The 72,089-nt window shown below is 37.8% G+C and overlaps 1 pseudogene; it reads left to right on the top strand.

Moving 5' to 3' along the window:
• Positions 1–38,038: 38,038 nt before the first annotated feature.
• LOC123951312 lies at positions 38,039–38,187 on the top strand (annotated as a pseudogene).
• The last annotated feature ends 33,902 nt before the right edge of the window (positions 38,188–72,089 follow it).

Here is a 72,089-nt window from a genome sequence, read left to right as displayed (position 1 = left end):
AGTCAGTCAGAAGTGCTGAAAACAACTGGAATTTATGATTGGCCTCTGAGAGGAGGAACATCTAATGGAACTGAGACTTTAACCTGTGGGTTCTATGTTAACTCCAGGTAGTTAGCGTCAGAACTGAGTTAAATTTGTAGGACACCCAGTCAATGTCTTCTGAGAATTGGAGAATTACTTGGCATGCTCCATACCAGAAGAGGTAGAAGTAGAAAAGGGGGATTTCTTGCAGATAGAACCCTCTGTATCATCTTCAAGCAAGTGGAAAGAAGTAGACTTTATGAAAGGAGGAGCAGTCCACTTTTACAGGCCCACAGTATTAATAGGAAACCTGAGATTTTTTAAACGTGTCAACATAAATGTATTCATTCTGCATCACAAGGTCTTACTCCTTCAACTCAAAGCCCTAATGCTGACTACTGACATAAGTTAGTCACAGCTTAGAACCCAACCTTCTCTGGCTCTCTGCTACTCTTAACAATAGATCCTGAGCTTAATCTTTAGGTTTTAATGCACTTGGTTACAGGAGATGAGAATTCTTTTATGTCCTGCCAGGAAAGTGGTTATGGGTTGAATTGTGTCCCTTCAAAATTCATATACTGAAGTCCTAAACCCCAGTTTCTCAGAATATGGATGTGTTTGGACATAGGACTTTTAAAGAAGTAATTTAGTTAAAATAAGATCATTAGAGTGAGCCCTAATCCAATATGACTGATGCTCTTACAAGAAGAGAAAATTTAGACACAGACATGTATAGAGGGAGAATGCCACATGAGTAGCCATCTACATGTCAGGGAGAGAAGCCATAGACAATTCTTTCCTCATTGAGGGGATCAATCCTGTCAACACCTTGATTTTGGTTGGTTTGGGTTTTTTTTTAATTTTTAATTTTTTAATTAACATATAATGTATTATTTGCTTCAGAGGTACAGGTCTGTGAATCATCAGGCTTACACATTTCACAGCACTCACCATAGCACATACCCTCCCCAGTGTCCATAACCCAGTCATCCTATCCGTCCCCCCCCACCCCCCGCCAACCTTCAGTCTGTTTCCTGAGATTAAGAGTCTCTTATGGTTTGTCTCCCTCCTGATCCCATCTTGTTTCATTTTTTCCTTTCCTACCCCCCACAACCCCGTACCCTGCCTCTCAAATTCCTCATATCAGAGAGATCATATGATAATTCTTAATAAGAGGCGATGTTGCTGCTAAGGCTACCTTTGGCAATGTCTGGAGACATTTTGGTTTCCTCAACTTGGTGGTATTACTGGAGTCCTAGTAGGTAGAAGCCACGGAAGCTACTAAACATTCTACAATACATAGAATAATCCTCCACAAAGAAGAATTATTTGGCCCAAAATGTTAATAGTGCTGAGGTTGAGAAACATCATCATCCTGAATCCTCTATTTAATGAAATTTCCATAGTTCCATTAAATAACTTAATGATATGTACAATTTTAATTCTTCAAGACTGTCTCAATATTTGCATTTTTTTTAAATCTTGGAAATATGAGCAAATTTAATTACCTGTTACACCATCTAGATGGAAATAGATGGTAAATGGATGGAAACAAGTTTCATAAACTTAGGAGACAGGCAGGCATTTTTAGGCCACTAGAGGTATAGACATTAAATATTTGCACTTTTAATATAGGCAATTATAACAGGGAATATAATTGACTAGAATTTCAAAATATTTGTTTTTTCTAAAAAGTAAATTTATAGGCTATATGTTTGATGTTATTGTGTTGTGCAAATATAATCCATAAAACAGACCATCTAAAGAGTTCCATGTAAAGTCTAATTGAACACAATCTTCTATTTTTACATGCTCTCAAAAGCCAACTAAAATGACAAGATCATTTTGGAGATATAACCCTACAAGGATGGGAACGATGTCAGGAAAGGTTGTGACAATACTTTGGAAGCTGGAGAACAAATGGAACAGTGGTAAATGATAGACAAAAAAAAAAAAAAAACTTAAAATAGCAGGGAGAAAAGCTGAGAACCAACCAGATTTCACCAAATAATTCTTTTCTTTTTTAAAGATTTTATTTGTTTATTTATTTATTTATTTGACAGCCAGAGATCACAAATAGTCAGAGAGACAGACAGAGAGAGAGAGGAGGAAGCAGGCTCCCCACAGAGCAGAGAGCCAGATGCCAGGCTTAATCCCAGGACCCTGGGATCATGACCTGAGCCGAAGGCAGAGGCTTTAATCAACTGAGCCATCCAGGAGATCCTCACCAAATAATTCTTTAAAACCTTGGGAATTAGCAAAACAAGTTCCTCCAGAAAAGGGGCTGAAGCTAATGCTGAACATACAGACACTTGGTTGAAGGTTTGTTAAAGGAATAATCACAAGCTGAGATCCTCTCCTTCATTTTGTACAAATGAGTCACTGTATCTCTCCCATCCTGCAGAGGTAAAAGCAGAGGTTCTTTGCAGTGGGATACACCAGACTATCACCAGCAAGACCCCAATGACCCCCACACCTTCCATCTTCATAGGAATGTTAGCCTTATTTTTTAGACACAAACAACCAGAAGAGCTCCAACAGACCTAGACCAGTTTGACTGCCAACTCACACCTGCGCAGATAGACCATGAATGACCACTTCTACCTCGTTATAATATTAAAATTTCCACCCAAGGAGGAGTATAAACCTCATCAACATAACATACAATGTATGTATAGGCAGGTTTCCTTAGGACACATACATGACCTCATGCTCACCTCTACATACTATGGACAAAACTCCCCTTTCTAAAAATTCATCCTAACTTTAAATAAAAGAAACCCACTCACCTTTGCTTGGAGAGTCACAGCCTTGGAAGTTATTCCCTGTGATCTCCTAATTGGTTGTAAATAAAGTTTCCTTTTTGTGACAGGTCCACCTGGTATAGTCTCTGCCTATAATTCCCCAAAGACCAAACTCACATTAGTTCAGTTATAAGACCATGATCAGGAGGGAAATTTTGAACTGAGAACAAGGGTGTGAAGGGAACAGATGTGTACAGGATGATGACATCTCATCCATAACTCCAAGCCTCAATCCCACTCAACCCTCAGAATGCTGGCAAAGATAATAAAATATATATATATATATATATAATATATATATATATATATTACAAACAATAAATAAGAACAGACATTTTTTTTAATTCAGGAAAAAGGAAGCTTTGAGAAATTTAAAATTTGAGAATAGAAATGAAAAATTCACTAGAAGATTTGAAAGATAAAGTTGAAGAAATCTACAGCATATAGAACAAAGGGGGAAAAACACATAAGTAATAAGCAAATCAGAAAATAAGTATAGAATATTCAATATCTGAAGAGTAAGGTTTCCAGAGAGAACAAAACAGGAATAGGGAAAAAAAATCAGCAATAAAATAACCCAAAAGTATTGAAATCTCAGCACAATAGATGATAGGCCCACCAAAGCACAGAGTCATATATTTCAGATTGGAATAAAGAGATGATCCAGAAAGCCTCCAGAAAGTGTGCTCATAAAAATTAAGTTGCATGAGAGTCAGAAATGGTTTTTAAATTTCTCTTCAGCTGGAAACTAGTAGAATCATGCCTTCAAGATGCTAGAGGAAAACTGTTTCCAACCTTGAATTCTATACAAAGGCAAATTCTTATCAATCATTGTTAAAATATTTTTAGAAATTATAAATTTACAGAAAACTTCCTCCCAAAAAAACCCTCTTTTAGGAAGCAGCCTTTCTCCAATAAAATAAAATAGAAACCCAAGAAAATCAAAGGCATGGTATCTTAACCTGGTTTGTCCAAAAAAGCAGAACCTGAGGCAAATTCCGTGTTATTAGGAAGTATACTCCCAGAAGCAGGAATAAGTGGTGTGGGGAGAAAATTAGGGAAAGAACCACAGGTATTTTTCAGAATATCCACCCAGGGGAATAAATGGTGAAGGATTTGTCCCTTAGCTTCTGCCCAACATGGGTCGAAATTTCTGCTGAGGGTGCCAACTCTTCTGCCCTTCTACGGGGCACATGCATGAGGACCAAGTGGGTACTGAGGTGTCAGAGAAGTTCAAGACCAAGATCCATTGGTCTCATAATTAATTAAAGGCTCTCAAAGAAAAATTAGAGAGATGGTAATCTACACTCAGTATAGTGAACGATCATCCAAAGGGTACGGTGGGTAGGTGCAGGACAAAGTAAATGGAATTTTCTGTCACTACCTCAAAAGCTTGTTCTAACACATCCCCAAGGCCTTTATAGTACCTGTAAGGCGCCAGGAAACATGCAAGACATGGAGGGTCAGAGATACATATGCCTAGTCGTTGGCCTTATTGCTCCCTCTCCCTCTGCAGCTCTTACCACAATTGTAATTTCACAGTTATTGATATAGCTCTTTGTTTATTGCCAGGAATGGCATCTGTTTTCACTCACTACTATATTTCCTGTATCCAGCAAGGTATGTGAAATACAATAGTGGTCAATTCACATTTAGTTAATGAATGAACAGATGAATGAAACAAACAAGAGGATAAATGGTCAGCAATGAACTTGGGTCAGATGGACAATGCATAGGTTGGGAGAGCACCAATCAAACTACTTCCTATATTTCCTACCTCCAGCTCTTTCCCGCAATGGTTTTCTACTTAATCCAAAAGTCATTCTGTGTTCCTTGTGGCTAAATGATTAACTCTGGGAAGTAGTGGCAATGTGTCAACTTCCTGAATCCCTCAGAATACCTATCATAAGACCTGGAAGAGACTGACATAGAACTCACCACCTAGTCTGTGACGAGCACAGCCAGTCCGGCAGTTACATTCCCATCACTAGGCGTGAAAGTTAAACTAGAATACATGACTGAGTATAAGGGAAGATAAGGGTGTTCATGACATCCCTCTGACCCTCTAAGCCCTCTGGCCTCACAAGAAAACCTCGAAAAGTGGAAAGATCTAGATTTCTAGATTTCTGCCATACTTATTCAGAAAGAATGCAGGATGTGAAGAACTCCCTTGAATTCATTAATTCATTCATCTGTCTATGTTGACTCAATAAATACCTATTGAGTATCTATGACTATAATATGTCAAGACTATATATGAAGTAGGCAAGACTGGAGTCACATGTATTTTCACAATACTATAACAAAACAGATGCATAATGTTGTACTTAGAAGGACATCTATTAACAATAGAGGAATTCATCAAGAAGGAATCTTCTCCCATACTTACTTCCCCCAGTACAAAATTTATTTATTTATTTTTTTATTTACTCACATAGCAGCAAGTCACCAACTCACATAAATGTTCTAGAGAAAGATCCTCAATTGCAATTCTTTTTTTTTTTTGCCTTTTAAAATTGCCCAACAAGCAACTGCTGTATCTTTCATGTAACTTGGCATCCATATACAGCCTAACATCTGTTGAACAACTGGCAGAATTTTTTTTTAATTTATCCTCTTTTCTCCAATTATGTAAAAAGCAGTAAGTAATCATTGAAAGGATTTTGTTTCTGCTGTGATTGGCACTCATGAAGGCTTCATAAGCCAATAGCACAACCAGATGTTTCCCTTGCAGTAGGTAGGAATTGCCAGAGATATTTTTACTATCTGTAATTTTCCAACAAGCATTTGCTGAGCAACTACTATGAGTCAAACATCATACTAGAAGCTGGAGAAACATAAAATGAAAAAAAAAATTCTGCCCTTTTTTGAAGACCTTCCTCTCCAAGACAAAGGATTGACAGGTAAGCAATTCCTGTAGAAGGTTACCAGAGATAAAATAGATATAGGGGTAAGTTCTGTATTGAAACATCTACTCTAGTCCGAAGTGGTCACTGAAATGGGCCTTGAAAGATAAGTAGAACTTCCCACAAGAAGAAAAGTCCTGGATGGAAAGAGATTTCAAGGACCAAAACTAGCATTTGCAAAAGCCTGAAGTGTAACTGAAAACTTTGGGTATTACCCAATATGTATGAGCAGAGTGGAAACGGAGTCAATAATACTGGAAAGAAAGTTACAGCCAAATCTGGAAGAGCTTCTTTTGCCATAAAAAGAAGTTTGGGACTTATGTAAAGGGGCTGCATGTTGAACCTATAGCAATCTTCCTTTTGTTATAAAAAAATCCCTTAAAGTCCAACTCTTAAACAACTACTATATTGTAATGTTACCATTTCTTTATAATTGTTCTAAGAGAAAAGATACTAGAGTGAATTGCTTTGTTCCTCTCTAATAATTACTTTAAGAGCCAAAGTGATTCAAATTTTGAGAACACAGATGACATTATCTTTGGTCTTACCTCATATGATCATACTGTAGTTGAATTACTAGGAAAAAAATTCACTTGAGAGGGCATAATATTAAGTGTCATTTATATATTTGTCATTGGGGACTTATATAGTTGTCATACTGAGTTTCAACTTTAAATTTTAACAAAACCTTCTGTTCTCCCATGTACTTAAAAATAAAATGTATGTTTCTGAAGCAGACCAACAAGAACAAATATGGGTAGCAACACATTGCCTTTCTATCCCAGACCCCTCAAAGTCAGGAGCTTCCACTATTGAAAGGTTATCCCAATTCAATCGTGATACTAAAAAAAAAATCACTTTTAATTAAAATTTTTAGATTTCTGTTCTGCAAAATACATTTTAAGATAATTAAAAGACAAGCCACACATCGTGACAAAATATTTTCAAAAGATATATCTGATAAAAGACTATTACTCAAAATATACAAACAACCTTTAAAACTTAACAGTAAGAAAATGAACAACTTGATTTAAACATAGGCAAAAACATAGGCAAAAAAAAAAAAAAAAAAACCCTCAACAAAGAAGATACACAGATGACAAACACGTGAAAGGAAGTTCAATGTTACGTGTCATTAGGGAACTGTAGATTCAAATAATAATATATCACAGCAATCTCATTAGAATGGCCCAAATCCAAAATACAGGCCACACCAAATTCTAAAGAGGATGTAGAGCAACAAGAACTCTGATATTTCTTCTAGGAATGGAAAATGGTACAACCACTTTGGAAGAAAGTTTGGCAGTTTCTTAACAAAGCTAAAATAGTCTTACCACAAAATCCAGCAAACAAATTCCTAGATATCTACCCAGTTGTGGTGAAAACTTGTCTACATAAAAACATGCACATGAATGATTATAGCAGCTTTATTCATAACTACCTAAATCTGGAGACAAAATTACTTCAGCAAGTGAATGGATAAACAAGATGTACTACATTCTTACAATGGAATATTATTCAGCAAGACCAAATGCATATTGCCAAACAAATAAAGCCAGTCTGAAAAGGCAACATACTGTATTATTCTAATTATATAACAACCTAAAAAACACAAAACTATAGAGACTAGTAAAAAGGTGAGTGGTTGGGGTGCCTGGGTGGCTCAGTTGGTTAAGCAATTGCCTTCGGCTCAGGTCATGATCCTGAAGTCCTGGGATGGAGTCCCACATCTGGCTCCCTGCTCAGCAGGGAGTCTGCTTCTCCCTCTGACCTCTCAGGTGGAACATGGGATTTTTTAAGGGTTTTGAAACTACTCTGTGTGATACTATAATGGTGGATACATGACATTGTATTTTACTTAATAAATAGCTAATAATAATATATCAATGTTGACTCATCAATTGTAGCATATGTACAACATTAATGGGAGATGTTAATAATAGTGGAAACTGTTGGGATGGGAGTTGTTATGGGAGTTCTCTGTGCTATGTGCCTAATTCTTCTATAAAGCTGAAACTGTTATAAAAAAATAAAGTCTATTAACTTTTTAAAGGCGATAAGAACTGAAAGAATGATATGATTAAGGAAAAATTATTTTTATCTCCAACATAACTCCAAGCTAATTCTTTAATATGAAGTGGAAGATGACCTAAAAATAGTTTGAACCAGGTCATGCCAGCTGACTTTAAAGACCCCCATTCCCCACAGCATGACTGAGGATATAACAAAGAAGATTGTAGGCTGCAGGACCCATTGCTGAATGTGAGTCCCACTTATGCTCTGGTGACTGCACTATACTAGTTTTCTTGACTGTATAACAAATTACCACAAACTTAGTGACCAAAAACTACTCACATTTACTATATTACAGTTTCTATGGATTGGAATTCAGACATGATGTATGTGGGTTCTCTGCTCAGGTTCTTATAAGTTACAATCAAGATGCCAGTTGGGCTGCATTTTATCTGAAGTCTTGACAGGGGAAGAATCTTCTTCCAAGCTCAGTCATTTGTTGTGTGACTGAAGGCCTGGCTTGTGGCGAGTCACTGGCTGGAGGCCGCCTCAGATCCTAGAGAGAGTCTCTCAGTTTTTGGTTGCATAAACATGGCTGTTTACTCCACCAGGCCAGCCAGGAGAACATCCTTCCCTGTAGTCTGCTTTAAAAAGACTCATATATCACAATGTAATAACAGGAGTGATGTTCCATCATCTTTGTTATACTCTATTGGTTAGAAAGAAGTCACAGTTCCCACACACACTCAGTAAAGGGGATTGATTATACAAAAGTACAGGCACCTGGAAGAGTGCTCACAGGAAATCCCTAGGGCTTATCTGCCACACGTACTAACTAGAGAACTGCAGGAAGAGCAACCAAAACCAAAACACACTAGAACTCATAGTCTTGAGGAGAGACTTGAGATCTATGAAAAATAACATTTAGCCCATTGACTGAAGTTTTTTCCTGAATGGATGTGATCTATCAACACGTACCCTCTGATTTTACTGATGCACTATGACTATACAAAGTACGCAGGTGTTTGCACTTCCAAGCCAAACCACAGGCTTGTTATTTTTGTTCTTTTCACTGAACGTTAATAATAGAATCAAACATGTAGGTATCACTTATTATGTGTCAGGCACAGTTCTATGGATCAATTAATCATTTCTTAAATAATATTTTTATTATCCTTATTTTCCAAAAATGAATGGAAGCACAGGGTGGTTTTAGGGCTAGTGAGTGATGGAGCCATGATTCAAACCAGGGAGGCCACCGTGCCCTTTCATTACTTATGGATGATAGGAAATAGTGAAGTGAAGGATGGAATAAACTCTCTGAAAGGTCACAATATTTGAAAAGAAAAAAAAAGTTATCAGAAAATTATAGTTCTACTCCGTCTAAAGCCCACTCTCCCCAGTACAACTCTTTACCATCTGGCTCATTCACAGATTTTAATGAATGTTACCAAATGAAATTTTAGAGTGCTATAGTCCATCTGCTATAACTGGGGTTGTGGAAATATAACTTCTGCATCCTGCTAGTCAGTAACCAAGACTTATTGTCCAATTCCTCCCTCTAATCTACAAGTCATAATCATTGATGTCTCCAAGACAACACAACTCATTTTATAAAGAGAGATATCACGGATGCATACACAGAACTGTATATTGTAGGTTTCTGACATGTGATTTTATTAAATATGTGGTACTGGAAGGCCTTGTACTAGATGAAAATGTGATAGGGGGAATAAAAATGACTATGGATTCTTTCTGCTCCCAAAGAGTTTATAATCCATTTGGAGAGGCAGACGTATAACAAATATAATGAAAGACAGAATGAAGTAAGTGCTACTAATAGAGGAATAAGCAATATGGTATGGGAGCCCAGAGGAAGCAGGAATGAGTATTTCAGAATAACTCAGATGTCAAACTTGCGCCCAATCCATACCTAACTGCAACATTCTCTGTGATCTAAAAATGTCAATTTTTAAGAGTTCTGTTGTCAACTTAGAGAACAAAATGAAAAGCACTAGAGAGGCCATAAAAACCATTGGCAATCAGTTGCTGGAGCCACAGGAAGAAGGACCTGACAGAGAACCCTCCTTTCACTAGATTTGTTACTTACCTGAACAAAGATTCCTGTTACCAAGAGATTTCCTTCTTCATGTTGAAAAGCAGGGAGAAAGGAGAGAAGAGTAACATTTCAAGGGGGAAAAAAATTAGCCAGAATTCACATAGATTTCAATTTGATATAATAACCATGATAGGTTTAAATCTCTGGGATAAATTTTATGCTGTGTTCCAACAATAAGATTACCACATTTATCTAAATTAAAGGAAATAATTAATTTCCAAATACTCTTTTTTCTCTCAAAAATGCAGCAAGCATTTAGAGCAATGCTCAATGTATGTAAAAAACACATGGGAGCACCTAGGTGGCTCAGTTGGTTAAACGACTGCCTCTCAGCACATGTCTTGATCCTAGAGTCCCTGGATTGAGTCCCACATCAGGCTCCCTGGTCAACAGGGAGTTTGTGTCTTCCTCTGACCCTCTCCCCCTCATGCCCTCTCACTCTCTTTCATTCTCACTCTCAAATAAATAAATGAAATCTTTAAAAAATAAAGAAAAAAAAAGAAACAACTGGAAATCTTGTTACAATGCAGATTCTGATTCAGTAGATCTGGGGTTTCAAGGTTCTGAATTTCTAATAGGCTCACAAGCAGTGCTAATGCTGCTAATTTCCATTGACCACAGTCCAGGTAGCAAGGATTTAAAGAAAACAATAAGTGCATATGCATGTGCACAACTTGTTCACTAGAAAGATTATGGGGTGCCTGGGTAGCTCAGTCATTTAAACATCTACCTTCTGCTCAGGTCATGATCCTGGGGTCCTGGGATCAAGACCCATGTGGGGCTCCCGGCTCAGCTGGGAGCCTGCTTGTCTCTCTCCCTCTGACCTCCTCCCTGTTAATGCTCTCTCATGCTCTCTCACTCTCTCTCTTTCTCATATAAATAAAATATATTTTTTAAAGTACAGTTGTGACCCACCTTGCAGACCAAATGACTACAGAATGGAGTAGGAAGAAGAGAAGGATTTTAAAAGTAGGTCTTTTTTGAAGATTTATACATTTTTTTGAGAGAAAGAGAGAGCATGAGCAGGGGAAGAGGCAGAAGAATTAGGGAGAATCCTCAAGTAGATTCAGCACTGAGCACAGAGCGTGTTGTGGGCCTCAATCCTAGGACCCTGAGATCATGACCCGAGCCAAAATCAAGAATCAGACGCTTAACAGACTGAGTCACCCAGGTGTCCCTAAAAGTCAGTCTTAACTGGTGACTTGTCCTAAAGAAGACTATACTCTGCTCCACTGCATGACATAAAATATTTCATATGATTTAAAATATTCTTCAAAAAATATGTATACAAAAAAAGAAATATGTATACATTTCTGTTCAATTTGTCATCATATAATAAAGAATTATTTAGCTTTAATTCTATCTTTGTGAATAGGAACCTTCACCCTCTGTGCTTTAATATTAAAAAAAAAAATCCTAGCTCTTAGTTTAATTAGAGTGGATCCAGATTCTGAAGAATGTGAATCTTATTTAAAAAAAATGTGGAGAACTCATCAAGAAAAATAATATCCACGCTGTCTTGGTGATCACAGCTTTGTATTAAAGCTTGAAATCGGGTAAAGTGATGCTGCCAGTTTTGTTTTTGTTTTTCAACATTTCCTTAGCAATTCGGGGTCTCTTCTGATTCCATACAAATTTTAGGATTATTTGCTCTAGCTCTTTGAAAAATACCGGTGGAATTTTTATCGGAATGGCATTAAAAGTATAGATTGCTCTAGGCAGTATAGACATTTTAACAATGTTTATTCTTCCAATCCAAGAGCATGGAACGGTCTTCCATCTTTTTGAGTCTTCTTCAATTTCTTTCATGAGTGTTCTGTAGTTCCTCGAGTACAGGTCCTTTACCTCTTTGGTTAGGTTTATTCCCAGGTATCTTATGGTTCTTGGTGCTATAGTAAATGGAATCGATTCTCAATTTCCCTTTCTGTATTTTCATTGTTACTGTATAAGAAAGCCACTGATTTCCATACATTGACTTTGTATCCTGCCACGTTACTGAATTGCTGTATGAGTTCTAGTAGTTTGGGGGTGGAGTCTTTGGGGTTTTCCATATAAAGAATCATGTCATCTGAGAAGAGAGAGAGTTTGACCTCTTTGTTGCCAATATGGATACATTTTATTTCTCTTTGTTGTCTGATTGCCATTGCTAGGACTTCTAATACTACGTTGAACAAGAGTAGTGAGAGTGGGCATCCTTGTCGTGTTCCTGATCTCAATGGGAAGGCTGCAAGCTTTTTCCCATTGAGGATGATATTTGCTGTGGGTCTTTCATAGATAGATTTTATGAAGTTCAGGAATGTTCCCTCTATCCCTATACTTTGAAGCGTTTTAATCAGGAACGGATGCTGGATTTTGTCAAATGCTTTTTCTGCATCAGTTGAGAAGACCATGTGGTTCTTCTCTCTTCTTTTATTGATTTGTTCTATCACATTGATTGATTTGCAAATGTTGAACCAACCTTGTAACCCAGGGATGAATCCCATCTGGTCATGGTGGACACATTGACCAGTGGAACAAAGTGGAGAGCCCAGATATGGACCCTCAACTCTATGGTCAAATAATCTTCGACAAAACAGGAAAAAATATACAATGGAAAAAAAAAACAGTCTCTTCAATAAATGGTGCTGGGAAAACTGGACAGCGATATGTAGAAGAATGAAACTCGACCATTCTCTTACACTGTACACAAAGATAAACTCAAAATGGATAAAAGACCTCAATGTGAGACAGGAATCCATCAGAATACCAGAGGAGAACATAGGCAGTAACCTCTTCGATATCAGCCACAGCAACTTCTTTCAAGATATGTCTCCAAAGGCAAAGGAAACAAAAGCGAAAATGAACTTTTGGGACTTCATCAAGATCAAAAGCTTCTGCACAGCAAAGGAAACAGTCAACAAAACAAAAAGGCAACCCACGGAATGGGAGAAGATATTTGCAAATGACAGTACAGACAAAAGGTTGATATCCAGGATCTATAAAGAACTCCTCAAACTTAACACACACAAAACAGATAATCATACCAAAAAATGGGCAGAAGATATGAACAGACAATTCTCCAAAGAAGACATACAAATGGCTATCAGACACATGAAAAAATGTTCATCATCACTAGCCATCAGGGAGATTCAAATTAAAACTACATTGAGATACCACCTGACACCAGTTAGAATGGCCAAAATTAGCAAGACAGGAAATAATGTGTGCTGGAGAGGATGTGGAGAAAGGGGAACCCTCTTACACTGTTGGTGGGAATGCAAGTTAATGCAGCCACTTTGGAGAACAGTGTGGAGATTCCTCAAGAAATTAAGAATAGAGCTTTCCTATGACCCTGCAATTGCACTGCTGGGTATTTACCCCAAGGATACAGATGTAGTGAAAAGAAGAGCCATCTGTACTCCAATGTTTATTGCAGCAATGGCCATGGTCACCAAACTGTGGAAAGAACCAAGATGCCCTTCAATGGATGAATGGATAAGGAAGATGTGGTCCATATACACGATGGAGTATTATGCCTCCATCAGAAAGGATGAATACCCAACTTTTGTAGCAACATGGACGGGACTGGAAGAGATTATGCTGAGCAAAATAAGTCAAGCAGAGAGAGTCAAGTATCATATGGTCTCCCTTATTTGTGGAGCATAACAAAGAGCACAGAGGACATGGGGATATGGAGAGGAGAGGGAGTTGAGGGAAACTGGAAGGGGAGATGAACCATGAGAGACTATGGACTCTGAAAAACAACCAGAGGGTTTTGAAGGGGAGGGGGGGGGTGGGAGGTTGAGGAACCAGGTGGTGGGTAATAGGGAGGGCATGCACTGCATGGAGCACTTGGTGTGGTGCAAAAACAATGAACACTGTTATGCTGAAAATAAACAAATAAAAAAAATAATATCCTATTGTGAATACAAAAAATTACGTATGAAAGTGAATATTTATTTAGAAAGAAAAATGCTCACCTCAGAGCCATTGGCCATAAGGAGACACATCATTGAGGGAATGTCAGAGTGGAGGGGGAAGGTGGTCCTAACCAACTGTGGTTAAAATATTGTTCACCCACTTTACACTCCTAAGTTCTTGGATGAGTCCTAAAGCTGAAGTTTTAATAGTTCACAGTAAATTTGTCCCTGGTTTTAATTCAATCCTTGATTAGCAAGAGTATGTCTGTTAATATTTTTTTCAAGATAAACAAGTTGTGATACAATCACAAATCTAAAACAATTTAAAAAGAAAATGTTATTTTTCCCAAAAAATATACAGGGAAAGCATATTGAAAATATAATCTTTTATATTATCTTTTTTAAATGTATTATTTTGCCTATCACAGACATCCTCTGATTTAAAAAATAGTTCCTTTCTGGAAAGCCAGCTGTTAAGGTCTGTTTATTCTACAACATTTGTTCCATAGTAATATAGAATGTAAAATCTATATTAACAACTTCCTGATATCACAGTGTAGGAGAATTTCTCTGCCCTGGAATGTCCAGAACGTTTCTGATAGGATATGGAGCTTCCAGGTCCCCAGAGACCAACCAGTGCTCACGTTTCCTGCCAAGAGGGGATGGCAACACATCCAGCCCCAAGTCCATGACAGCAGCAATCCCAGACTAAGGCAAGGAAGAAAGTGAAGTAAAGGGTAAGGGCATGAGAACTTTCTACACCTCCCTCAGAGTATCTTCAGTCCAAGCTCGACTCCCCAAGTATCCCTTTCTTCCTCAAAGAAATCCCAGAATGTAGTCTGTCTCTTTCCCTTTTTCTCATCTACTACAAGACATATTTTCCCAGCCTCTCTCTTTTTCACTCATTCCCACCAAAATGCAATCTTTGCAATTTTCAAGTGTGGTAATAATGCTGGAACTTTCTAAGGAAAAGAATTGGAAGGGGAAGTTTCTTTCCCATGCACAGAGACCCTGGGTAGGGTATATAAAGAGAGGAGTGAGGTTTTTCTCACTTTATAAGAAAAAATGCAGTTTTAGACCTAGATTGCCAGATATATAATCATAGATGTCAAGGCCAAGTGCTAGAATGGGCATAGATTGGGGACCTCGAATGTGAGCAGAAGGGATGAATTCATGAGATGGGACTGGCAAAGATACTGAGAAAACCTAGCTTAGGGGTGGGGTCGTGATACCAAACGGGAGGAGGGAACATGGAAGAACTATTTCCTAGTTCTTCACCTCTGAACTGTTCTACCACCCCCAGATACTTCCAAAATCCCTGTGGACCACATGAGGGAAGAAATGGAGAATCAGGGTCAAGAGCAGGGGCAGCCCTCCAGGTATCAACAAAAGAAATCAGAAACAGAGAACAGGAAAGCAGTAGCAACAGAGAAGAAAGGGGGTTTGTGAAACTACCTAATGAAGGAGGCTTTCATCAGCACCTAGCCCAGCTTTGGGACTATAGATGGTAATTGTATAGAAATTCACATCAAATGAGGGTGGAGCAAGAAAGTTGGGAGGACTGACCTCTTCCTTCACTCAATGTTCAAAAAGCTCTCACAAAGATCTCTTTTCCCCAAGGAATTATGGTAACTTTGAAATCTTTATCTTCTTTCCTGACTCTATCCCCTTGTGCATAGAACAAAAATGCTGCTGTCTTCCACAAACAAGTTACCCAGTCAGATAGAGTTCTTGACCCCCAGTCAGACTTCAACCTGAGAAAAAGTTCTTCCAAAAAGAGGAGCAATCAAACAGACTTAGTCTACCAAACAATGTGTGTTTGTTTTTAGAGGACACCAAGTGAGAACCCCAGAGAAAGTGCAATCCTCACAGGCTCTAGAACTCACACCCTGACCCTGTGATCTGACACTTCTGTTTTATTTCCTATGCACCTTCCCAGTCACTTTAATTAAGGGAAAGCAATTTCTCAACTTTTATTAAAAGATAAACTTAATGTATTTCCCAGAACTTTAGTTGTGTTGATTAAATTCTCCTTCACTGCAGGCTACATATTTGGGTAGCCAGTAAGTCACATGACCCAGGTATCCCTAACACTGTCTCCATGTTTCCATCCTAATGCACACAGATGGGAAACACAAACACGTTTCCAAAACCCAAGGCTCTCTGGGTTTCATGGTGAGGATTTTTTTTTCTTTTTTTAATTTTGTGTCCTTACCACCTCCAAACACACACTATTGTCCCCAGACCATTTGTCTCTGAATACAATCAAGTAATTTTTATATCTTCAGGCACCACAAGACTGCTTGTAAAAGTGAACTCAATATTTATCTAACTCTGCCTTGACTTATTAAAACAGGATGCTCATCTCTCCAAACTTCTAGGAATCCTTGGAAGATATGTGTGATACCAAACACAGTCCAATTTGCTAAAACCTAGAATCTATCTTTTCCTCCTCCAGTTCTATCTTCCTGCCCTAGTGCCCACCAACAAACCCTCCGGGCCCATAAAGTACAGGTAAAGTGCCTCCTCATGAGGTGCCTTCATGGGGCAGTTGGTTAAGGGTTTGTCTCTTGGTTTTGGCTCAAGTCATGATCTCAAAGTCATGGGATCAGGCTCCAAATTCTCTCCTTCTCCCTTTGCCTCTCCTGCTCATGCTCACTCTTTCTCTCTCTCACTCTCTCTCTCTCTCTGTCTTCCTTTCTGAAATAAATAAATAAGTCTTTAAAAAAAAAAAAAAGAGTACCTCCACACTCCAGGAAACCTGGAAAGGACCACAATACCAAAGCCGTGCCTCAGTACCATGTCACTTGCTCTAGTAATGTCTTGACACCTGCTCCAGTAAGGTCTTGACACCATTTGTGCAGCAACACTGGGATTTAATTCGGTGGTCTAGTAACAGTTATGAAAGAATATACTGTTTTCTTTGCTTCTGGTGCCAGTATGGTGGTCCTGAGTCCCTCTGGTGCAAGAATCACCAGTAAGTACCAGGGCTCCTGGGTGGCTCAGTGGGTTGAGCTGCTGCCTTTGGCTCAGGTCATGATCTCAGGGTCCTGGGATCGAGTCCTGCATCGGGCTCTATGCTTAGCAGGGAGCCGGCTTCCCTCTCTCTCTCCCTGCCTCTCTGCCTACTTGTGATTTCTCTCTGTCAAATAAATAAATAAAATCTTTAAAAAAAAAAAAAAAGAATCACCAGTACCATAGGGACCATAGTAACCACAGCATCCAAGAAGATGCATGTACCTTCTGACCTTTCCACCTTGGAATCGCACACAGTTATATCAAGAAGCTCCAAGGAGCACCCCCACTCCTGTGCCCTAGGTCTCACGTTGCTTCTGATTTTTCATGTATCTTGCTTTGCAGGGCTCAGGCACAGATGTGCAGCAAGCAACATCCTAAAGACAATTTGAACTAGAGTCACAATGCTTTCATTATTCATTTGTTTGTTCAGTTGACACTTATTAAGAGCCCACTGTCTGCCCATCCCAGTTCCATGCACTGAATTTACAGGGATGTGCAGGACGAAGCCTTGCCTGCAGAGCTGGCAATCTGGTGTCAATTCAGCTGAATGACGAAGGCAGTGTGAAGAGTATTAGGGTCAGGGCTACAAGCAAGGCTCTATGATCAGACTCTGAGACTGAACTTTGGTCTCATCATTCACTAACTATGTGGTCCAGGTAACTTATTTAATCTCCCTCTACCTCAGTTTTCTCATCTGAAAAATTCTATTGACAGCAGGGCTGTTGGAAGTACTGGATAGGGTAAACGTGCATTAAGAACCAATATTGTCATTAACTTTGTTAACTAACTTTAGCCCCCATCTATGTTACTTATAAATTAAGACCATTTAAATTGCAATTATAAACATATTAGCAAGTCATTATTATTAATGTGTACTGTACAAAAGATGGATGATTGCCTTTAGTTTCTGGAAATCATGAAAAACAAAGTATTTTAAAGTAAGTATTAAAACCGTAACGTTATTTGAGCGGGGATTAGAAGTTCAAAAAATTATTATCTTAAAAAAAAAAATGAGGAGAGCCTAGGTGGCATTGTTGGTTAAGTGTCTGACTCTTGATTTCAGCTCAGGTTGTGATCTCAGGGTCATGAGATTGAGTTCTGCATCACATTCAGTGCTCAGTGCGGAGTCTGCTCCACCTTTCACTGCTTGCTCTCCCCCTGCGTGCACACTCTCTCTCTCCCAAATAAGTAAATAAACTTTTTTTAAAACATGATACATGCCACCCAGGAAAGCTTAAAGCAAAAAGACCCTGACCTCAGCTCTCTGTTAATTCTATATGGTAACAACGGACCTGATAGGTTTGAGATAGTGGGTAGCGAATAATTCAACCTGATCTTTTGTTTTGTGTGTATCAACACAACTGTTTGATTGCCTGATTTTTTTGGCTGTCCAGACTACTGTGGTGCTATTGGGTAGACCTCGGAGGTCTTACGATGACAAAGTAATTATAACTCCTATAACTGTAGAAGTACACGTTTTATAGCAACTCATTTACTCCACACCAATGATTTATTACATTTGTATGTGCACACATGTAAGTTTGCCATGACAAGATGATGCTCAGTAATTAATTTGCCAACATAGTTTTATGTAATGTAATCCAGCCATGCTAAAAGCACCACATTTAATAAAAGAAAGTGCTTAAACAGAACTCTGTTCTGAAAAGCCATTTGGTGTGATGGTGAAACATCAGGAAACCAAAGCAGAAATGTGAAGCAGGAAGCCGAAATCTAAAACAGTGCTACAAATCCCAAAGAGCCAGCCTGTTTGAGCTGTGAAGACTTCCCACCCCAAACGGCAGTGTTCTTGCATTACATAAAAGTGAGTGGTCTTCTGGGAGCCCTGAAGAGAAAGAAATGAACATGATTTCTTATTCTTTCAGCTGGCCTGCAAATTCATACATGAACTATTAGAGGAGATCGCTTGGAATGGAGACCTCTGAAGTTCTGGGAGTGTTTCTATTTTGAGCTTCGCTTCTCAGAAGTGACATCACTGTTGGTATGGCTTTACCTTCACACAGGACCTGTCAGCATCTCAGCTCAGGAGTGAAATTGGTTTTGTTTAGTTTGTTCGGAAAGAAAAGTTGGTTCATTTTGTTGTCTTTCAAAATAATATTAGTGATCTGCTCTCTTGAGTGAAACATCCTAGAACAGACCACTTTTCTCTACATAATTAATTGCTACTGAATTTTTTATTACCTAGATACATTCTTTTTTTTTTTATGACATTTGAGGTCAAAAAGAATCAAAGCACTGTCTGTATATGGAACAAACCATTGCAGATATGATCATCTAAAATCGTCCTGCCTGAATATCCCGCCATGATTAAAGGTCTTCCAGATAAAGACAGACAAATGCTCACCTCTTCTTCCACACTGTCTGCCCGCACACACAGTCGCAGTCTCCACACAATCAACCCACCATCTGCCTACATGTCGTCCCTTCTGCAAGAAACAGCCCCATATGTGGAAGATGATGTGGTATCCCTTCCAATATCTGGCACCTACTTCACCAGGATTGTCCAGAGAATAGCCTACGTGAATGAGTCTGGGAAAAGAGTAACAAATTCCGCCTCCTGACGAATGTCACTGCTTATCTCCTAGAGTATTTTTTCATGATTTATGTCCCTCCCCTGCCCTTATTGACCCCTGCTGTCCTCTGCTAATTTGCATTCTTTCATATGTTCATCTGAAAATATTTGTTTTCCCTATGCATTCCCTCTAAATCATTCTGCACATTCTTCAGGAGGCCACATGTCCAGTATCCCATCTATAATGCTGACCAAGATACTTCTACCCTTCATGATATCATACCACAGTTACAAAAATTTAAAATCTGGAAAGCCATGTAGATTATTACATGCCATTGCTGCCAAAACCATGCTTTTGTAATTAGAAAAACATCAGATTGCAGGCAAACATGTTTCCATCAGGAAATTTGAGACTTAAAAGTATTGGGAGAGTATTGTTGTAAAGATGTTGATGTGTTTCTAGTCTTTTTTTCTAAAAGAGGTGAATAAATAGATCATGTTGTCAAGTTCCTACACCAGTCAATACATCCCCATACAATGAATAGGAATTGTGACCATTCTATAATTACATTTGGACACATTTTGTATGCTTAAAATATTCAGTCTTTCCACCTGGAAATATGTCTCTATGTTTATTTGTTAAAGTCCCTCAGTGAAATTCTATCATTTTCTTAATAAAATTTAAAAGTTCCCATACTCTTCTTTTCAAAATATTTTTCTAAGTATTTTTGTATTTTCGCTCTTGTGAATGGAATCTGATCTTTCCATTTTCAAAACTAGTTATATCGGAAAGCTATTATGTTTTACCTATTAATTTCTTACTAAACTGTAATTAGTCCTAATAGCTCTTCAGTCAAGCCCACAATTTTGCAATATGAGAACAAGGATGAATATATGAATACAAGAAAATTAAAAATGCAAGAGAAGTAGAAGAAAAGAAAACATTCAAGATGTTATATTGGAGAGCCTCCTTGGTTAGTGTGTGTGTGTTTCCGTGTGTCTGTGTGTCTATGTGTCTGTGTGTGTGTATAGATAGAGAAAAGGGAAAGCTGAATGATATTTTTGACTTTCCATTTTGGTATGTCTTTGAATGCCTACTTTATATTGTTAGTGCATTCCATATAATAAGTTCTCAATTAAAATTTGTTAAAGGAATAAATATAAATGAAGCAGAATTGGAATAAATAAAGCAGAATTGGAATAAATAAGAAGCAATATCCATCTTGTATTCATAGAAGCATTCGTTTTACATATTTACAAAAGAGTGATGGAGGGGAATATATTCCCATAAAATGCAAAGGAATGCCAAATTAATCAAAGTGGGGCATTTGTCCATGAATTCTGTTTGGTGATGATGGAACTGGGATCTTCAGTGCTGACATACATCAGTTCAGGACTCAAAGGTAAGTTAAATTCAGATTTCGAATCAAGAACTTCAACTCAAACAAATCTGCCAAAAATGTGTGTTCTAGGATGAATGGTTCCTAGGAAGCAGGGGAAAGCTCTTTGACATGGAGTGGTTGCCACTTAAGATCATAGCCCACTCCACTTCTCTTATGCACAAGGCTAATCCAACTGGCCTTTTGAAGATGGTTAAAAATAATAACGTGTTAACATAAAATTACATTCCTCTATGTGAGGGTTACTCTTTAAATAGCAATACGAGCATTTTTAGGTATTTTAAAATAATAAATAAACATGAGTTAAAATATAAAATTATTATAATCACTCAGTAATTAATTAAGACATTCTGGTCTGCTCACGCTACAGAAGTTTGCAGCCCAAGGAAGTAAAGTTCTTAATAAACTATCAGCTATTAATCCTTCTAAATACCATAAGAAAGTGAAAACCTCTCTCAAATTCAACTTAAGTATTTTGTTTCCTTCGGGAAAATTCCTACTTCCTAGGTTCATTAAGTTTGTTCAAATGTGGGCAATATGTGCATGTGTGCACACGTGTGAATGTGTGTGTGTGTGTGTGTTTTGCAAGCTCAAACAAATGTCCCCATGAACCTGTTTCAAATTAATTTGTGCATTAATCTGTGCAGGAAGATTTCTTTATTTGATAAGAGACAAGGGGGGAAAAGACATCACATTGACTTAAAAGTTTTGACTAATTTCTAACTGTGCCTGAGGAGTTTCCACTATGTCTTCCAATCAACAAAGGATTTGTGACACTTTTCAGTGTGCCTGAGATTACACAGACAAATTACTTAAGAGCCCAAGGAGATTATCTCTAATTGGCATAAGAAGGATATGACATTAAAAACAAAACTCTCTGAAACTCTGGCAGTGTTTGGTGCCCAAAGGGTAAGGTAGTGCCCCATGTGGAAACACCATGGAAATAAATACATCAGCTGTGATAGGTGGCCTTTTGAGGTCTTATTTAGATTGGAGGAGATTGCTTTTTCTTTGCAGTGCTCCACAGAGTTGTGTCATACTTGCTGAATGACTGCAAAGAATAGACTCATTCCTGAAGCCCCTTGTCCTAATGCTTGCCTTTGTTATAACTGATTCATTCTCATCACTTACGAAACACAAACTCTAGTGACCACGAAGAGGCAATATGAGATACTTCTGGACAATATGGAGACCAGAGATTGAAGACATTTGGGGGCACAGTGGGAAGGGTAGGGAGTTGAGGATCACAGGAGCAGACAGGTAGGAATATGTAGCGTGAATTTCACCAAGTATTTAGTGAATAAGTTCAATCTCAAGACACCAGGTTAGGTAATGGGGCTGCATCAGAGTCTCTGCTGTCCACAGGCTTAAAATCCCAAGGAGAAAATAAGATAGATTTATCATAAAACTGAATACGATCACATGGAAAAGGCAACAGAAAAATCTTAGGACAAAATTAAGCCACTAACATAATTTAAATCTTAAAAAAAAAAAAAAAACAAAAAAACAGAAAAACCTTAGGACAAAATTAAGCCATTAACGATCAATCAAACCGAACCATTTGTTTTGCAGTTAAGGAAACTGAGACCCAGAAAGACAAAGTCTGTTACTTGTGGCCACATAGATGGCCAGATAGTCTGGCCCAGAACTCAGATCTCATGTTCCTACCAGTATGCACACTGCCTTATATCACCTACTGTCAGATAATATTATAGAAGATAAGTGTATGAGTTTAGGAGAGAGAGTAATGTCTGTATAACACGGGATGCTCCTAAAGTTTTACGGAAGGGATAACTTAAAAAGAAAAAAAAAAAAAGCAAGCAAATAAAAAACAAAGTCAGACCTTAAAAAAGAGGTCAAATTTCAAAGAACAGAATGGAAGGGAAGGGAGTGGGCCAGGGGAAGAAGACGAATGCCGGCTTGGACTGGGGGACAGAACCATGCTCAAGACTTGGGGGCTGAACTAAAGGAACCTCAAGTAAGGATGGTAGGAATGAAAAGATGCAGCAAACATCTTCCCCCTCAGATCCTCCAGGGCAAACTTCGGTTTTGGAATTCTCTGCAGGGGTTAAGGCCAACATTGTCCTAGCAATCCGCTCCCCTCGCTAAGCCCTAGGCACCTGTGTTCTCTCCTAAACTCTTGCCTTTGCTCATGCAGATCCTTCCAGGACACAACTTACATGCTGTTCAAGGTCAGATGGAAAGCCTGCTTCCGTGAAAATGTCCTGGATCCTCGAACCACGTAAGGTTCTGTTTTCTGAACCATGTTGAGCATTGGCTGAACTACACAATCATGTAGAGTAGAGGCTTCGGACAGATAGATGTCACCCCTTGCACTTACTGCATGTCATACTCCCTGCTCAGAACCATCCTAGACATGCCATGGGCCCCTAATTGCTTCTTGGCCAAATAACGAAAGGAAGCGACTCTTCCGATGGACCTGTCATCAAGTCCTTGTCACTTATTCACAGGTTTTCACCTAAGCTGCAAAACGATGATGGTGATGATGATAATGATGAGGATGTGGGTGCTGGCGGCAGCGGTGGCGGTGGTAACGGTAATGACAGGAATGACAATAGCCGCTGACATTTCCTGAGGACTTCCAATATGCCAGACACTCTTGAAAACACTAATTTGTATAACTCCATTTAATACTTGACACAATCTTGTGAGATACGTACATCTATTATCACCATTTTACGGTAGAATAAGACTAAGCACCAAATTCTGATCATAAAAAGCAAAAAGAAAAAAGAAAAATCTATGCAGAAAGTTTCCTTTCATGGCTGTGACATATAGACCTGTTTTTATTTTAAATTCAGAATTGCATCAGATAATTGGGGTTAAATATTCTTTTTTCTACTTGAAGATTATTCCATGCATATATTGTTTCCTTCCACGTGGAAGCAGGTAAGATACTTAAAATTTTGAACCACACCTAAGGCAGGAATATTAGCCTTTAACTGTCGATACTTGACTATTGGCTCTGTGTGGAAGGGCATTCTATTAGAACATTACTCTGTCTTATCTGTCACCACCACCCCTGTCCCCAGAGTAGGAAGAGTGATGCATCTAGCTGGAAAGTTTGGGAGAAGGATCTGAGCATGTGTGGCTTGGTGCCTTCCTCTTCCTTTTCCTAACACCATGTCTGCAAACTCTACGCATTTTGTTCTGCTCCCCTGACCTCAGTTCAACAGAGTAGACCAGCTGATGAGCTGGGGGAGAGCTGCAGTTGAAGCAGTCTAATTTTGAAATTCAGCATGAAACAGCACAGTGTTGCCACATACCTGGACTTTCAACAGCTCTACTGAATACGCAACTGACATTTTGGTTGCTATGTGCCCGACTCCTTGTCTAGCTCTTGATGGTTCTGATTGGTCATGGAAGACTGGTACTTTCTGAAACGTGAGGCATGAACCAAAAGTTGTTTCTACATAAAGCAGAATCTGCGATAAGAATGCAAATTTATTCTTAAGCACAAACCTTTTATTCTGTATTGAGCATATAATTTTGCAAAGCAATATTTTATTTAATCTTTGAATTCCAGGAATGGGACTATCATTGACTCTATTATATCAAATGCTTTCATATAAGTTGTATTGTTGAGAAAATAGTTTGGACTCTCTGGCAATGAATGAATTCACACCTGTTTGTACAGTTCTTTCTTTTCCAGTAAGATGCATACACTACTAGGAAGATTCGACCAACCACATACTTAGCAGCAACATGAAATGACAAACCTAGCACAAGAAAAGGTTCTCCCTTAATGAGGAAATAATGTCATTCTTAAACATTTCTATATTAAGGAGTCGCGCTAGAATCTATTACAATAGTATATATTATAATAGTATACTATGTCAACCATACCTATATTGCCATACTTGGTGGACAGTTTTTTTTTTTAAATAAAGAATGATAATCCCTAGTTCTTTCATTTAAGAGAGACATTAGAAAAATGTAACAATGTTATGTTTGGGGATTCTTTTAACATTTTTAAGCCCCAGACTGGCAAGAACAAAGAATCACTTTGCTAACTAATGTATTAAATATGTTGTCTATTTATATAGTAATTGTTTGATGGAAAATTCATCTCTTTTGTTCCTTCTTATCTTTTCTTTCCTCTTGTCCAGGCAGTGTATTTATGAATTATGCATGTGAACATAATTAAAAGTAACAATTGGTGAATTGTACTCCATGGACATTGTTCCATGTTTCAAGTCTTATTTAGACTGAACCAAATTTATGCAAAGAGAAGAGCTTATAATTAAATTCATAGCCATCCTTCCTGGGAAGGTTTCTTTTATGTAAAATGCATTGCTTGCTAGAGGCTGTTTTTCTGACCAAAAGATTTGCATAGCATCTTAAAACAAAAAATCGGTAGACAATTTAACAGCAGCCCCCACCCCTTTCTAGAAATGAAGGTTTCCTATAACGGGTTATCCATCTTCCTTGATCCTCTCCAGCTTGGTTAGTCTGCAGACTATGTAGAACTGTTAAGAATCAGCTCCCACAGTGATTTGGCTGTTTGCAAATTAGGAACAGATACAATATGGCAAATGGTTGGATGAGATCAATTGCTAAAATATTCTCCTTTGATTACTCTCAGGAGCTCCCATAGTAATTTTTCATCTTTTGTTTGCTTGTTTGTTTTTATGTTTTAGTACAAGAATCCTGGAAAAGGAAAAAGACAACTGAGACACTTAGAAGGATAGCGCTCTATCCACAGGAATATTTATTCTGTAAGGAAAAAAAAATAAAATTACTGCAAACATTAGCCAAACTCCTCACTTCTTTCTTTCCCCATTCACATTTCTCAAAGTATTCTTTCTTTAGAAAAATACATTTTATTAAGTGATTCTATTTTTTTAAACTGTGGTCCAAACCCCCAGGTTAGTGTCATGAGCACACTTACTGAGAATCATCTGCACTCCATCATCTATTAAAGCTGAGAATATTCCTTGCTGAACCTGTCCCCATATTTTACTAGCACATACCTGGATAGTCTTTCTCTTTCTTGACCCAGGTCATTCTTAGCAATTTCCTTCTCCGCACTTATTATTTTTCTGAAACAGAAAATCCCTCTGTAAAGATACCACATGATGAATTTGTAGTAAGAAAGGAATGGACTACTTCCTTTCACTGTCAACAAACAATCATTTCTGATTCAAAGTCAATTTCTCTGCAGTGTGACAATATCATGGGATGGATAGACCTAGAGAAAATGTCAGATTTGCTCCTGGACTCAGGGAAAAATGGGAGGTGCAAACACAGCAGCCCGGCCTGCTGTTTTTAAGTGTAGTTTGATATTCTCTCCTCTTCCTCCTTCTGCTCTTCTCTTCTCCCATGATTTGAAAAATGTCACACTTAAAAGCTTTGGCTGGCCCATGGTGTCACCCTGGATCCATCATCATCTTCTCAGTTCATCTTTATCTCTATTAAAAATAAGATATTTACATTTCTAGATGAAATGGGAGAAACCTAGCCCTGATGAATGACTTCCTGTTGTCACCATTACCAGGCAGGATATGATTGGAGGGAGCTCAACCATGATCTAGTGTTCTTGCCCTTCTGTTGTGCTGACTGGAAACAATCAGTCATAACCACATACTGTAAAGTTTATTTTTAAGAATTAAACTGTTAATTAAAGAGACAAGTAATGAAGACAGGAAGCATGCATGGAAAGGTGGTGACAGATGTCACAGGCTGCAGGTGCTAACGGGTGTTGAGAAGATACATGAATTCCTTAAATTACCTCATATCTCTGAATAGTTGAGTGAAGTCAATTATTATAGATCTTGGGGGACAGAAACAGTTGTTTGAAAATGCTGCTGCCTCTATTTATGAAAGAACCCCGTTAGAGATGGGGAAGGCCCACCAGAGCCTGGAGTGTGTCCATATTGTTGCCCTATGAAATGTCCCTACAGGTTTAGGAGATGACCTTAGGAGATACCCAAACATGGCATTCAATATCCTGAATCACATCGTGAGAAACGAATTCCCTTATTTTTAGTCTTTCTTCTTTTACCCAAGAGTAAGTTTCAAGGAAGGAAGGAAGGATGAATGGAAGGAAAGAAGGAGAGAGAAAGAGAGAAAAGAAAGAGAGAGAGAAAGGAGGGAAGGAAGGAAGAAAGGTAGGAAGGAAGGAAGGAAGGAAGGAGAGAGAAAGAGAACAGAAGGAAGGAAGGGAGGGGAAGGGAGGGAGGAAGGAAGGGAAAGAGAAAGAAAACAGAGAAAGAATGTCACTTTGAATAAAATATATAGGTGGTAGTAGACATGATACCCATATATAACAAAATAACTGAAGAAGAAAAGACATAATGTGAGTGTGTAGAAAAAATTCTTAAAGTTTTAAATAAACAACTAAAGTTTGGCTAAGGCTGGAGTAGTAGGGATTTGTGTCAAAAACCACACAAAGGACTTAAGTTCCTAATGTAGAAGACAAAGATATCAGAGAAAAATATGGAAATAAAATCAGTATTAAGCCCACAAGGAAAAAAAAATCACCTGATGTTCAAGAGCTATTTTTAGGGTGTCTAAGACCTGTTGTTTATTAAAGACATCGGTTTTCTTTATTCTAAGAAGAAAGAAAGAACAAAAAGTGTTCAGCAAAATTAAATGAAAAGGAGTTAATATTATTTGATTTCTTGCCTCTCAAATATTCCATTCAAAGTGACTCACCCTAAACTTACAAAAATAAGTGTATTTTGACTGGAAATAGAAGGTTAAAAATCAGAGATGTATTTTCAGCTCACTGGACACTTGGTGGAGGGTATATAAGCCCATCTGATAGAGAAGACTAGAGCCTGCTTTGAAAGACCCTGATTGGGGTGGTTAGTTTATTTTATCCAAGAATAAGTCTCAGGTGGCAAGTATTTCTTTAACATCACCCATCATGGGACACCTGGGTGGCTCTGTCAGTAAAACATCTGTCTTTGGCTCAGATCATGATCTCAGGGTCCTAGGATGGAGCCATTGGACTCCCTGCTCAGCTGGGAGTCTGCTTCTCTGTCTGCCCCTCCCCCCAACTTGTGCTCCTGTCCTCTCCTCTCATCCCCGCAAATAAATAAATAAATAAATCACCCATCATGGACTAATCTTCTTCCCTTTTTGGGTGATTTGCTGGTAGGATTTCTTCTTTCCCTATGGAGTCATCTCCTTCCCTAGGCTCCCCAGCCTCTAAGACATCAGAGGTTGTGTTAACCACGGTATCTCCAGGGAGTAATCCATGTCTTGCTGATAGCTGACACTCAGAAGTCTTGAATGAGTGAATGAATGAACAAATGCGTTGGGTCTTCATACAGGACCCAAGGCAGGGAAATGTAACGAGAGGAAAGAACAAAGTACCTCTTTCAGAAAACAATAACCAAACTCCTGATGTCAACAGTTTTGTGGGGTTTTTTTTCTCTCCACCGTTAACCTTAAAAGTGAAGGTCATAATCAATGCAGCTCAGCCATCCGCTTTATACTCAGTGCACGAGTTTTGTTCATCTCTCTGTGAAGCTGAAAAGATTATAATGAAAATGCCCAAAGAAAGAAGGGAGGGACAATTGTAAATAGTTTTCTCTGACAACTGGTATCAGCATTTTCTCATAGCCTTGCATTTATTCAGACAAAAATGACAAATGTATTACAATGAATAGATGAGATCTTTCTGTCTGGATATGGCATAAAAATAAAACAATACTGTACTGATTTTTCTCTCCGAGTATTGTCCTCCTCGCACAATTGCTGAACATTGGCAGAGCTGTTAACACCATTGACGGGAAACAAAGCAAAACTTGGGAGAGATTCTACAGCCCGGGGCTTGTGAATGTCTGGGATTTACAGCGCAGCTTGATGCCACTGTCAGACTCTTCTGGTTTCAATATCCTGCCAGCTACCATGGGGGCTTTTTTCTCTTCATGAAAGTGCACCTTTCCCTCAAGGTCACACGTTTACAGTTTCTTAAAGAGCTTCCTACTGGTCATGGGACTCCTTTCAGTTTGAGGAGCCTCCTGGGTGCTTTGAAGCATGGCGTCTTGAACGATGCCCTGCAGCCCCCAAGAATGGAGCTAGGCTACAGGGACACGGACACTTCCAAACTGAAAGGACCCCCAGCATTCTACCACGGAGCCCCTCCTACCCTCCTCCCAGAGCCCCACAGTCTAGTCTGCCACTGAAAACTTCTCACTAGCTTTTGGGAAGACATCAACCCACCCTCGTGAAAGTTTTATGCATGCTTAAATATATCCTAAGCAGGCATGAGGGCAATTAAATCAAGTCTATATCATAAGCACTCTGGATAGATAGCGAGCTTAAAATATTCCCCAGCCTGTGCCCTACATTTGAGTTTTTAATATGAGCACAGTAACTTCTCCCATTCTGGAAGTGATCGGCAAGAGTCCAATCATCCCCCACGGCTCCACAAACCGCTGGCAGGAGGGAGCTTCATTTCCTGATGAATCATCCAAACCGACCCTGGAGGGCTTTCCAGGCCAAATGAGCCAAGGCCAAGTTCTCTCAGTGCTCTGTGCCTGCAATCAGTCACATCGTGGAAAAGGAAGTGAGGGCCTTGTTCTTTCCATGATTTGGGGATGTGCTTCAGTTATCTTTCTCCTGTTTTTCCTCAGTCTCTTGTCTTCTACTCTTTGGCTCACAGTGCAAGGAGACTGCAACTTTTAAGGTCTGTGATTTCTTTTCGAAGGAGCCTGAGGAAGAGGAGTCTTACATAAGGATGGTGAACCGACCTGAAGTTGAACTGGCTGATACACCCATGGAAAATGACCCAATAATGCAAGATTCCAATAAGAGAAGCAGCAGACTGTCCTGAGAAGAGCACAGGCATTGGAATCAATAGATCTGGATGTGACTCCAAGCTGTCCTCACCTTAAGTAAACAACATAATTTGAACCTCCATTTTCACAGAAAGGGACTTGATGTACGTAAAGTTATCTCATATATAAATGCCAAATATTATCAAGATGCTATATCAATATTTTATTCATGAGAGAGTATTTTTTTAAAAGATTTTACCTATTTATTTGACAGAGAGATCACAAGTAGGCAGAGAGACAGGCAGAGAGAGAGGAGGAAGCAGGCTCCCTGTGGAGCAGAGAGCCCGATGCGGGGCTCGATCCCAGGACCCTGAGATCATGACCTGAGCCGAAGGCAGCGGCTTAATCCACTGAGCCACCCAGCCGCCCCGAGAGAGTATTTTTTGAAGTATATTTTATTCTACTCTGTTTCCAAAATTTATTCTGCTTGATTCTGCCTTTAGCATAGACAATTCCAGCTGTTCAATTAATTCCACCAGCATTAAATTTAATGAGAGCTGGTCACTGTTTTCCTAAGTGCTGTGTCACTAGCAACCAGCACATGACTTACACATAGTGATAGCTCAATAAATAGTTTTTGGTAGGCCCAGTTAATATTCAACATTTTGAGCAATAGTAAGAACACCAACACTATATAATTCCTTTAATTATACCTTCCCAGAATTCCACAGGTTCATACTTGAGACCGCTTATCTCCTTAAGGCTGTGTCTAGTATCTCCAGTTAGGCTGGAGTCTTTTGACAGCAAGAATGTCTGTTTTTGTTGAGTTACCTCCTAGATCAGCACATCGTATACAGCAAGGATATGTTAATATTGACCCTAGAAAATGCTTCTTATGAGAAACTGCTGTGGCTTTGGTAGATTCCTCCTCCAAGTCTTTTTTCTGCCAAGGCACTTTGTTTTTCTTATTTGCCTTTAATCACAATCTATATATTTTTCATTCTAATCTCTCCACTTATTGAATACTACATAAAATTTCCAATTCAGTCAATAAACACACACACACACACACACACACAAAACTAAAATGGACTTTTTAATTGGGATTCCTTATAAAAGGCAAATAGTAGTTTATGTTACAACCCCTTATTTAGTTTTTAGAATAACTAACAGTATTTCTATTTTTTTGTATTTCTATTTTTTGCAAGGTGTATCAATTACCCTCAACACTCCAGAAGAAACATCCGTGCTTCTGAAAACTCAATCCTATCCTTCTGACTTCATTGGGAGACCTCTTAGTAATCAGAATTGCTATTTAAAGTGTACATGCTCCCATAATTCATCTTTCTACTACTGTTACAGAGTAAAGCTGTGATGATCAATCACTTAGAGATGAATCCACCTTTTCCCTCCTTAACTGAATATGAGGAAATAGCAATGAGCATGCATCAAATATTGACTACAGAGATAAGAACTGTGTTCTGTGGGAAAAGGATACTTTTTCAATATTATGCTCATGACATATTTAGGACATCCATTTTATCATCTTTTTGGCCTTACAAATCCCTTTCTAAAACATGCTCAGAATATCAAGGAATGATTTCATGTATCTATCACATAAGTATATCTGAATAATCTATTCATGCCCATTTCCCATAGCTTTTGAAACAGTCTCTCATGTGGAGAAGCCAGCATTTCTAACATCTTCCTTCCCACAGGGATGAAAAATAAAACCAGAAGAATCTTGTCAGAATATCCTCAACTTTCTTCCACACATTTCCTTTCCAACCCTGGCCTCATTGAAGGATAAACACTAGCATTCCTCAGAAACATGTGGGAGACACACACTAAGGACATTGCTTTGAATGGAAGATTCTGTTGGATGGACCAAAGCGGCCATTGTTCTTATCTTCCTTAAGTGTGTTCTCTTTCTTCTATAGCTGAAATAGAGAAACTTCTGCTGTATTTCACTTCAATATAAGACATGTTCGACTCACAAAAGGGAAGTGGGACCAGGACAGGATAACAAGTGAGAAGGATCCACTAACATAGTATCAAGCAATTGGCAAATCCTTTTCAAGAGTCAAAAACTCAAAATAATAGTGGCTACATTCAAATAAAAGTCTGTATAGAACTTCTGCTTCTAGACAAAATTAAATAGCTGGGATTGAATTTATCTTCCCACCTGAAACAACTAAGGAAAATGGACAAAATATATAAAACAAAGTTATTTAAGACACTGAGTATTAGCAAACAAAGGATCGTGACTTCTAGAAACAGAATACAAATAAAGTGAGCCCTAAGATTGCCCTAGCTTACTGCCTCAAAAAGTTTCCAGGCTATAGTATAGACAAGGAGAATGCAGGTGGATTCCAGCAGACCCTCTAAGTTGAGGGAAAAGAGCTGAGAGTTTTGAGACACCAAGGTAGTCATAATTTACATGCTGGAGAAGAAAAAGTTACAGAGAGAGCACTCTGGACATCTGCAAAGGATTCTCCTTGAGTATTTGGAAAAGTAACAATCAGTACATGCACATGAAAAGCTACCCAGGGCCCAGGAAAGAACCACTTGGAACTATCAGAAGTAACAGTACCTTGGGGCACCTGGGTGGCTCAATGGGTTAAAGCCTCTGCCTTCGGCTCAGGTCATGATCCCAGGGTCCTGGGATCAAGCCCCGCATGGGGCTCTCTTCTCCGCAGGGAGCTTGCTTCCTCCCCTCTCTCGGCCTGCCTCTCTGCCTGATTGTGATTTCTCTCTGTCAAATAAATAAAATATAAATAAATATATAAATATAAATAAATATAAATAATATATATATATATTTTTATATATATATTTTATATATATATATATATATATATAAAGAAGAAGTAACAGTACCCTGTGTCTATAAGTCTGGTCTCACCAGTCAGCCTGGGAACCTCATAATTCATAGAGCATTGGATAAAGCATCCAGAAGGTTTTTTTGTCTCTGTAATAAGGAATAATTAGTCCTAGAGTGAATAATGCACTGATACTACCTAATGTCTTAAAAGCAAAATTCAGACTGTTATCAAGTAACTTATCTGTGCCCCATAACAGAGTTCAAAAATAATTAGAGGTACACAAAAGTATCCAGCACCCAACAAGGTAAAATTTAAAAGATCATCATCCAATAAAAAAAGACCAGGCGGGGCGCCTGTGTGGCTCAGTCAGTTGAGCATCTGCTTCCCCTGCAGTGATGATCCCAGAGCCCTGCATCAGGCTATCTGCTCCTCAGGGAGTCTGCTTCTCCCTTTCCCTCTGCACACCCCCCCCCTTTCATGCTCTCTCTTTCTCATTTGTGCATACACACAAACTCTCTCTCTCTCTCAAATAAATAAAATCTTAAAAAAAAAAAAAAAAAGAGGGCTACCTAGATGGCTCAGTGGGTTAAAGTCTCTGCCTTCAGCTCAGGTCATGATCCCAGGGTCCTGGGATCAAGCCCCTCATCAGGCTCTCTGCTCAGCGGGGAGCCTGCTTCTCCCTCTCTCTCTGCCTGCCTCTCTGCCTACTTGTGATCTCTGCCTGTCAAATAAATAAATAAAATCTTAAAAAAAAAAAGACCAGGCATGCAAAAAAGCCAAAAAATAAGACCCAGGATAGGAGAAAAATCAACCAAAACAAAGCCAAAATTGATGAGGATGTTAAAAGTAGCACACAAACCCTTCTGAAGAAGCTAAAGTTGTATTGGGGTGAGGCTCTCACTTCATCCTGTGGCAGCCAGCACCACACCTGGCAAGGCCCACTCAGCAGTCACCCACACCAAGGTGGTCTGGAACCTGTATCTTGCAGGATGATGAAGTGATGGTCACAGAGAATAAATCAATGCCCTCATTAAAGTAGTGGGTGTAAATGTTGAACCTTTGTGGCCAGGTTTGTTTGCAAAAGCTCTGGTCAATGTGAACATCAGGAGTCTCTTTTGCAACACAGTGGCTGGTAGACCTACTCCAGCAGGTGGTGCTCCACCAGTAGGAGGTCCTGCTCCCTCCACCACTGTTGCCAGTAGAGGAGAAGAAAGTGAAAGCAAAGAAAAGGAGGCTGATGATGACATGAGCTTTGGTCTTTTTGACTAAGCCTCTTCTGTAATATGTTCAATAAAAAGCTGAACTTCAAAAAAAAAATTAGCAGACAAGGACATTAAAATGGCTATTATAACAGTATCTCCCATTTTTTAAAAAGTAAGTAGAAAAAGGGAGATATTTTTTAAAGTCCCAAATCAAACTTCCAGAGGTGAAAATTACAATGTTGAGATGAAAAATATACTGGATGAGATTAATGTCAGATTAGACACTGCAGAAGAGATTGGTGAAGACATAGCAATAGAAAAAAAAAAAACTTTAATAAAACAAAGAGAAAAACATTTTTTAAAATAAACAGTGACTCGGTGAACTTGGGACAATTTCAAGCAAGCTATCTAATATATGTTTAATTGGATTTATTGAAGGAAAAGAGAGAGACAAAATATGTAGAAAAAAATACTGGAATGAGTAATGGTTAAAGTTTCCTCAAATATGAAAACTTTATAAACCCACAGATCCAAGACGGTCAATAAACTCTAAGTACAAAAACATAAAGAAAACTACACTAAGACACATAATATTTAAGTTACTCAAACCAAGTGATAAATAAAAAAAAATTTTAACTGTGTGGGGGGAAAACAACACATTACATGGGAAAGCACAAAGATGAAGATGAGAGCAGATGTCTCACTAAAGCATAACATGGGGAAACAGTAGAGACTCATCTTTAAAGCACTGAAAGAAAATGGCAGTCTATATTTATATATCCAGCAATATCATCTTCCAAAAGTCAAGGAAAAATAAAAAAAAATTCCAGATATACAGAAGCTGAAAGAATTAATCTGTAGCAGATCCTCAATATATGAAATATTAAAGGAAGTCCTCTAGGCAGAAGGTAAGGTATTCCAGGTAGAAATATGTATCTACACAAAGAAAGAGCAATGGAAATTGTAAAGACAATGATAAATATGTAAGATTTGTTTCCTCATGTTTTAAGTCTCTTCAGAAGATAATTGACTTTTAGGGATGCCTGGGTAGCTCATTCAGGTGAGTGTCCAACTCTTGATTTTGGCTCAGCTATTGATCACAGAGTTGTGAGATTGATTCTTGCTTGGACTCTATACTGGCTATGGAGCCCTGCTTAAGATTCTCTCTGCCTCTGCCCCCCAAAAAAGGAGAAGATAATTGACTTTTTAACAAAAGATTATTAAAATGTAGTGTAACATACAGAAATAAAATAGATGACAGCAAAAGTATAAAAACTAAGAAGAGAAGAATGAAAGTACAGTTAACCCTTGAACTGCATAAGTCGACTTTTACATGGATTTTTTTAAATAAATACAGTACAATACTGTAAATGTATTTGCTCTTCCTTATGATTTTCTTAACATTTTTCTTTTCTCTAGCTTAATTTATTGTAAGAATATGGCATTCCTAACCCATGTGCTGTTCAACAGTGTATTAATGTAAGGTTTTTATACTATATGTGAAATGGCATAATATCACTTGAAGGTTGATTGTGATAAGGTGTATACTATAAACCGGTGCCTGGGTGGCTCAGTGGGTTAAAGCCTCTGCCTTCGGTTCAGGTCATGAATCCAGAGTCCTGGGATCGAGCCCTGCATCAGGCTCTCTGCTCAGCAGGGAGCCTGCTTCCTTCCCTCTCTCTTTCTGCCTGCCTTTCTGCCTACTTGTGATCTCTGCCTGCCAAATAAATAAATAAAATCTTTAAAAAAAATGTATACTATAAACCAAGGAAACTTCTAAAATAACAAAACAAGAATTATAGCTAATAATTATAGCTAAAAGATAAAACAGAATCAGAAAAATCTCAATAATTCAAAAAAAGGCAGAAAAAAAAGAAAAGAAGAACAAGGAAGATAATGGAAAAACAAGGCAAAAATAATAAACTTAACCTTTGCCATATCAAAAACACATTAAGAAGAGATGGCCTAAATGCACTAAATGAAAGGAAGAGATTGTCAGATTGGATAGAAAAGGAAGACCCTACTAAAAAAGATCCTAATAAGCATAAGAAGTACATAAAATATTAAAAAAAAATAAGTAAGTTAAAGGTAAAAGGTTAGAAACAGATATACCATGCGTACATGAATCAAAAGAAATCTGAAATATGTATATTAATACCAAACAAAGGAGATTTCAGAACAAAGTATGTGACCATGAATAAAGGATACTTGATAAGAATAAAGATCAAGTTCAATTTATAGAGAAAACATAACAACTCCAAAGTTCATGCAGCCAAAAACAGAGCTTCAAAATACAGGAATTAAAAACTGAGATATCTAAAATAAGAAATAGGCAAATCCATAGATTTAATAAAAGATTTTTAACACTATTCTTTCAGTAACAAGTACACAGAAATCAGTAAGGATACAGAAGACTTGGACAGACAAAACTATCAAAAACTATCAGCCAACTTGACCTAATTGACATTCATAGAATACTTCATCCAACAACAGAATTCATTCTTATCAAGTGAAAGGATTTATTTACCAAGATAGACCAAGATTATTTACTAAGATAGACCATACACTGGGCTATAAAACTAGACCCAGTAAATTAAAAGGATTCAACGTATACAAAGTATGTTTTCTGGGGTGTACCTGGGAGGCTCAGTGGGTTAAAGCCTCTGCATTTGGCTCAGGTCATGATCCCGGGGTCTTAGGATCCAGCCCCATATCGGGCTCTCTACTCAGCAGGGAGCCTGCTTCTCCCTCGTCCGCCTCTCTGCCAACTCGTGATCTCTCTCTGTCAAATAAATAAATAAAATCTTTAAAATTTTTTTTTAAAAATATGTTTTCTGACCATGATAAAATTAAACCAGAATTCAGTAACAGAAAGATATCTGGAAAATCCTCCAAATATTTAGAAACAAATAACACACTTCTAACAACCAATGGATCAAAGAAGAAATCAAAGGGAAGTTAGAGAGTGTTTTGAATTGAATGAAATAAAAACATAACATATCAGAACCTATGGGATTGTGCTAAAATAGTACATGGAGGAAATTTTACAGAACCAAACATATATATTAGAAAAAAAGAAAGGCCTGAAATACATCAAAACTTCAGCTTTCACCCTAAGATACTGGAAAAAAGTTAGTTAAAGCTAAAGTAAACAAAAATAATAAGAAATAAAGAAAAATAGTGAAAAGCAGAAAGATCATTAATAAAACAGAAAACAGAAAAACTCAATAGAAAAAATGAACAAAATATAAAGCCAATGTTTTGAGAAGACCAACAAAATTGATAAACCTCTAGCCAAACTAATAATGAAAACAAATCAGGAGTAAGAGAAATGACCATTAGAGAGTAGTTGGGTTATAGACCATGGGGAAGGTATGTGCTATGGTGAGTGCTGTGAAGTGTGTAAGTCTGGTTATTCACAGACATGTACCCCTGGGGCTAATAATACATCATATGTTCATTTTTTTAAAAATTAACAAAAGAAAGAGAAATGACCATTATTACAGATTATATTCAAATTAAGAAGATAATAAGGAAGTTTAAGAATTAAATTTATTGTTATAGAATCATATTACTAATAATTATATTACCTATATAAATATATATACTATATACTATGTTATTAATAACTTTATAACAATAAATTTGATTCTTAGACAAAATGGACACATTTCTTTTCTTTTTTTTTTAATAAACATATAATGTATTTTTATCCCCAGGGGTACAGGTCCATGAATTGCCAGGTTTACATACTTCACAACACTCACCATAGCACATACCCTCCCCAATGTCCATAACCCCCCTCCAACTCTCCCAACCCCCTCTCCCCCCAGCAACCTTCAGTTTGTTTTGTGAGATTAAGAGTCACTATGGTTTGTCTCCCTCCCAATCCCATCTTCTTTCATTTATTCTTCTCCTATCCCCCAACCCTCCATGTTGCATCTCCACTTCCTCATATCAAGGAGATCATATGATAGTTGTCTTTCTCCGATTGACTTATTTCACTAAGCATGATACCCTCTAGTTCCATCCATGTCGTCGCAAATGGCAAGATTTCATTTCTTTTGATGGCTGCATAGTATTCCATTGTGTATATATGTCACATTCTTCTTTATCCATTCATCTGTTGATGGACATCTAGGTTCTTTCCATAGTTTGGCTATTGTAGACATTGCTGCTATAAACATTCTGGTGCACGTGCCCCTTCAGATCACTACGTTTGTATCTTTAGGGTAAATATCCAGTAGTGCAATTGCTGGGTCATAGGGTAGTTCTATTTTCAACATTTTGAGGAACCTCCATGCTGTTTTCCAGAGTGGTTGGACCAGCTTGCATTCCCACCAACAGTGGAGGAGGGTTCCCCTTTCTCCACATCCTCGCCAGCATCTGTCATTTCCTGACTTGTTAATTTTACCCATTCTGACCCGTGTGAGGTGATATCTCATTGTGGTTTTGATTTGTATTTTCCTGATGCTGAGTGATGTGGAGCACTTTTTCATGTGTCTGTTGGCCATGTGGATGTCTTCTTTGCAGAAATGTCTGTTCATCATCGCTTCTTGGCCTTTTGGCTAAGATCAAGTGTAGAAATGTCTGTTCATGTCCTCTGCCCATTTCTTGATTGGATTGTTTGTTCTTTGGGTGTTGAGTTTGCTAAGTTCCTTATAGATATTGGACACTAGCCCTTTATCTGATATGTCGTTTGCAAATATCTTCTCCCATTCTGTCAGTTGTCTTTTGGTTTTGTTAACTGTTTCCTTTGCTGTGCAATAGCTTTTGATCTTGATGAAATCCCAATAGTTCACTTTTGCCCTTGCTTCCCTTGCCTTTGGCGATGTTCCTAGGAAGATGTTGCTGCGGCTGAGGTTGAAGAGGTTGCTTCCTGCGTTCTCCTCAAGGATTTTGATGGATTCCTTTCTCACATTGAGGTCCTTCATCCATTTGGAGTCTATTTTCGTGTGTGGTGTAAGGAAGTGTTCCAATTTCATTTTTCTGCATGTGGCTGTCCAATTTTCCCAGCACCATTTATTGAAGAGGCTGCCTTTTTTCCATTGGACATTCTTTCCTGCTTTGTCGAAGATTAGTTGACCGTAGAGTTGAGGATATTTCTGGGCTCTGTATTCTGTTCCATTGATCTATGTGTCTGTTTTTGTGCCAGTACCATGCCGTCTTGATGATGACAGCTTTGTAATAGAGCTTGAAGTCCGGAATTGTGATGCCACCAACTTTGGCTTTCTTTTTCAATATTCCTTTGGCTATTCAAGGTCTTTTCTGGTTCCATATAAATTTTAGGATTATTTGTTCCATTTCTTTGAAAAAAATGGATAGTATTTTGATAGGGATTGCATTAAATGTGTAGATTGCTTTAGGTAGCATAGACATTTTCACAATATTTATTCTTCCAATCCAGGAGCATGGAACATTTTTCCATTTCTTTGTGTCTTCCTCAATATCTTTCATGAGTACTTTATAGTTTTCTGCATATAGATTCTTAGCCTCTTTGGTTAGGTTTATTCCTAGGTATCTTATAGTTTTGGGTGCAATTGTAAATAGGATTGACTCCTTAATTTCTCTTTCTTCAGTCTTGTTGTTGGTGTAAAGAAATGCAACTGATTTCTGTGCATTGATTTTATATCCTGACACTTGACTGAATTCCTGTACAAGTTCTAGCAGTTTTGGAGTGGAGTCTTTTGGGTTTTCCACCTATAGTATCATATCATCTGTGAAGAGTGATAGTTTGACTTCTTCTTTGCTGATTTGGATGCCGTTAATTTCCTTTTGTTGTCTGATTGCTGAGGCTAGGACTTCTAGTACTATGTTGAATAGCAGTGGTGATAATGGACATCCCTGCCTTGTTCCTGACCTTAGCAGAAAACCTTTCAGTTTTTCTCCATTGAGAATGATATTTGCAGTGGGTTTTTCATAGATGGCTTTGATAATATTGAGGTATGTGCCCTCTATCCCTACACTTTGAAGAGTTTTGATCAGGAAGGGATGCTGTACTTTGTCAAATGCTTTTTTGCATCTATTGAGAGTATCACATGGTTTTTGTTCTTTCTTTTGTTAATGTGTTGTATAACATTGATTGAATTACGGATGTTGAACCAACCTTGCAGCCTGGAATAAATCCCACTTGGTTGTGGTGAATAATCCTTTTAACGTACTGTTGAATCCTATTGGCTAGTATTTGGGGGAGAATTTTTGCATCTGTGTTCATCAAGGATATTGGTCTGTAGTTCTCTTTTTAGGTGGGATCCTTGTCTGGTTTGGGGATCAAGGTGATGCTGGCCTCATAAAATGAGTTTGGAAGTTTTTCTTCCATTTCTATTTTTTGGAACAGTTTCAGGAGAATAGGAATTAGTTCTTCTTTAAAAGTTTGGTAGATTTCCCCTGGGAAGCCGTCTGGCCCTGGACTTTTGTTTGTTTGGAGATTGTTGATGACTGTTTCAATCTCCTTACTGGTTATGGGCCTGTTCAGGTTTTCCATTTCTTCCTGGTTCAGTTGTGGTAGTTTATATGTCTCTAGGAATGCATCCATTTCTTCCAGATTGTCCAATTTGTTGGCGTAGAGTTGCTCATAGTATGTTCTTATAATTGTCTGTATTTGTTTGGTGTTAGTTGTGATCTCTCATCTTTCATTCATGATTTTATTTATTTGGGTCCTTTCTCTTTTCTTTTTGATAAGTCTGGCCAGGGGTTTATCAATCTTAATAATTCTTTCAAAGAACCAGCTCCTAGTTTCGTTGATTTGTTCTATTGTTTTTTTGGTTTCTACTTCATTGATTTCTGCTCTGATCTTTATGATTTCTCTTCTCCTGCTGGGTTTAGGATTTCTTTCTTGTTCTTTCTCCAGCTCCTTTAGGTGTAGGGTTAGGTTATGTACTTGAGACCTTTCTTGTTTCTTGAGAAAGTCTTGTACTGCTATATATTTTCTCTCAGGACTGCCTTTGCTGTGTCCCACAGATTTTGAACCATTGTGCTTTCATTATCATTTGTTTCCCTGAATTTTTTCAATTCTTCTTTAATTTCCTGGTTGACCCATTCATTCTTTAGAAGGATGCTGTTTAGTCTCCATGTATTTGGGTTCTTTCCAAATTTCCTCTTGTGATTGAGTTCTAGCTTCTGGTCTGTGGTCTGAAAATTGTGGTCTGAAAATATGCAGGGAATGATCCCAATCTTTTGATACCAGTTGAGACCTGATTTAGGACCCAGGATGTGATCTATTCTGGAGAATGTTTCATGTGCACTAGAGAAGAATGTGTATTCTGTTGCTTTGGGATGAAATGTTCTGAATATATTTGTGATGTCCATCTGGTCCAGTATGTCATTTAAGGCCTTTATTTCCTTGTTGATCTTTTGCCTGGATGATCTGTCCATTTCAGTGAGGGGAGTGCTAAAGTCCCCTACTATTATTGTATTATTATTGATGTGTTTATTTAATTTTGTTATTAATTGGTATATATAGTTGGCTGCTCCCTTGTTAGGGGCATAGATATTTAAAATTGTTAGATCTTCTTGTTGGACAAACTCTTTGAGTATGATATAGTGTCCTTCCTCATCTCTTATTATATTCTTTGACTTAAAATCTAATTGATCTGATATAAGGATTGCCACCCCAGCTTTCTTCTGATGTTCATTAGCATGGTAAATTGCTTTCCACCCCCTCACTTTAAATCTGGAGGTGTCTTTGCGTCTAAAATGAGTTTCTTGTAGGCAACATATAGATGGGTTTTGTTTTTTTATCCATTCTTTTTTTTTTTAAAGATTTTATTTATTTATTTGACAGATAGAGATCACAAGTAGGGAGAAAGGCAGGCAGAGAGAGGAGGAGGAAGCAGGCTCCCTGCCAAGCAGAGAGCCCAATGCGGGGCTCGATCCCAGGACCCTGGGATCATGACCTGAGTGAAAGGCAGAGGCTTTAACCCACTGAGCCACTCAGGCGCCCCTTTTTTATCCATTCTGATGCCCTGTGTCTTTTGATTGGGGCATTTAGCCCATTAGCATTCTGGGTAACTATTGAGAGATATGAATTTAGTGCCATTGTATTGCCTGTAAGGTGACTGTTACTGTATATTGTCTCTGTTCCTTTCTGATCTACTACTTTTAGGCTCTCTCTTTGCTTAGAGGACCCCTTTCAATATTTCCTGTAGAGCTGCTTTGGTGTTTGCAAATTCTTTCAGTTTTTGTTTGTCCTGGAAGCTTTTTATCTCTCCTTCTATTTTCAATGATAGCCTAGCTGGATATAGTAGTCTTGGCTGCCTGTTTTTCTCGTTTAGTGCTCTGAATATATCATGCCTGTTCTTTCTGGCCTGCCAGGTCTCTGTGGATAAGTCTGCTGCCAATCTAATATTTTTACCATTGTATGTTACAGATCTTTTCCCGGGCTGCTTTCAGGATTCTCTCTTTGTCACTAAGACTTGTAAATTTTACTATTAGGTGACGAGGTGTGGACCTATTCTTGTTGATTTTGAGGGGGGGTTCTCTGCACCTCCTGGATTTTGATGCTTGTTCCCTTTGCCATATTAGTGAAATTCTCTCCAATAATTCTCTCCAATAGACCTTCTGCTCCCCTCTCTCTTTCTTCTTCTTATGGAATCCCAATTATTCTAATGTTATTTCATCTTATGGTGTCACTTATCTCTCGAATTCTCCCCTCATGGTCCAGTAGCTGTTTGTCCCTCTATTGCTCAGCTTCTTTATTCTCTGTCATTTGGTCTTCTATATCACTAATTCTTTCTTTTGCCTCATTTATCCTAGCAGTGAGAGACTCCATTTTTTATTGTACCTCATTAATAGCTTTTTTTTATTTCAACCTGGTTAGATTTTAGTTCTTTTATTTCTCCAGAAAGGGCTTTTATATCTCCAGAGGGGGTTTCTCTAATATCTTCCATGCCTTTTTCGAGCCCGGCTAGAACCTTGAGAATCGTCATTCTGAACTCTAGATCTGACATATTACCAATGTTTGCATTGATTAGGTCCTAGCCTTCGGTACTGCCTCTTGTTCTTTTTTTGTAGTGGATTTTTCCGCCTTGTCATTTTGTCCAGATAAGAGTATATGAAGGAGCAAGTAAAATACTAAAAAGGGGGCAAAGACCCCAGAAAAATGCACTTTAACCGAATCAGAAGAGACCCCAAATCGTGGGGGAGGAGAAATGGGATAAAAAGAGGTTCAGAAAAAAAAAGAAAAAAATTTAAAAAAGAAAATAAATAAAGAAAAAATATAAAAAACAAAGAAAAAGTATATATATTAGATAAACTAGTTTAAAAACGTTAAAAAAGAAAAGGGTAAAAGTTAAAAAAAAATTAGCAGAAGAAGAAAAAAATTGAAAAAAAATTAAATTAACCGCAAGACTAAAGAATCATGCGGAGAAAGCCATGAGTCCCCTGCTTTGCTTTCTCCGCCTCTGGAATTCCACTGCTGTCCTTGGTATTGAACCTGCTTTCCTTGGTAGGTGAACTTCGTCCTGGCTGGATTTTTTGTTGATCTTCTGGGGGAGGGGCCTGTTGTAGTGACTCTCCAGTGTCTCTGCCCAAGGCGGAATTGCACTCTCCTTACCGGGGGCAGACTCAGTAATCTGCTCGAGTTTGCTTTCGGGAGCTTTTGTTCCCTGAACGCTTTCCGTAGAGTTCCGGAGGATGGAAATGTAAAGGGCGGCCTCCCAGTCTCGGGCCCAGAGGAGCTGAGAGCCCCGAGCCCCACTCCTCAGTGCACCCCCACAGAACGGTGCCCAATCACTTCCACATCCCCGGCCTCTGGCCGCGCTCTGAGCTCACCCAGCCTGCAACCAGTTCAAGGTAACCCCGAGCTGAGAGCTCACTCCTCGGCTCTGTCTCTGCAGCCAGTTTCCCCGTTCTAATACCTGCAACTCTGTGATACTCTGACGCCCCCGATCCTTCTGTGAACCTGAGGGACCTGGGGCCACACTAACCCCGCATGGGCTTCACCCTGGTTTAGTCTCTGGAGCAATGTCCCTCAGTGGAACAGACTTTTAAGAGTCCTGATTTAGTGCTCCATTGCTCCGCCACTTGCCGGGAACCGGCCCCTCCCCCCACGGTCTATCTTCCCGTCGTTTGGATTCAGTTCTCCGCCACACCTTTCAGAAAGTGGTTGATTTTCTGTCTCTAGAATTGCTATTCTTCTTCTCTTCTATCTCCAATTGGATTTGTAGGTGTTTGCAATGTTTAGATAAGCTATCGAGCTCATCTTCTGCTACCTGATGTAGTCTCAGCCTGCTACTTCTCCGCCATCTTGACTCCTCCCCAAAATGGACACATTTCTTAAAACACACAATTACCGGGGCACCCCCATGGTTTGGTTGGTTACGTGTCTGACTCTTGATTTCAGCTCAGGTCATGATCTCAGGGTTGTGAGATCTACAACTTGGGCTCCACACTGGGCATGGAGACTGCTTAAGATTCTCTCTCTCTCCTTCTGTCCGTCCCTGCCCTCTAAAACAAAACAAAACAGCAAACAAACCACAATTACCGAAGGTCAAATAAGGAGAAATAGCATGGTTAGCCCTATATCTATTTAAGAATTGAGCATGGGGGTGCCTGGGTGGCTCAGTGGGTTAGGCTTCTGCCTTCGGCTCAGGTCATGATCACGGGGTCCTGGGATCAAGCCCCGCATCAGGCTTTCTGATTGGCAGGGAGCCTGCTTCCCGCTCCTCCTCTGCCTGCCTCTCTGCCTACTTGTGATCTCTCTCTCTGTGTAAAATAAATTAAATAAAATCCTTAAAAAAGGAAAAAATTGAGCATGAAGTTAAAAACTTCCCATATAGAAAACCTCATGCTCAGAAGGCTTTATTGGTGAATTCTGCTAAAACTTTAATAAAGAAATAATACAGATTCCACACAAACTCTTCCATACAATTTCAAAGCATGTAATGCTTTCTAACTCATTCTATGAACCTGACCCTGATACCAAAACTAAACGGAGACATTACAGAAAACTACAGACTGATATTCCTAATAGATATAGATGAAAAATTCTAAGCAAAGTTGTAGCAAATTTATACAAATAATATACTAGCAAATAATATACTAACAGGATAATATAATATGAATAAGTAAGATTTATTCCAGGAATGAAAGGTTGGTATAACATTTAAAAATAAGTCACTGTAATTCATGATATTAACAAACTAAAAAATAAGTAAAAGTATGTTGTTTCAGAAATAACATTTAAAAAATTCAATATTTGTGGTGCCTGGGTGGCTCAGTGGGTTAAAGCCTCTGCCTTTGGTTCAGATCATGATCTCAGGGTCCTGGGATCGAGCCCCACATTGGGCTCTCTGCTCAGCAGAGAGCCTGATTCCCCCTTTCTCTCTCTGCCTGCTGCTCTGCCTACTTGTGATCTCTCTCTCTGTCAAATAAATAAAATTTTTAAAAAATAAAATAAAATAAAAATCCAATATTCATGCTTAATGGTGAAATATTGAATGTTTTCTCCTCAAAATCAGGAATAAGGCAAGAATATCTGCTCTTATCATTTCTACTAACATTGTATTGTATTGCCAGTGCAATCAAGTAAGAAAAACAAATGAACAGCATCTAGATTGGAAAGAAAGAAGTAAAATGATCTTTATTCACATATGATATGATCTTCTATATAGAAAATCTGATGAAATACACAGACACACACACACATACACTATTAGAACTAACAAAAAAACTAATAAAAACTATTAAAAATGAATAAAAATGATTAAAACTAAAAATAGTTTAATAAAAACTATTAAAACTAATCGTATTTGACAAGGTTACAAGATATTCAATAAATATAGAAAATCAATAGTATTTCTTCATGCTAGCAATAAATAAATCAGAAGTTGATATAAACAAAACCAATACCATTTATAATGCCATTGAAAACATGAGATGTATAGGGATGAATCTGACAAAAGATGTACAAGATCTATATATTGAAAACTACAAAGCATTGATGAGTAAAAATAAAGAAAAAATCTAAATAAATGGGAAAATATTCCATGTTCATGAGTCAAAAGATTCAATATTGTTAAGATTGTGATTCTTCCCAACTTAATCTGTAGGTTCAAAGGAATCTCAATTATCGCAGCAGTCTTTCTGAAGATCTTGACAATTTGATCCTAAAATACAAAAGGAAAGGCTAAGAACTATAATAAAAATAAATCTGAAAGTACTAAGAGAAGTTAAAAAGCCAACACTTCCCAATTTCAAGACTTATTTTAATGCTACAGTAATCAAGACAATGTGGTATTGACAGAAAGATAGAGAACAAACAGAAAAATAGAGAAACAATAGACAGTTCAAAAATAGATGTCCCTGTACACAAACAACTAATTTGCAATGAAAGCACAAGGGCAATTCAGTAGGGAAAGAATATTTTTCAACAAAAGGTGCTGAAACAATTGGATGATACATGTCCAAAAAAGAACTTTAACCGATACTTCACACCTTATATAAAAATTAAACTCAAAATGAATCCTAGACTGAATATAAATGCTAAAACTGTAAACCTTCTAGAAATAAAACAAATAGAAAATCTTTATAACCTTGGATTCAGCAAAGATTTTTCAGAATTAACACCAAAAAGATGACCCATGACCCGGTCAAGTAAACACATAAAATTAACCATCCTGCTGTCCTTCAGCAATCTCCTTCTCCCAGGTGAAAGCCCTAAGAAGTCTATAAGCACAGAAGACAAGGTTAGGGAAATGTATACTCTCCATGACATTGGGGTTATTTGAGCTCTGAATCCAATACCGAGAACCCAGGCAGAAGAATCCATCCTCCCAAGCTGAAGGCAGGTCTAAGAACAAGGAATTAACCTGAACCGCTGCCTCTGCCCTTTTCTCAGTATTATGACCTTAAAACAATCAAATAGTTTTCATCTTTTTACACTCATACCACAGCAATCCTCCTTTTTTAAAAAAATTTGTCCTATTTCTAACAGTTTTATAAACACACAGCAGTTGTCAACTCTAATGTCCATTACTGATTCATAAGAATCATTGATACTCATGGATTCACTAGAATGTCAATGAAACAAATACATTACTAATACCTAATAATATACTCCGGGAGTTTCACATTTGAACAGAGTGTGGAATGGGCAAGAGAGAGTATATTGTTACTGGGAGGTCCACTCTTCTCTTTGCCCAGTTCCTGCTATTTGCTAATGTTTTCTCTCTAAAAGTTTCCTAGCCCTTGAACCCTCTTCTTGTCTTCAAAGTCCTAGATCTACAGGGCTGACAGAAGGGGCATCAAAATTCTGTTACCAGTGTCTCCCCACTGACTGTCTTGGCTTTGTCTGAAAATTACTCACTATAGTTTTATACTGCAGAAACCACACAAAAAGCTATCCATGTGTTTAGAAACATTAAGTCAGAGCAATTATAGAGAGAAAGAAATCTAAGGAACATTCTCGAACAATTACAACCACAGTGGTTTTATCTATTCCTCATTACAAATTGTTTCTTAACCACATCTCTGATTCTCAGACCAAATGGATTATGGCCAACCCAAGAGTCTTAATGTACAATCCTTGGCCTAAATCACCTGTCTCCCCCTGCTTGGACTTGTTTTTGTCATGCTCACCAGCCAATTCTGGCCAATTCTCCTTCCCAGGAGAAGGCAGGGCTCTTAGTTGAGTATTCAATGCAAACACGGAGGTCTAGATTCCTGGTGCTATGCAAACCAGATATAATGGTCTCCCTCATGTGTAGCTTCATTCTTGATTACCTGTGGGAGGCTTCCCTTCATTCCTGTTTTTAGCCTAGCAGACCACCCTGCCTTCCCACAACAACTAATTCCATTATTAATAAGTATATTTTTCTCATTACCATTGTTTAGATTAATGGGTACTAATCACTCCTGGTTTATACCCACCAGCTCACCAAAGGAGGATGTTCTCATGTGCCCAGGGATTTTCTTTCCTTCTTTTTATGTATAAAATTGCACTATCCCTACAAAATAACTTTGGAAAGCTACTTGGCCATATGCACACAGCTAAATAAATACATGTATTAGGATCCAGCCTTTCAACACCTAGATATAGACCCCTTAGAAATGCTCACACATGTTCATCAAAAGAAATAACAAAAGAGGGGCAACTGGGTAGCTCAGTGAGTTAATCCTCTGCATTTGGCTCAGGTCATGATCTCAGGATCCTGGGATCAAGCCCCACATGGGGCTCTCTGCTCAGCGGGGAACCTACTTCCCCCTCTGTCTCTGCTGCCTCTCTGCTTACTTGTGATCTCTAACCATTAAATAAATAAATAAAATCTTTTAAAAAAAAAGAAATAACAAAAGAAAGGTTAAAGTTATAAACAGTATTTTCACTATTTCATACTCCAATGAGTCATTGAATAAATTTATACAAATTAGTGATTATAAATGTTATTATGGCACTATATCGGATATACTAATATCAAAATGCATATCATTCTCACAAAGGAAAGAAGGTGGAGGTTCCAAATATTACCTATTAACTTGGTTTTACAAAGGAACCCTGGAATCCAGGTTCTGAAAAAGAATAAAAAATGGCTTTCTCAAGGTTAACCATTTCTGTGTTAGTAGAATTAGATGAGGAAACCAAATATGATGACTTATTCTAGCATTCTTTGACCATACAACATTCCTTTGGATAAGAAAACATCTTGAAGTTCTCCATAAAATAATTTTTAAGTTTTTTAACTCCATTTATTATTCTTCTACTAGGGGTATAAAAATTCAAAAAATTTACATGATGAAAAAGCTTCTGGTTGTGATACTTTCAGACTGTGGGTGTTCCAGTGTCCCAGACATCTAGGCTATGTGCAGAGACAAGTGGTCAGTCCTGGTTGGGAAATCCAAGGCTTCCATCCATTCACTGCTCCTCACACACACAAACTTTTCTCACCCTCAGTCTGCTATCCACATTACATATATCAATCACCTGAACATAGTCACACATTCGATGTGGTCATTCAATATAATTAACATCTGTCTACTAGATACCAAGCAACATTCCCATCATTTTGTTCTAACCATAGTATTGGATTTGGCTCAAACATTCCTTATAAACAAAAGATGATAAATTTGCAAGACTGCTGACTGAAATCACTAAAATGATTAGCTTGGTTTCCTATATCAAGAGTTCATCTATTCAGCAGATAAGTCTATATCATTCCACATAGAATCTATTATCTCTTATCTGAGAGATAAAGATGAATAGCCTCAAAATCTAACATTCAACTCTTAGTATGCCATATTGGTCTTACTGACCTCCCTCTAAACCCTTATTTCATATTTTTTAGCCATAAAATCCTGAACAAGTTGCTTAATATCTCTAAGCTTCAATTTTTTCAGCTGTAAAGTAGAGATGATAATGAGGTGAAAAGGCAGTGTGGTCTACCCAGCTAAGAACAGGAATGAAGGGCAGTCTCCCACAATGCCTCTACCCCATGTGCCTCTTGAAAAAATTCAGTGAAAAGTTGTATGTACAATTAGTACCATACATGGAAAAGAGTAAGAATCACTCAAGTTTAGCTTAGGTTATCATAATCGTTATTATCCTTGCTCTTATAACTATTGTCTTGGCTATTGGTTTGCTAACTATCTTAGGGCAGGTTTTTCCCAGAAGCTGACTCTGAGCCAAGGAGTCAAATGCAAGTGATTTGTTAAAGAACTATTCTTTGAACTGTTCTTAGCGACAGCACTAGGGGAGCAGGATAAGACTGGGAATGAAGTCAAGGAATGGCATGATTTCAGATGAAGTCCAGTCTCAGTCTTATCTCAAAAGAATCTGTGAAAAGTAAAGTATGCATCAGAATTTATCTTATATCAAGGCAAAGCCTGTGGGCTTTTGTACTCCTGCACCTGTCTATTCTTATAAGGGGCAGGAAGGATGTATAACTGCCCCTGGAGGTGTACCATCTGAAAGTGTTAGGCTCTCCATTGGGAAGAAGCTACTCCAGGAGCCTAAAGGCAATCCACTGAAGGTTTCAGCAGAAGAGCATGGGTCCACAAAACTAGTAAAGGAGATCAGAGAATCTCTGGACAAGCTGACAATAGTGTCTGCCACAACCTTCTATGACTGAATTTGTGCAATCTGTTGCCTACTTTCTGTGTCTCCACACTCATTATCTGCCTATTTGAACCTCTCTAAGCAACTGACCACATTTTACCTATTCCTAGCCCCATTTGGCTTGAGACCCGGATATGTCTTCCAGCCCAACCTCAACATGCCAGTCTCCATGAGAATGATTTCCAGGCTGCTGTCTAAGTTGAAAAGCCCTGGATCTACCTAACCTTGATAATGTACACGGCTTACCCAGCCAGGATCTATTCCTACTCTTCTTTCAACTTGAAAGAGAAAAACTGGCACCACATCTCTCAATTTTGAAGTGCAAAATTCTTCAAATTACCTAGAACTCCTCTTAGAGTCCATTTATTTTTGTTAGCTCTAGAATTTATTTATAAATGTATATACTATATTTTACTTTTTAAGTATATATATATATATGGCTTAGTTGGAGAAGATGAGAAGTCACAAGAATAAAAAAACTGAGAACTAAAAACCAGCATTTGTATAACAGGGAAATAACTTGTAAACCAAATAAATACACTAGGAGAAAATGTGCGGTATCAAATTTGGCACAGACAAACAATGAAAAATGAATCAAACCTATATAAAAAATCAATTCTCTTCCCCATAATTTATGTCAGTATTTTACATATAATAAAATCCTCCCTAAGCAAATAACTGATAAAGCAGTAAAGCTGTCAGATGCGATAAATGGACCATTTGCCTGGACTATCTGAAAACACTGCCATTCAGAGGCAGATACCCTGTTATATTAAGCTACATGAAGAAAACATTTATCTATTGTGTGATAAACCTGACAAGTGCCTAAATCAGCTGCCTAAGACGACTCTGGTAATGCACCTCTACAAAGGCTGATATTTAATTATATCACCGTGAGTGTGAGATATAATTGTGCCTATTATGTGACAGGAGCAGAAAAGGGGAAGTAGAAATTAACTTCCATTGAACAACAAAGTAATTATCCATTACTGAAGATAAGGTAGGACATCTTCATTGTATTTTAAGGCTGGATTCATTCATCAGTGTTTCTGTTGCCGTCTCTACATCTACATGACCTAAAAAGAAGGTCAACCCAGCATTGAGAATGTTATCCACAGGAGAAATATTCTGACATCTGGAAACATACACCAGCATGAGTTCCAAATACCTCAAACTCAAGATATTATCCTTATCTTAGCTGTTCCTCCCATGTTCACCAACTCCACCGTCACAGCTGCCCAAGCTATGGCACTTGGAATTATTCTTAGCTATTCTTTCATCCCTTACATCTCTTTGGACATCAATACCTAACAATTTTATGTTCCAAACCCCTGTCTGTCCTGAGCCCTTTCCTCCATTATGTTTGCACTGTCTTTTTTTAGGTTCTGACTTTTTTTTTGCCAAGCCTGTTATATTTACCTCTTGCCTGTTCTCAACCAACCCCAGCCTTTTGGCTCCCCAGGCTACTGGCAGAACACTGATGTCAAGGTAAACTTCTAAAATGTAGATCTAGTCATGTCACTCATCACTCACCTGCCCTAAAAATGGCCCAAGTAAACAACAGAGTTCAAAAGAAGCAGCCAGACAAGAAAGAACACTTATAGCAAGTTAAAAAATATGTAGTGTTTGGATGCACATTAGGCAGCTGCATTGGTATCATATCACTGCTGTAACAGATAATCAGAAACTTCATGGCTTAAAAAAACATGAGTTCATTATCCTACAGTTCTGGAGGGCAGAAGTCTGAAAAGGATGTTACAGAGCTAAAATCAAGGTGTTTTATTATTTGTTTATTTCTGGAAGCACTAGGGGAAAATTTGTTCTTTCTTTTTACATCATTTAGAGACTGCCTACATTCCTTTGATTATGGCCCCTTCCAGTAATCAGATCACTTTGATCTCTACTTCTGTCCTTACATCTCATTCTTTGACTGCCCTATCTCCTGCTTTCATGTATAAGAACACTTAGGATTACATAGGGCCCACCCAGATGATCCCAAGACAGTCTATCCCAAGATCCTTACTTTAATGACATCTGCAAAGTCCCTTCTGCCATGTAAGGTAAACTTTTTATACAGGAGGTATTGAAGATTAGGATATGAACATTGCAAAATGGGTGAGTGGGCCTTGTTCTGACCACCATAGGTGATAAGATCATCAGGAAACCCAAGGAAGGAAAGACTATGAAAGTCAAACCAGAGTTTACCTCAATGAGGGAGGAAAGGATCACAGTTAAAAAAGCAATATGCAGGGGCGCCTGGGTGGCTCAGTGGGTTAAGCCTCTGCCTTCGGCTCAGGTCATGATCTCAGGGTCCTGGGATCGAGTCCCACATCGGGCTCTCTGCTTGGCAGGGAGCATGCTTCCCCCTCTCTCTCTCTGCCTGCCTCTCTGCCTACTTGTGTTCTCTGTCTGTCAAATAAATAAATAAAATCTTAAAAAAAAAAGAAATATGCAGAACTAGGCTTCTAGGGAGATAGAAGTTTTCCGTTTCCTCAACCAGGAGGTGGTTTTGTGACTATTCACTTTAAAGCATGGTTTAAACCATACATTTACATTTTATGCATTTTAATATAGGTGTTTATTTTACATTAAAAAAATGATCATAAAACCTGCCTGAAGGTCTGCATTATATTATTCTGGATAGCTGGTCCTCCCAAAACAGTGTCAGCTTCTCTTTCTAGCCTCATCTCTAAGCATTCCCTGCACCTCCTTCTGGTTTCCCTCCCTTGCCTCAATTTAGATTCTACTTCAGCCTCACTGACCATAGGATACTCATTTATACCTTTGTGTATTTGGACACAGGTTTCTTTTTTTTTTTTTTCCATTTTATTTATTTTTTCAGCGTAACAGTATTCATTCTTTTTGCACAACACCCAGTGCTCCATGCAAAACGTGCCCTCCCCATTACCCACCACCTGTTCCCCCAACCTCCCACCCCTGACCCTTCAAAACCCTCAGGTTGTTTTTCAGAGTCCATAGTCTCTTATGGTTCGCCTCCCCTCCCCAATGTCCATAGCCCGCTCCCCCTCTCCCAATCCCACCTCCCCCCAGCAACCCCCAGTTTGTTTTGTGAGATTAAGAGTCATTTATGGTTTGTCTCCCTCCCAATCCCATCTTGTTTCATTTATTCTTCTCCTATCCCCCTACCCCCCCATGTTGCTTCTCCATGTCCTCATATCAGGGAGATCATATGATAGTTGTCTTTCTCCGATTGACTTATTTCACTAAGCATGATACGCTCTAGTTCCATCCACGTCGTCGCAAATGGCAAGATTTCATTTCTTTTGATGGCTGCATAGTATTCCATTGTGTATATATACCACCTCTTCTTTATCCATTCATCTGTTGATGGACATCTAGGTTCTTTCCATAGTCTGGCTATTGTAGACATTGCTGCTATAAACATTCGGGTACACGTGCCCCTTCGGATCACTATGTTTGTATCTTTAGGGTAAATACCCAGTAGTGCAATTGCTGGGTCATAGGGTAGTTCTATTTTCAACATTTTGAGGAACCTCCATGCTGTTTTCCAGAGTGGTTGGACCAGCTTGCATTCCCACCAACAGTGGAGGAGGGTTCCCCTTTCTCCACATCCTCTCCAGCATCTGTCATTTCCTGACTTGTTAATTTTAGCCATTCTGACTGGTGTGAGGTGATATCTCATTGTGGTTTTGATTTGTATTTCCCTGATGCCGAGTGACGTGGAGCACTTTTTCATGTGTCTGTTGGCCATCTAGATGTCTTCTTTGCAGAAATGTCTGTTCATGTCCTCTGCCCATTTCTTGTTTGGACACAGGTTTCTCACTGCTTGTTCTAGTTTTATCTGGTTTGCCTGGTGAACACTGTCACATTCATTAAGCCCAAGGCAAATAGTACATATCATGTTAACCCTTCCCTGACTACTGGGCCCCCACTCTCTTCCAAAGACTCAGGTGGTCCAACTCCTATGCCACCACCACATTTCATTCATAATTCATCATCGCACGACCATGCCTATGGTGAACTGATATTTATATCTCAATTTTCCCAGAAAATCTCCAAACAACTTTAGAGCATCTTTTTCTTAACAAAGTGTTTGGCATACATTTTATACATAATAATTTTTTTTGTTTTTGTTTTTATGTTCCATTTTACTGTGTGAGAAAAGCTACAGGATAGGGTTGGGGCAGGTGGAGGTTAATAAAAATGGAAAGAAGCCAGGTTCACACAGTCACATTCTAGGTCCACCAAGTAGGATGCAAGGAATTGCAGTTTTGAAATTCAAAGCATGCAGATATTTTATATATAGTTGATTATTCACAGTAATGGTCAGGAAAGTTCCAGGGAATACAGAACCATTGTTCCAAGCAAGAGAAGCCCCTGAATAATACAGCAGAGACTTTTAGGTAAGTTTTTAAAATTTTTTTGTGTGAAATAAGCACCTACATTAAAAATGTCTAAAGCATCCAAATCAGAAAAGAAGTAAAACTGTCTCTATTTGCAGATGACATGATACTATTTATAGAAAACCATAAAGCCTCCACTAAAAAACTGTTAGAACTAATAAATTCAGTAAATTTCCAGGAATTAAATTGACATAAAACATTAATTAAATTTCCATACACTAATAACCATCAGAAAGAAAAATTAGGAAAAAAATCTCATTTACAAGTGCATCGAAGAGGAAAAATATCTAGGGGTAAATTTAACCAAGGAGGTGAAAGATCTAAAGACGGAAAAGTATAAGACATAAATGAAAGAAACTCAAGAAGACCTAAATAGATGGAAGGATATCTCATGCTCATAGAATGGAAGAATTAATGTTGTTAAAATGTCCATATTACCCAAAGCAATGTATAGATCTAATGCAATCCTTACAAAAAGCAAAAAAAAAACAAAAAAAAAAAAAAACAAAAAAACAGACACATGAAAAAATGTTCATCATCAGCAGCCATTAGGGAGATTCAAATCAAAACCACATTGAGATACCACCTTATACCAGTTAGAATGGCCAAAATTAACAAGACAATAAACAACAAGCGTTGGAGAGGATGTGGAGAAAGGGGAACCCTCTTACACTGTTGGTGGGAATCTAAGTCAAAGTGCAGCCACTTTGGAAAACAAGTGTGGAGATTCCTTAAGAAATTAAAAACAGAGCTACCTTATGACCCTACAATTACACTACTGGGTATTTACCCCAAAGATACAGATGTAGTGAAAAGAAGGGCCATCTGTACCCCAATGTTCATAGTAGCAATGGCCACAATCACCAAACTGTGGAAAGAACCAAGATGCCCTTCAACGGACGAATGGATAAGGAAGATATGGTTTTTATATACAATATATACAATGGAATATTATGCCTCCATCAGAAAGGATGAATACCCAACTTTTTGTATCAGCGTGGACGGGACTGGAGGAGATTATGCTGAGTGAAATAAGTCAAGCAGAAAGAGTCAATTATCATATGGTTTCACCTACTTGTGGAGCATAAGGAATAACATGGAGGACATTAGGAGAAGGAAAGGAAAAGTGAATTGGGGGAAATTGGAGGGGGAGACAAATCATGAGAAACTGTGTACTCTGAGAAACAAACTGAGGGTTTTGGAGGGGAGAGATGGGGGGGTTAGGTGAGCCCAGTGGTGGGTATTAAGGAGGGCACATATTGCATGAAGCACTGAGTGTGGTACATAAACAATGAATCTTGGGACACTGAAAAAGTAAAATAAAATTTTTTAAAAATTCCAATGACATTTTTTTACAGAAATAAAATGAACTATCCTAAAACTCATATGGAACCACAAACGACCCCATAGAGCCAAAGCAATCTTGAGAAAGAAGAACCAACCTGGAGGCAAGGGCTACCTGATTTCAAACTATATTACAAAGCTATAATAATCAAGAGTAGAGTATAGTAGTAGCATAAAATAGACACATAGGTCAATGGAGTAAAAAGCCCAGAAATAAAACCACATGTAAATGGCCAATTAATGCATAGCAAAGAAGCCGAGAACATGCAATGAAGAAAAACAGTCTCCCCAATAAATGGTTGAAACTCTACCCAGTTCTTATACTATACACAAAAATCAACTCAAGGTGGTCATGTAATACCTGAAACCATTAAACTCCCAGAAGAAAACATAGGCAATACGCCCCTTGGCATCAATCTTATTGATGATTTTTAAAATATGACATTGAATGCAAGGGCAAGAACAAAAGCAAAAATAAACAAGTGTGACTACGTCAAACTAAAAAACTTTTGCATAGCAAAGGAAACCATTACCAAAATTAAAAGGCAACCTACATAATGCAAGAAAATATTTGCCAATCATTTATCAGATAAGGGATTAATATTCAAAACATATAAAGAACCCATATAAGTCAATAACAAAAACACAAACAATATGATTAAAAGATGGGCAACGGGTCTGAATAGACATTTATCCAAAGAAGATATATAAATGGCCAAGAAGTACATGAAAAGGTGTTCAATATCACTAATCATCAGGGAAATGCAAATCAAAACCACAATGAGATGTCACCCCACACCTTTAAGAATGGCTAGCTATTATCAAAAACACAAGAGATAACAAATTCTGGCAAGGCTGTGGAGAAAAGTAAACCCTCTATACTGCTGGTGGGAATGTGATTGGTGCAGCTACTATGAAAAATAGCATAGAGGTTCCTAGAAAATTTAAAAATAGAACTACCACATATTTGTCAATTCCACTTCTGGATATTTACCCAAAGGATACAAAAACACTAACTCAGAAAGAGATCTGTACCCCTATGTTCATAGAAGGGTTACTTACTATAGCCAAGACATGGAAACAACTTGAGTAACATAAATGTCCCCTGATGGATATATGGATAAGGAAAATGTAATACACAAACACACATATGTACATGCACATATGTACATGTATGGATGGATATGTGTGTGTGTGGTAAATATATGTATATGTGTGTGGTGAAATAGTACTTGGTCATGAAAAAGAAGAAAATCTTACCATGTGGACCTTGAGCACATTATGCTAAGTGAAGTAAACCAGACAGAGAACGACAAATACTGCATGATCTCACTTCATGTGAAATCAAAACAAACAAACAAAAATCATACATAGAACAGATTTTTGGTTCCCAGGGCAGGGGGTGGGCAAAGTAGGCAAAGGGGATCAAAAGTTACAAAGTTCAGGTTAAAAAAATAAATAAATCTTGGGGATATAATGTACAGCATGGTGACTATAGTTAATAGCATTATATTGCATATTTGAAAGTTGTTAAAACAGTAAATCTTAAAAGTTCTCATCACAAGAAAAAAAGGTATCATTCTCTGTGGTGATAGATGCTAACTAGATTAATTATATCAATGAGCAATGAGCAATATATATGTGTGTATATATACGCAGACTCATTATGGTTTATACTGAAACTAATACAACATTATATATCAATTATATTCTGATTTTAAAAAAAAGAAAGAAAGATACAAGGCTTGTGATCTCTATCATATGTCTTACTGAATTCATCAGTCTGGAAGAAAGGGGAAAAAAAAGGCATAAAATGGTACTGAACCACTGGTCCTAGGAGAAATTCAGAGTTAGATACATATGAACCTCTGGTAACAACATTTTCCTCAGCCAATCAGTATGTAACCTTGTTTGGGTGTATTCCTGCTTAAAGATACCTTATTTAATATACAATAATAAATGTAAAATATTTAATATATACTTATTTAATATATACCTTGAACTCTTAGCCAGTAGTTCTCTAACTCATGCCTGAACAAAGCTTACCCAACAAACATATTTTCTCCACAAAGTGCATCATAGCCTTCCTGTGCTGAGGAACTCTTAGCTAACCTTTCAGCACTATGCTTGCCTGCTACTTTGCAACAGAAAAATAATCAACAGAAAAACACAAAAATGAAATAATGTGGCACTCAATGTACCCTTATAAGGACACTTGTTTACAGTATGAGGACCAAAACAAGAGGCAAAATGTCTGGTCAACCTGTCCAGTATCAGCTGGGAATACCCACATCTGGAGACCAACATTTTTTTGCCACTCCACGAGTGTCCGTCCATGTTCACAAATGACCACTCACATGCAGCTGAGTACCGACTTGACCAGGAAAAACAATTTTTACCAAGTAGGTAAATTTGCAAATACCGAATCCACAAACAGTGAGGATTGACTATACATTATTTTAATTTTACTGTCCTCCCCACTACCTAACAGTTGAAACTAAGACGTAGATTATTGACTAACCTAAGATTACATTGTTGATACTTGTGAGAGGCAGGATTCAAACCTCTACAGCACTGGTTGGGGCCAACGTCTGTGCTCTGCCCCCTGCAGGCCAGCTATCATCCTGCACAGTGGTTTATGGAGAAAGAGTCTTGAGAGCTGAAAGGTATGGGATTTGTGCTATTCATGGCTTCTTTTGTTCATTTTCTGACCTCACAGAATATTTACCTTGCTTGACTCTTATTTTTTAAGTTTGTTTATTTTTATTTTAGTAATCTCTACACCCAACATGGGACTTGGACTCTCAGCCTTGAGATCAAGGGTCTCATGTTCTTCCAGCTGGGCAAGCCAGGGATTCCTAGCTTGCTTGACTCTTAACAGAATTCTACAAGAACACCATCACTGCATTTACCTACCGTCACTGATTTTTAGTTTGTATTCATGTTAGTAATAGATTATTTAAAGGAACTACTCTCTTACTCACCGTAAGATGTTCCAAAAAGATAAATGTAATTTGAAAATATTCACAAACCTGACACCTGAGAGTTTATTAATCATTTTTCATTAATAATTAATAGAAACTCAGTTAAGATTTACTGTTCTTCTTCAGTAGAGTATATTGACTTTATTGAACTTGGATCTTTACAAATCATAAGAGTTTATGCTTTCCTTGAGTGTGTCTCACACTTCCAGAGATAGAAGAGGCCCAGGAGAAGGAGAGAACTAGTGTGCAGAAACCATTCTGTGTGAATCGCCAGCCCACAGAACTTGGAAAGCTTCAAAATTCTTCTAGGTGCATATCTCCACCTCTGGCCCACTTTCCATTTAGCCACAGATCAATGGGAATTAAGCAATTTCACTATTGATTTATGATGCGAAAAATGTTTTCCATAATAAATATTCCAGCGTAAATGTTCATTATAAGCAAAACATTCCTAGATACTCATTTTATGAAATGTAATAGTCATAAGCCAAGATGACCACAGATCACAACTCCTGGCTAAGCTATCATGTGACCAGAAGATCCCGGTTTGTACTCAGTTTCCAATAAATATTATGCTGTCAACCTCCCCTTCTTAATGTTCTCTTTAATCTGATTATGATTATGATCTTCATATGATCAAATTCTAGAATGACACACAAAGACAACCAAATAATTGTGTAATGACTACTAAGAACAAGGTTGTTCCAAGATGTTGAAATAAGCTGAATGTACATCAACTCTATCCATCCTCAAATCTCTCTCATGTTACATCCTAGTCCCATCTCTTACTTCTTAAGGAATAGAAATGAAATGGGAAATAAATAGTTAGCACCTAGTTCGTGAAGAGTTAAGCTTACTTTTTTCATAGCAGGTTTTTCCTTGTATTACTATTACATTATATTGATCATTAGCAGATCCTCATCTTGGGTATCCCTCAGAAGCCCACCAATCAGATAACAGGTCAACATTTTACTTCATTCCTATTGGAATGAAAACTGAATGTCTCCATTTTCCATACTTGACATTTACCAGGTAAAAATTCCCCTGCCTACCCCTCTCTGATTGATTCAAGAACTCCAAATCCACTCCAAAGCTATCTTAACTTGTTCTGATGAGTCAATATCTGAGTTTTTACAATTTGATTATAATTCTAAAAATGACAAACATCCTTTTACTCTGCATGCCAGTCTCAGTTAAGAAAATATTTATGTAATCAGCAAAGAGCTCAGAGAATACAAGAAGTCATTAATGACAAGTTATTTTATGTGAGAGATTGCAGAAGGGTCAGATTCGGAGCTTAAGCAAAAGTATTTTCCTGTAACTTTTCTCCAAATGAGCACATTAAAGTCAGAGAAAGAGCAATGCTTTCACCATAATTCATAGTTTTCTGAAAGCTAAATGACCTTTTTAAAAGATTCTTGGCCTCAAGATGTGATAAAAATGGAAGGGATATGAATACCTACAATTCAGTAATGAATTGTAAATGGCTTAGTAATCCACTTCCAGTGCTCACAGATCCTGTCCCAAAAGCATCTATTCATATATATAAACCATCCAACAATAGCTCCTTCTACTGGTTTCTGAATTCCATATCAAATTGAAAAATTATTCTGGTTATTAAAAAAAAAAAAAAAACTTTCCTAGAATGATTTTGGTACATTTCTTTGCTGTTTACTGCAGCTAATTTAAAATTCATTCTAACATTTCAAATAGTATGTTATAGATCAAAATAAATACATTATATTAGTCAGGCTGCTCCATTAACTTCACATTTTAAGAAAAAACATCGAACACTGCAGTCTTTTTCCTCTTTCCCAACAGAAGTGTCTAAAGGTCTCACACTGTGTTCGGAATGGGGAATCCACACCCTTCCAGGTCATAAGATATGTTGTTTGTCACTCAGAGCCCCACTCCACAAAAGACACATATCCATACTCATACTGGTGGAGGGGTAGAACTCAGCTGAGTTCTAGTGCTTGAACTTCAAGCCTCACAGGAAAAAAAAGAAAGAAAGAAAGAAAAAAGTGAATAGTACAATAGCAAGGGGCTTTTAAGTAGGGGACCTGGTTTTCACTCAGGGGCTTTTAAGTTCTTCATCCCTGTCTCTCTCCAGTTATTGCAATCATTAAATGAAATTACCTTGAGATGTTTTCACACATAACCCAATTAGATCTGGATCTCAGGAGGCCAGGCCTGGGTGACAACATTATATAAAACTCCCCTGGTGATTCAGTGTTGGGGACCAGTGAGTTGAAGTATCTCTCTTGCTATTCTTTCTTGTAGACGTTTGACCTACAAATACGCAGGCATGGCACATTGTGTGGTTAGATGGAAAGCTCTTCCTAACCAGTCACTGAGGCATAGTAAATGAGCTCCAGGAACAAGAGCTGAATCTTGAAGAGAATCCTGGGAATCCACATGTAAATGGGCAAAAATGCCCTGCTAAGATGGCTGTGGCCCAGACAACTTTTGGTCTAGTATAGGGGCAGCTCTGTAATTATGGACAAGATAGATTAGACAGCCAGGAGCTATCTGATTGAACAATGGCATAGCAACAACTGAAGCAAGGATGGGAAAAACGGGCTCCACTAAAGCACTTATCATACACCCTGCTTCCTTTGCAAGGAGGCATCTGGGAACAGATTGACTCCTTTTGAACTAAGCAAATCTCATAGTACTTGACCAACTAAGGAACTGGGCCAGGGATGAGGAGAAGTGATAAACCCAAGAGAGGTACTGGATTTCCTCTATATAGCACTTTTTAAACTCATTGCATAACATATTATTATATATTATATAATCTGTGAATTACCATGTATACAGTCATTATGTATACAATTGCAAAAAAGGTGATTGAAAAACTTGACTCTGGACACTTCTATCCCTAAATGATACAAAGAGCATCTCTGTAGATATTCTCCCATCTAGGATAACATTGTTGGGCCTTTGTGTTATAAAAACAAAAACCCCAAAGCATCAGCTGGATGATAAATGTGTGAGACTAAAAGAAAAACATTGTTCTACATCATGTTCCACATTATGATTGCATTATGATTTATTTATCCATTCCTTACCAAGGGGTATTTCTGCTGTTTCTAATTTTTTGCTATTAAATATAATGTGTGTGTGTGTATGGTGTGTGTGTCTGTGTGTGTGTGTGTGTGTGTATATATACCTATATATATATACGTATGTATTTCTGTAGACTAAATCCCAGCAAGTGAAATAGGTATGTAAATCATCTTGCTAAAATACAGATTCTGATTCAATACATCCAGGATGTGGCCTGAGAGTCTGCATTTCTACCCTTATTCTAAGGATATCAACACTGCTAAGTTTATAGGGTATATACTTTCTTTAATTTTGATAGTTTCTAAAATGAGGATGATAGGTAAGTCTTAAAAGTGAAAAGTAGAATAAAGAACAGTATTTTTTAACTCCATACATTTAGATCTTATTGGAATTTGTTTCAATGCACATATCACTTTAGCAATTAAAAAAATGGAAATTTGAGGGGTGCCTGGGAGGCTCAGTCGGTTAAGTGTCTGACTTTGCCTCAGGTCATGATCGCAGAGTTCTGGGATTGAGCCCTACATTGGGCTCCCTGCTCAGCAGGGAGTCTGCTTCTCTCTCTCCCTCTGACCCTCCCCCACTCATGCTTACGTGTGTGCGCACGCGCACGCGCACGCGCTCGCGCGCGCGCTCGCGCGCGCTCTCTCTCTGTCTCAAGTAAATAAAATCTTTTAAAATATGGAAATTTGACACAAGCAATCAGATAGTTTTAATAAATTAGCGAGTAATAACGAGGTAATAACCAGGTAGTTCTCTCCCATTCGCTCCAATACAAATGAATTTTCCAACATTACTGTAAAACTTCTGGAGATTCTTATTTTTCTGTTTTCCTGACTCTACTTTAAACTGACCTCTTTCAGGTATTTTTCCAACCACCTGTCTGGTGGCCCCACAGCTTCCACCTCTTTGCAAAATGCAAATATCTCAAAAGGTCATGGGTTTGGGGGAAGGTGAATAATGGAATTTCCTGCTCAAGATAGTGCAGCTACTTATAGGACATCTGAAGAGTCAGATATGCCATGAAGCAACCCCAGGATGGCCAAATCCATTTTTCTGTAAGACCCGTCTGTGACCTAGCCTGCAGAAAGTAGGTCCAAACAAATTCCAGATGTTAAATTCATCTTAGGTGAATGACTAATCTTTATTCCATGTTAGCTTTTTTTTAATTTAAATCTTTTTCTGAGTTTGTTTTTTTTTTTTTTAATTTTAGGTTTTAGAAACCAGAGAAGTTCAAGATAGTTGGGGAAAGTCTCACTCAATGGGTAGGTAAAAGTAGCATCTGGTTTTTGGAAAGAAAAATCTACAAGAAATATAAGAACCTCATTAGAGATTTGAAATTATTTTGATATTATAGAAAATCCAGGCTTACCTTAATGACCATACCAACATAAAAATATAGGGGTCGGCAACTAATTTGGTGATCTAAGTAAATGCACTGACTGGTGCTAGATGACCTAGAGAGAGCAATTCCAACTAGTTTTTCACTTAGGTTCATCATCGTATTCTTGAAAACTTGGAAACCTGCCACTCAAAATCATCTTTGCCTGCTTATTCATCGGTCAGTCCAAGTAAATGATACAATTGCTCCCTCAGTCCCTCGCAAGCAAAAAGGGAGATGAAGTTGTCTATGACTGGACCCTCAGCAATGTAAAGTCTGAAATTAACTGTTTTATTACAAGACAGGTTGGCATTTTATTGGTTGAAACTTAGAAGACTCCAAGGAGGGTCAACATTTATAAACTACAAAGTGGAACGTAGGGATTTATTGGAACCATAGATCACACTTTAGATCTTTTGCAAAGACAATACCCTACCATTTATTTGGGTTGAGAATTGAATCATTTCCCAGGTTATAAAGACACACTTACTGAAACAAAAACAGGGTAGATTTGTCATTATAAGCAGAGAAGATGGCAAATGCTAAAGGAGAGGGGTGTGTGTGTGTGTGTGTGTGTGTGTGTGTGTGTGTGTGTTATAAGCATTTGAAATGTCTTGCAGGTATTTTAAACCTAACGTAATCAGAGCTGAGTTTACCTATTGTTTCTCCTCAGGCTTTATAAATAATATTGTGTAACATGCTGATATCCGAACCCATAGAAGGTTAATAGTACTAGTTAGTAGTGAAGTGCTATGACGATGTATATCACAAGTTGATTGAGACTGACTTTTGATTCACTGAGACAGTTTTAACTATTCATATACCACGTTACCCTTTTTTACTCTTATTTCTACCTTCTCATCACTCTGACAATGTGATCACAATTGAACAATTATTCCATAAAAGAATTATAAACAGCAACCTTTCCAGATTCAATGGGAGACTCTGAAATTGGAAATGGGGTTTCAACCAAAGATGTATGCTGGAGTAGCTACAATAAACTGAAACCATTAGGGCTATTTGCAAACTAAGTGGATGTGTCTTTGTTAAAATTTGATGTTTATTTTTAATATGGTTGCCTGCTCTTCTCTATTTGAACAGCTCATTACACCTTAAATATAAACCACATGCGCACTAGAGCATTTATGTAATTTTCTGGGGTAAAGAATTTGGGCTGTGATCCAACACTAAAATATATTACTTTAATATTTATTTGCATCTGTTTGGTATTGTCATGATCCATACAAGACGGAATCATTTTGCTTTCCTTTAAAAAAAAATTAAAAGGAAGAAAACTCTGTTTACAGAATACTAGTCAAGTGGATTTGAAAAGCTTCATTTAAGATTCAGTTCCTCTTTGTAGATATTAGTATCATAAGCATTGATGAAGAATAATGTAATGAATGATGAGTTTTGAACAATACTATGGCTGATTTGGTAAGGCTATGTTTTTGGCTTAAACAATAGGATGTTTGATCAAATCAACCACAGGGAAGGCAATGGTATTGCAAAAGATGAGTTTCTAATTGAGATAGACAATAAACTGTGTATCAGAAACAGCTGCAGGGAAAAGAATCCCATTGCATTTTTACATGTTAATATGTTGAATTTCCACATTAGACGGTCACAGTTTTGAGTTCTAGCACATCCAGGTGCCTTTACATCTGTGTAGTATATTTAGAAAGGAAGAAAAATCAAATGGAAAATACGTTATATTCATACTTTTCCCTTTTTTGGCTTTTCCTTATTAATTTCATTACCATTATAAGCTAGAAGATGAGACCAGATCCTTTGGCAATGACATTACTACAAGCTCAGATGTCATGGTCCTCTCCCTTTTCCATGCAAAAGGACATGTACTCTGATTCAATGACAGATATCTACACCTAACTTTATGTAGTATTTTAAAAGAAGTCAGGCATCACAGTGCCTGAGGGGCTCAGTCAGTTAAGCATCTGCCTTCCTCTTAGGTCATGATCACGGGGTCCTGGGATCCAGCCTCATGTCGGGATCCCTGCTCAGTGAGGAGTTTGCCTCTCCTCCTCCCTCTGCCCCTCTCATGTGCTCATGCTTTCTCTCCCTCAAAAAATAAATAAAGTCTTAAGAAAAAAAAAAGTCAGGCAACAAGTTTTATTTCTTTGCAGAAGGTACTTATATTAAGCAAGGTAATGCTGGGTAACAAATTCACCCCAAATCTCAGTGACTTCCTGCTGTAAATGTTTCTATATTGCTGATATGAATGTCTGTGTTTCACCAAAGTCTATATGTTGAGACCCTAATCCCCCAGCATCACATGTGGTGCTGAGGAGGTAATTAGGTCAAGAAGGTAGAGTTCCCATCAATAGGATTACTGCCCTCATAAGAAGAGACACAAGAAAGATGATGTCTCACAGCCAAGTGGGGATGCAGTAAGAATACAGCCATCCACAAACTGGGAAGAAAACACTCACCAGACACCAGATCTACCCGTAACTTGACCTTGAATTTCCAGGCTTTGACACTGTGAGGAATAACTTTTCATTGTTGTTTAAGCCACCAGTCTTGGTATTTGTTATAACAGCCCAAACTAAGATAATTGCTCATACTACCCACTTAGCATAGGTTGGAAGGAGGCTTTGTTCCACATTTACCAAGGGCCCTGGTTTGGTGACACTCATCATCTTATAATGTCACCATGTCAACACATGAGGTTCAGGGTTGTCACATTAGGGGAGAGAGCACAGAGAACTCATCCTTAGTCCCTCAAATCTGCAGTAAAAAGGATCACTTTCACTCACAGGACATTGGCCAGCAGTGATCCTATGATCCCATACCAACTACAGCAGAAGCTAGGAAATGGAGGGGAGTAATTGAATATTTAATGAACATTATTGTCACTATCATAGTGCTTTCTTTCATCTGTGATCAGAAGGCTAAAAAACCCAACTCAATTATCACTTTCAAAAGGATATATTGTGTTGGAAGCCAATATCACCTCTTTACACATTACCAAATATTGTGTATCTATTAAATCCAGTTTTTAATTTGCTATGAAATCATTACAATTTATAAGAAACCCAAATGTAAATTTGAATATCATTCACAAAAAAAAATAATTATTTTTCTACTAGATAACTCTCCTGGATATTTGCAGTGTATTTCTTTTTTCAAATTCCTTTTATATGTGTATCCAGTGAGCCTCTTGGTACAAAAAGAGACAAATCATAAAATTAGTGAAAACACTGACAAGTTCTGTGAATGGCCTCCAAAGGCACAGAACTTACTATGAGCCATCTTCATAACATGAAACAATACATGCATTGACATCAGCTCCCACTTTGGAAATAACTAATTAAACTCATTCTCTTTATGCAGAAAATAAGTTTTAATCCAGCATTTATCAGTAGGCTTGGTGGGATCAACAAATCCCAAAGGGAAATTTACTGCACATTTTACTGCACATATAATGTTTATCTACTGCACATTGAACTCAGGAAAGACCTGGGATTCAGCAAAAACTTGAGAAATTCAAGCTGAAATGAGGGGAGGAGAAAAGGCGTGTGACTATCTGAAATGTGCCCATGAAAAGAACATTAGAAATAGACCAGTATAACTAAAAGTATTAGCTTCTGTTCAAAAATATTAAGAACATAGATATCTACACTTAACTTTAGGTAGTATATTAAAAGAAGCCAGGCAAGAGGGTACAAAAAAAAAAAAAGAAACATAGATTAATGGGTGGGGAGCTTATATTAAAACAGAAAGAGCAAAGAAACGAGAGGAGATATAGACTAGTAGGTCAGAGATACACATGTCACAACTTAAAATATGAATGTCCACACTCATCTACACAGGAAAGAACAGTTTAAAATAAGAATTCTGTTCACATATCATTTCTTTAGGCCAATGACTTGTTGTTTTAAGGGAAAGGATTTTCTTGCCTTCAAAAATGTTTTAGTGCCATAGAGAAAATGTAAACTGTGTTTAAATTTTCATAACCTCTACATTTTATGGCAGGGACCCAGATCTTATTAACAGTTTTCTATTTCAACACCTGTTATCAAATCATAACATTTTAGTTAAACTGGCAAATGATTCTCTTTCACAATATGAGTGTAAATGAACTCTGATTTAGAATCATTTCTCTAATTATTTTTCCATAATATGGACATTAATGGCTGCTTAGTCTTCTGACATGACCTAAACACACACATCAGATCTTTATGCTGTATGTTAAAGTAAGTTGTGTATATTTCTATCTCTGCCACTGGAACTTAAGTTTTTTTAGGACAAGGTCAGCCTTATTCTTCTCTAAATTAGCTCTGCCCATTGAATAAAGATTGCCCTCAATAAATGTTTATTGAGTGCATTGTACACAGAGTCCCAAAGTGAACAAGGATTTGTTTTATCGATGTACCATGGCTCAGTTTTGGTTTAGAATCTCTTGGTGAAAGATGATTTTCTGTCTATCTTTGGTAAAGAAAAAAAAAAAAAAACCTCAAGCCCAAGATTATTAAGCAAATTTCTGAATTTCGCTGGGAACTGTTCCTTAGAGATTTCTCAGTAAAATGGGGATATAATGCCTATCTTCTCAGATTAACATGATCATTAAATGTTATTTTAAAAATTTATAGCTCAGTGCCTGATTTTCTATGGGTTCTTCATAAAGAAAGATAATATCTAATAAGAGAATACGTTCTCCTTACCAAAAGATATAAAAGTCACAAAGCCTTAGGTGAAGTGGCCATAAAATAATCCCCAAAGAGAAATAATCACTAAAAAAAAAGGTTAAAGTTCAGGACTCTAAATTTCAACAATCCTAAACTACTTAAACAAAATTAAGAAAAGATAAGAGCCAGTCATGCCACCTGCTTAAAAATTTATATGGAAATGAAAAAAAAAAAAAGAGAGAGAAGAGAGAGAATTTAGATGGAAATAGGGAGATCACTTAGGAGGCTTTCCAATAATCCAGAACAGAGCTGATGGTCACATGGACCATAGGGATCACAATGCACTAGTGACAAGTGGGTAGAATCAAGATACCTGGAAGGCAGACCCGAGAGTATATCCCAAAGATTGGAATGTGGGATGTAAGAGAAAGTAAGGAGGTGAGACATTTGACTTAATGAAGTTTCCATTCACTCAGATGGAAAGACCCTAAAGGAAGTGGGTTCACAGAGTAAATCAGGAATTTAGTTGGAATATGTTAAATGTTAAGAGTTGAGATACCTGGTAGAAATGTTCCTTCAAGCAGAGATCTTCACGAGGCAAAATCACCAGGGTACATTTTATAAAATTATCACTCTAACCATAGTAATCCAAAAAGAGAATCCAATTTTTTTAGGTGAACAAATGTTCAGTGAAATAAAACAATTTTATTCCCAGTTGCCTGGGAATCAGAAAACTAAATGTTGATCTCCTTACAAGCTATGAATTTCACCATGTAATTCCCCCATCCTTAAAATAACAACAACAATAACAACAAAACAAGAAAAAATACCCTGGGCCTCCATTTTCCCATCTACAGTTCTGTGAAATATGTCCTTTGAGGTTCCATTCTAGAGCTGTGCTGCCCAAAACATCTCTTGAACACTTGAAATGTGGCTAGCACAACAGAAGTGTGTGCTGAACTTCTTAATCTTTTTAAATTTTAATTAATTTAAGTTTATAGTCACCTGAGGCTAGTGGCTACCATACCAGATGGCAAAGATATAGAACATTTCCATCAATGCAGAAATTTCTATTGAACAGTGCTGTTCTCGAGACCATGTGTTCAGAATGTGGGGAAGAGCTCTTACCTCCTGGGCAGATGCTGACTATGCTTTTTAAGGAAATGGTATATCCAGCTTAAATTGAATATATATGTTCTGCTACAGATACTTTAAAAAAAAAAACTGACAGTTTAATTAAGACAAACAAAGCGAAAACATTTATATGTGGTGACTACATGAATATGATAAGAGATTGTAACGTGAACGGGCTTCTGAAGGTCATTAACACCAAAGGACAAAAGGCACTGCTTTCTACAAGAACTATTATGTGAAATTTAGGAAAACAATATGCGATATGGTTTAAATTAAATGCGATATGGTTTAAAAAAAGAAAAAGAAAGTAAAAGAAGGCCCTAGAGAAAATCAAATGTTTTTGTGCAGTATTTTTCTATTTTACATCGTGTAGTGCTCATACCATTAACATCAACATAGTTATATTATCTTTAGGCTTCTAGGTGAAATTTTAGAAAATACATAACAAGAAAATAGTTTTGAAAGTGTTTTAAGTTCTTTGGTACAATTTGGTTATTTTGATAGTCTTCACTCCCTTAAGTAAGTACTTTAGTGTACATATATCAACAAAAATTCAGCAAGAAGCACAAATGTTTAGGAAACCACAACTGAAGAATAAATCATATTTTTGACCTCACAGAAAACAGAAATATATATATATATATATATATATATATATATATATATGCATCTGAGATACATATATATGTGAATCCTTATAAGCCCTTCTCCAGTCACATTTCTCTCCTTCCTTCCCAAGAAGTAACCACCATTTTGACTTGGTGTTTATCATTTCCAGTCATGCTTTTAACTTTTACTATATATGTATCTATAAACAAAGACAGAATTCTTCAAGTGGGCCAAATCCCATAATGTGTTCCTTGGATGACTAGATTCTTAACTGGGAGAGAGTTTACATGCATATAAAACATGGATGTTTCCCAAAACCAGATGACTTCTGAGACATGTTTCCAAGTAGCCTACTGAGCCAGGGATTGTAAAGTCTGTCTCTGGAGGAAACAGCAAACGTGTATTTATTTAAACTCACATATGAAGATCATTCTGAGGTAGGGCAGAGGAATGGAAGGACATAGTTTCAAGCAAGGAATACCATGGCTGTCTTCACAAGAAAAACAAATCAAAGAACTGAGGAAATCATCCAACCACTTAAAGAATGTCTAGAGGCGAACCTGTAACATGGCTCAGTCCTTTCTTTAAACACCCAGCCCCTCGACTAAGGATCTAGTTCTCTCTTTTCCACCCCACTCTCTCTTCCCCTTGTGGATTCAGTGTTAGCAGCTCAAGTGCTCAGGGCCCCTTGGTTCTCTTTCCCATCTTTGAAAAGTTCAATAAATTGTCCACCTATTCTGTTGGGTTCCCCAGAAGCAGATGCTTAGATAAAGATGTCACAGCAAGTGTCCAATGAAGGAAGTACTCCCGGGAAAACCACTTAAATTGTAGGGAAAGCAGGACAGGAACAAGGAAGAAGTCTGATTGTATGGACAAATTTTGGAGAGTAGGTTACTCCTTAGAATCACCCTGATCCTATTTGAAGCTGGGAGTTGGCCTTTCAAAGTACCACACCTGGCTGTGATTGGCAGAGGGCCACCAAGGAGAAGGACAGGAGTAGGACCTCAAAGTTCAAGGAATTCTAGCTCTCTGGACACCCGGGGGGGCAACATGGCTCCAAAAGGTTCTAGTTCAGCTCACTGGAAATGAAAACCATAGCCAGAGGAAGGAAGCATAGAAAGGAGGTGAGGGCAGAGCACTGGTAATGTCCACCACATAGTACCTGGTGGGCTTGATGGATCATTGCATTTATTAGTGATCAAATCCTTGAGCTAATGTGTGAATTTAGAATTTCAGGAATCAGCCATTTTAAGTTGAAAGACTTTTAACATTTGTACTTCCAAAAAGCCCCCCAAATTAAACTATCAAAATAGACTTCAAACAGCTAGTGAATACGTCCAGCTTTGACTGAAAACCCACTGTGAGCTACATAGCTTAAGTAAAAACACTTTTTTACTCTTTTTTACATATAATGGCATATGGTTTCATTTTATTTCTCAAGTCAGTATTTATCCAATTACATCCTGAACTAAATTTGGTGTTAGACTTGACTTTGTACTTGGGGTCATTTCCCCATGACAGAACAGTAAACTTACAGTCCCATTCCCTTGCCTCAGTGAGTACTCACATGGCAAGAGTGCAGCTCAAATCAGGCTTGCTTTAATATTCTTCACATGTTACAATAAACTCAGCTTTCCTGTGGCATCAGGAGTCTAGTGACCAAGTAATATGCAAATTTAATCTAATCTAACCCCCCTCCCACCAAGGAAAGCTAGTATTCTAGGAAAAGGACCTCAGATAATAGAAATGAATTGACAGAATGAGGTCCTCACCCACTTACCATCCGTAGGAATATGTGGACTGGCAGCTTTGGATGATTGCAAAATAGGGTGAGGCCAAGTGGGAGGGCCACAGTAAGAAAGCCATAACCAAACCACCCTGGGAATTGCTTGTGTAAATTCATAAACTAGATTACCACTGTATGGGCACTTTCAACATACATAAGTCAATTGGCATGCTGTGACTGAGTGCCATCTTATGGAAGTGGTATATGTCTACCCTATAAAAGGTATTTTGTCACAGACCCAATAAATACTTTATGGTATGCCAGAGGAAAAAAAGTCCCTCCAGGGGCTTGAAGCAAACATATTTCTTAGTCATAATTCTGTCTATAGTCAGCCCCAAATATGCTTAGCATCATTGTAGCATTGTGTCCCGAAATGAACTAGAAAGAAGCTAGAGGCAAGTCCTTATACGTAGTGTAAATAATACTGCAGCTGGGTAGAGGGGAGGGAATAGGTTGAAAAACAAGTTTAGAATCTTCAGTTCATTGCCCTGTTCTTTATTCTACATTCTCTGAAATATTTTTAGTCTTTATTGTTTTTTAATTTTTAATTGAGTCTTTTCAAACATTTACAGAAAATTAAATAGCAGCTAGGTATTTGCCATCACTATTAAATCAGTGTCTTTTTCTTGTTTATGATGTAATTTGTTAGAACTATTAGTTAAAATGTAATCTGATTTTTAATGGAGTTATGTTTTTTGGATGTTAAGAAAGCCTTCTGTACCACAATATTATAAAAATACTTTCTGTAATTCCTTTTAAATGTTTAATAGTTTTTCTTCTCACATTTTGGTGTTTAATCCATCTGGGATTTACTTCTCTATGTTAGAAAGGGACCTAACTTTATTTTTTCAGTATGGGTGGCATTTTTTTTTTTTTTTTTGAGAGTAGCCTATCCTTTCTCCACTGATGTTTGCGCCACTGTGTCATATAACTTAACTCATGTATGAGTAAATCTGTTACTGGGTACTCTTCTTCTATCCCTAATCTGTTTGTCTATTTCTGTGTCTGTACCATATTGTTTATATTTCTAAGCTTCAATATGTTTTGTGTCTGTTACGTCAAATTCTTTCTTTCCCTTCTTCTTAAGGTTCTCATGGTTATTTTGCCTCTTTGCTCTTCCAAAGAAAGGTTTTATGAGTTTGTGAAGTTCTATCATGAATTAGGTTTGGGTTTCATTGTTATTATAGATTAATGTGAAAGAGAATTGCTG

The sequence above is a fragment of the Meles meles genome, chromosome 9 (assembly GCF_922984935.1).
Source record: "Meles meles chromosome 9, mMelMel3.1 paternal haplotype, whole genome shotgun sequence".
Classification (NCBI taxonomy): domain Eukaryota; kingdom Metazoa; phylum Chordata; class Mammalia; order Carnivora; family Mustelidae; genus Meles; species Meles meles.
Note: the sequence above shows the minus strand (reverse complement) of the source record. Positions and strands in the feature narration are given on the sequence as shown.